General features: G+C 37.3%; 1 protein-coding gene, 1 long non-coding RNA gene and 1 other non-coding gene across 5 annotated transcripts; 2 read left to right on the forward strand and 1 right to left on the reverse strand.

Moving 5' to 3' along the window:
* Positions 1–24,657: 24,657 nt before the first annotated feature.
* On the forward strand, positions 24,658–24,763 carry LOC112836133 (U6 spliceosomal RNA). The gene has a single exon (XR_003211391.1). It is a non-coding gene; the product is annotated as a U6 spliceosomal RNA (small nuclear RNA).
* A 19,137-nt stretch (positions 24,764–43,900) lies between these two features.
* Positions 43,901–47,864, reverse strand: LOC112835641 (uncharacterized). Its single transcript, XR_003211278.2, has 3 exons — positions 47,674–47,864; positions 47,335–47,524; positions 43,901–44,372 (listed from the first exon to the last, which is right to left on the reverse strand). It is a non-coding gene; the product is annotated as an uncharacterized lncRNA (long non-coding RNA).
* A 539-nt stretch (positions 47,865–48,403) lies between these two features.
* LOC112835637 (C-X-C motif chemokine 6-like) lies at positions 48,404–60,701 on the forward strand. 3 transcript variants are annotated; one of them, XM_025887169.2, is made up of 4 exons: positions 48,404–48,584; positions 48,738–48,870; positions 48,983–49,066; positions 49,437–50,506. In XM_025887169.2, exons 1-4 carry the CDS (start codon positions 48,479–48,481, stop codon positions 49,453–49,455), a joined length of 342 nt encoding a protein of 113 aa, XP_025742954.1. In that variant the 5' UTR covers positions 48,404–48,478; the 3' UTR covers positions 49,456–50,506. The 3 variants fall into 3 exon arrangements, with proteins under 3 accessions (XP_025742954.1, XP_025742955.1, XP_025742953.1); XM_025887170.2 differs by lacking the exons at positions 48,983–49,066; positions 49,437–50,506 and adding an exon at positions 60,021–60,701; XM_025887168.2 differs by lacking the exons at positions 48,404–48,584; positions 48,738–48,870; positions 48,983–49,066; positions 49,437–50,506 and adding exons at positions 59,135–59,429; positions 59,749–59,884; positions 60,021–60,701.
* The last annotated feature ends 247 nt before the right edge of the window (positions 60,702–60,948 follow it).

Raw genomic sequence — 60,948 nt, forward strand, 5'->3', positions numbered from 1 at the left:
ATAGAGTACTTGCTCTGTGCCAAGCAGTGGTGCTAAGTGTTCTATCTCTATTATAACTTGATGAGGCAAGTACTATTATTTTTTACATTCAACAGATGAAAATACTGAGACACAGAGCAGTTATATGATATGCCCATTATTATATGGCTAGTAAGTACAGATCTGAGATTAAACGCTAGAAAGTATCAGTCGGACTCAGAACCTGCTTTGTCCTCTTAAACATGCTGCTGTATTTGTCTCTCTGAGACAAATAGTTATGTAGAGAGATATATCCAGGAATATTAGAGCATTTGTATACAGAAGAGAATTTGTATGCAATATTGAGGAGTAAGGCTTGAGACTCAGGATAGATGTAAGATAAATTGTAAAACTGTTCTACTGAGACCCAGTGAAATTGAAATGAAATGGGCACATATAAATGGTCTAACAGATCAACTTTAAGCAATGAAAATCTCATTCTTCTGCAGTGGATATCTCCAATATATTACAAACTGCTACGTATCAAAAGACACAAAAAACAACCCAATAGAAAAATGAACAAGAACATGAATAGATCATTTGCAGAACTTATTGGATACTTAGTTTCATTAGTTATCAAAAAAATGAAATTTAAACCACAGTGAAACAGCATTTCATATCCAACAATCGGTGAATCTGATGACACTGACTTCTGGTGAGAATATGGGGAAATGGGAACTTGGACATGGCTGGAGGACACATAAATGCTCATAAGCAGCTTGGCAATGCCCGGTTGCAGCTGAAAATCTGTACATCTTACCCTGCACTTTATCCCTTCTAAGTGTCTGTCCTAGAGAAATTCTCAGTCAGGTACATGAGAAGTGATGTATAAAGATGCTCATGACATGCTCTTGGTAGTAGCAAGATGTGGAAATGACTATCCCTCAGTGTTGAATTGGTAAACTGTGCCATGATACAGAGTTAACATGAAACTGCTCAGCCTCATTAGATTAACATGAGTAAGACTTCAAAACGCACTTTTGGATTAAAAAAAAAGTACCTTCAGTATAATACCGTTCATGCAAATGTTAAACTACCACATAGTGGTCTTGTGCTTATTATTTATAGAAATGTGTATGCGCAGTAAAGGGTGAAAACATTATGAGAGTGACACTATCATTCTAGGATTTGGGCAGTGAAGGGAGAAAAGGAATGATCAATAGGGCTTTAGTATCTATATTATTTTTTCATTAAAAAAGTAAGTATAATAAAATGTTAATACTGCTTAATCTCAGAAGTACCTAGATAGGTAAGTGTTATGTACATTATGAATTATACTTTTTGTTTTAAAGGTTTTATAATTGACTGTTAAAAGTAATATATGTGGAATTTTTTTCTTGAAATGGGAAAAAGAAGGGGATTTAAGTATTTCTTTAATCAAAAAAATCCCTTCGAGTTTTTATTTGACAAACTTCCTTCTTCCTTGTTATGGGGATTAGTAATCTCAAATTGTATTTACTTCTGTGGTTTCATTCTGAAAAAGAAAATTTGGCTGGTTTACATAAAGCCCTCCAATAGCCTAGATTCTAAGCTAGAGGCTTTAAAAGGAAATTATTTTCTTTGGCAGTGCTGCAGGGAAAAGTCAAAACATTTTGATGTTGACACAACTTCTGGTGAAATGTTTTAAAGGTCGCCAAGCCTGTGTTCCCTCATGGTGTCTGCATTGTGGGCCTTAAAACTACCCTGTCTCACCCCTCACTTGGTGCAAGGGTGTTCAGAGCAGAGTGGAAAAATTCTGAGAACATGCATGATGCTGTTCTGGGATTAATACTTAATGCACTGTTTCTACTTGTTTGCAAAAATCTCAAGATTGTTTTAAAAGTTTTACTTACAGCGGCTATCTCAGTGAAAATGTATGATTTTGCAAAGATAAAAAATGACATCTGACTTGTATTATTTGAAGTCCTTGTAATCCAAAGAAATGCTTCCAGGAATTATTTTCCAATATGTAAAATGTATGTTGGATATATTTTACATATAGTCTCTAGAAGCTGGATGTACTTGATTTTGTTAACTATGCTGGTAAATCATTGTAATACCACAGTGCTTGACAATTTGTTTTCAATTGCTAGAGAAACATTAAAAGCATACTACTTTTACTTTTTGGTTATACTTAATTTTAAGTAAATAATTCATTTGAGCCAAAACAAATAAAACCTTTGCTTCTGAAAAATATCTTAAGTTTAAGGGGAAAATGTCATTAATGATGACTTTTTTTTTTCATTTTTCCATAGTTTAATTTATAAAATTGTACTTTAATAATGATGATGTATAGTCACTAAGTACTTTTTTAAAATTAATCTTCATCTTTTGGGGTTTTTTTTGCCTCCCACTTATAAATTGTGTTATTTACAATATGACAAGTTTAAGAGCCTTTTAAAATTATTTTATTCAAATTATGTTTTTCGGAAGAAAGGGCTCTGTGGCAGTCGTCTTTGAAATTTTTCATACCATTTCCTGACACTTGCTGGAATAAAAATTTCAGATGGGTTTAGTGTCATCTGAGCCTCAGAAAGAGCAAATGATGAAGCAGAGTGGTAGAAATTACCCATTTCACGGGTGACTGAGTGAATGAATCAACTGAGGAATGCCTTGCCATCGCCTGCAGGAGGGCTACGTCTATAAAGCCACTGAAATTCCAATCTGAGGCACAGATGGAGTCTGGAAGATATACAGGGCTTCTCCAGATTCAAGACCTACAGTTGTGGGGTGAAGATGACATTGTGTTTCCCATCTGTGACAAATTCCAGGAGCTGCCATTTTGGCATTCCACTTGAATAAGGATATGAAGAGCAAACATATCCAGATTTATCTTACCTACAGTAAAAGCATCCTTTTAAAGTATAGCATCTGATGAGTTTTGACAAAGCTATCAACCCACCTAACCCCGAATGATCTGGAGCAGCTTTTCATGTGCTTAATGGTCAATTGCATACTTTTTTTTATAAGGTACCTATTTAAAACTTTGGGATTTTAAATGGTTTGTTTCCTTATTATTGAGCTGTGTTGAGTTGTTATAGCTTATGAATGATTATGAATCTTGTTAGATATGTGTGTTACAAATATTTTCTCCTTGTTTGTGACTTTACTTTTCATTTTCTAAAGAGTGTTGCAGTAGGTTTTAATTTTAATGAAGTCAAATTCTACAATTTTTTTCATTTATGATTAGTATTTTTACTATCATGCAAAAAAACCCTTTGCCTGCCCCCCCCAAGGTCACAAAACATTTCTCTGTTTTCTTCTAGAAATTTCACAATTATAGCTTTCTATGTTTAGGTATATGATACATTTTAAGTTAATTTCTGTGTTTGATGTGAAGCAAAGATCAAGATTCATTTTATTCCATGTGAATATTTACTTGGCTAGAATTATTTATTAAAAAGACTATCTTCCCCCCATGAAATATCTTGGCACCTTTGCAGGAAATCAGTTGGCCATGTATGTGTGTTCTAAAGGTTATTGCTTAGGAACTCAGTCCCTGGAATTAGTTACACTCTCTGAATTTAAATCCTGTCTCAGTGCCAGAGTTTGGTAACCTTGAGCAAATTACTTAACCATGGTAAGCTCCAGGTTACTCATCTTATTCCAGGTAGAAATAAGGGGAAGAGCTGAAGTCAAGAAGCCCTTAGTAACATGACTTGTCCAAGGTCACACATGTAAGTTAGTGGCAGAGATTATTCAAACCCAAATCATTTGATTTTCTGTTCATAACTCACTGGACTCTAGTACATTGACTTTCTTACTTTTTTCCAATTTTATTGAGATATAATCAACCTATAGTGTGAGATTAAGGTGTAAAAGGTGTTGATCTAATACACTGATTACATTGCAAAATGATTACCATCATAGCATTAGCTAACACGTCCATCACATCAACATAATAAATATTTCTTTTTTGTAGTGAGAAGATTGACCAGAGTATTTACTCTATTAGATCTACTCTCTTAGCAATTTTCAAGAATATAATACAGTATTAATAGCTATAATCAGGGTGTCTGGGTGGCTCAGTCTATTAAGCATCTGACTTTGGCTCAGGTCATGACCTCAGGGTCCTGAGATGAAGCCCCATGTCGGGCTCCCCACTCAGCAGGTAGTCTGCTTGTCCCTCTCCCTCTGCCCCTCCTCCTGCTTATATTCTCTCTCTCTCTAAAATAAATAAATAAAACCTTAAAAAAATAACTATAATCACCATGCTCTATCTATATCACACCTCTAGAAATTATACATCTTGTGACTAGAAATTTGTACCGTTTGGCCAACATCTTCTCGTTTGCCCTGCTCGCAGCCCCTGATAACCATCATTCTACTTTCTGTTTCTGTAAGTTCAGCCTTTTTAGATTCCACATACAAGTGAGATCATACAGTATTTGTCTTTCTCTCTCTGACTTATTTCACTTAGCACAATGCTCTCAAGTATCATCCAATGGTGTTGCAAATGGCAAGATTTCTTTCTTTCTTTGGTTGACTAATATTCCATATTATATGCATATGCCACATCGTCTTTATTTATTCATCCATCGACAGACACTTCAGTTGTTTCCATATCTTGGCTATTGTGAATAATCCTGCAACGAACATGAGAGAGTAGTATCTCTTTGAGATCTTGTTCTCATTTCCTTTAGATATATACCCAGAAATGAGATTACTAGATCATACGGCAGTTCTACTTTTAGTTTTGTGAGGAAATTTTATATTGTTTTCCGCTGTGGCTGCAACAATTTACATTCCCACAAACAGCAAAACAGTTCCCATTTCTCCAACCTTGGCAACATGTTACCTATTTTTTCCTTTTCTTTTTCAAGTTTTTATTTAAATTCTAGTTAGTTAACATATAGGGTAAAATTGGTTTCAGGTGTAGAATTTAGTGATTCATCCTTGCATACAACACCCAGTGCTCATCACAACAAGTGCCTGCCTTAATCCCCATCCCCCATTTAGCCCATCCCCCACCCACTTCCTTCCAGCAACGCTCAGTTTATATAGTTAAGAGTTCTGTAGTTAAGTTCTATAGTTAAGAGTCTGTTTTATGGTTTACCTCTCTTTTTTCCCCTCTATGTTCTTCTGTTTTATTTCTTAAATACCACATGTTAGTGAAATCATATGGTATTTGTCTTTCTCTGATTGACTTATTTCGCTTAGCATAATACACTCTGGCTCCATCCATGTCGTTGCAAATGGCAAGATTTCATTCTTTTTTGTCTGAGTAATATTGCATTATATGTATGTGCATATATATGTATGTGTATATATATGTGTGTGTGTGTGTATTTATATGTGTGTGTGTGTGTGGTGTGTGTGTATATATATATATATATATATATATATATATACAGCCATATATATATCTCACATCTTTATCCATTCATCAGTCGATGGATATTTGGGCTCTCTCCATAATTTGGCTATTGTAGATAATGCTGCTATAAACATCAAGGTGTATGTACCCCTTTGAATCTGTATTTTTGTATCCTTTGTGTAAATACCTAGTGGTGCAATTGCTGGGTTGTAGGGTAGCTCTATTTTCAACTTTTTGAGGAACCTCCATACTGTTTTCCAGAGTGGCTGCACCAGTTTGCATTCCCACCAACAATGCAAGAGGGTTTCCCTTTCTCTGCATCCTCACCAACATCTGTTGTTTCCTGTCTTGTTAATTTTAGCCATTCTGACAGGTATGAGGTGGTATCTCATTGTTGTTTTGATTTGTATTTCCCTGATGATGTGTGATGCTGAACAACTTTTTATGTGTCTGTGCTATCTGGATGTCTTCTTTGGAAAAATGTCTGTTCATGTCTTCTGCCCATTTCCTAACTGGATTATTTATTTTTTGGGTATTGAGTTTGATAAGTTCTTTATAGATTTTGGATACTAACCTTTATCAGATATGTCATTTGCAAATATCTTTTCCCATTCCATAAATTGCCTTTTAGTTTTGTTGATTGTTTCCTTCACTGTGTAGAAGCTTTTATCTTGATGAAGTCCCAATAGTTCATTTTTGCCCTTGTTTCCCTTGCCTCTGGAGATGTGTCTAGTAAGAAGTTGCTACAACCAAGTTCAGAGAGGTTGCTGCCTATGTTCTTCTCTAGGATTTTGATAGTTTCCTGTCTCACATTTATGTCTTTCATCCATTTTGAATTTATTTTTTGTGTCTGGTGTAAGAAAGTGGTCCAATTTCATTCTTCTGCTTGCTTCTGTGCAACACCATTTGTTGAAGACTATCCCTTTTTAATGATAGCCATACTAACAGGTGTAAGGTGATATTTCATTGTGGTTATGATTTACTTCTCCTTGACAATTAATGATGTTAAATACTTTTTAGTCATTTGTATGTCTTCTTCGCAAAAATGTCTATTCAGGTCCTTGGCCCACTCTAATTACATTGCTTATTTATATTTTGTTATTGGGTCATATGAGTTCTTTATATATTTTGGGGATATTAACCGGTTATTAGATACATGATTTGCAAATATTTTCTCCCATTCTGTAGGTTGCCTATTTCTTTTCTTGTTTGTTCCCTGTGCTGTGCAGAAGTTTTTATCTTGATGTAATCCCACTTACTGTTGCTTTTGTTGCTTTTGCTTTTGGTGTCATCTCCGAAAAAATCATTGCCAAGACAAACGTCAAGGAACTTTTTTCTGTTTTCTTCTAGAAGTTTTATGGTTTCAGTTCTTATCTTTAACTCTTTAATCCATCTTGAGTTAGTTTTCATGAGCAGCATAAGATAGGGTCCAATTTCATCCTTCTGCCTGTGGTTTTCCAGTTTTCCCAACACCATTTATTGAATAGACTAGCCTTTCCCCCTTGGAGTATTCTTGGCTCCCTTTTCAAATATTAGGTGACTGTCTTTGCAGGGTTTTTTTCTAGATTCCGAGAGGGCTCTCATTCCATCTGTGTGTTCTACTGGTCTATTTTATGCCACCACCATATTGTTTAATTCCTATAGTTTTGTAGCATAGTTTGAAATCAAAAGGTGTGTTGCCTCCAGTTTTGTTCTTTCTAGGATTGCAGTGACTACTTAAGGGTCTTTTGTGGCTCCATAAAAATTTTAAGATTTTTTTTTCTATTTCTATGAAAAATGCCATTGGAGTTTTGATAAGGATTGCATTGACTCTGTGGATAGCTTTGGGTAGTATGGATATTTTAGCAATATTAATTCTTGTAATCCATGAACACAAGCTATCTTTCCATTTATTTGTGTCTTCTCTAATTTCTTTCATTCAAGTCTCCGCATTTTCAGTACAGATCTTTCTTTTTTTTTTTTTTTTTTTTTTTTTCAGTACAGATCTTTCACCTCCCTGGTTAGATTTATTCCCAAGTATTTTATTCTTTTTGATGCTGATGTGAATAGGATTATTTTCTTTCTTTCTTATTTAGATGTTTCTTTATTAGTGTTTAGAAACACAACTAATTTCTGTATGTTGACTTTGTATCCTACAACTTTACTGAATTTGTTTATTCCAACTAACAATTTTTTGGCGGAGTCTAAGATTTTCTTTTTTTTTTATTTTATTTATTTGAGAGAGAGGGAGAGAGAGAGAGTGAGAGAGAGCACACAAACAGGGGGAGGGGCAGAGGGAGAGAGAGAAGCAGACTCCCCGCTAAGCAGGGAGCTTGACATGGGGCTTGATCCCAGGACCCCGGAACCATGACCTGAGCAGAAGGTAGCCACTTAACTGACTGAGCCACCCCGGTGCCCATGAGTCTAGGATTTTCTTCATATAAGATCATAGCATCTACAAACAAAGACACTTTCACTTCTTTCTTTCTGATTGGGTGTCTTTTATTTCTTTTTCTTGCCTGGCTACTCTGTCTAGGACCTCCAGTGGAATAGAAGGAATGAAAGTGGTGAGAGTGGGTACCCTTGTCTTGTTCCTAATGTTAGGAAAAGAGCTCTCAACCTTTCACCATTAAGTATGATGTTTGCTGAGGGCTTATCATATATGGCCTTTATCATGTTGAGATATCTTCCTTCTACACTCAATTTGTTGAGTTTTTTTTTTATCATGAAAGATGCTGTATTTTGTCCAATGTGTTTTATCCATCTACTGAGATGATCATATGATTTTTATCTTTCATTCTATTAAAATAGTATAGTGTAATTTGTTGACTTGAGTCTGTTGAACCATTCTTGCATTCCAGGGAAAAATCTTGCTTGATCACTGTGTATGATCATATGCAGTGATAAAAGACAGGCCCTGATCCAAGCCCACAAGCAACTCAGGGCCCTGACCATTGGTGTGTTCTCCCATGATGGTACAGTCTCTCCCTAACCATGCACATGGCAGTGGAGTTTGATGACAGATGTCAGGCCAGCAGTGCACAAGTACACAGCTGGTGAGAAGGTGCACAGTGGTGGGAGTCAGTCAGAGGGGTCTCAGCTGGTGTCTTGCATTCTACAGCTGCAGAGGCCTGCACTGGCTGCCAGGGTGGTTCCTGGCTCTAGTGGGGCAGCTGGGGAGAAATCAGGGAGGAATGTAGGTGATTGACATTAGTGAATGTGAATGCCTATGGGGTGAGAGCTAGTGAAATCTGCAGGGAGTAGTCTATGGCAGGAATGCTGGTCATTTTTTTTTTTTACAGTGGCAAAAATGCTGTATTTGTCTGCTGAGCAAGTCACTGTGAACTGTGACTGCTGTCTCTGTGTGGCTACTGGTGGACCTTGCTTTTCTTCCTTGTTCTTTGCCATCTCTACATGTCTCAGTTTTGCTGGTTTGGGTTGGAAGAAACTGAAGTGAATTCTTTGTGCAGTGCTCTGCAAGGCTAGAGAAGTTGTTCATTCACTGTGTTCTTACTTTCCTGGTAAGAGGAATTTTTCTGAGAGTTCCCTGTTGGCACTGAGCAATGCTGACGTGAGGAGTGGGATAATGCAGGCAAAATGAAACTGGCTTCCTTCTGTGTTGTGTGTGGTATTCTCAGATTTTTTGTTCTGCTGAAATTTCCTATGAGGACTACAGAGCTCTCCCAGAAGTGTTTGGTTTGTGACTTGTCATCTAGTTGTTGATCTTTGTGGGGAGACTGAAGCTGGGGTCTCCTAGCCTGTTATTTTGGTAATGTCACTTCTACATTGACTTCTTAAAAAGCATGACTCTGAATGCTTACGTGTGAGTGTGAGAGAAAAGCAAGAAATCTACCAAGCCATTTGCAGTTTTATGGGAATAAAATCCTCGTCTTTGTAATTCCTGTAAAGTTCTTCCAACCCAAAAATCCACTCAGAAGTCCCAAAATAGTATTCTTATATTTTAAATATTCATTTCAGGTATCTCTACTGTTTGTGTGTCATATATCCCTAATAGCTTAAGATAATCAGCTCAAAATAACTTCAGATCATCAGGGTTCAGAACAAATAAATTAAATTGATTAATAATTAATAATTAATTAATAATTAATAATTAATTAATTAAATCAATTAATAAATTAAAGTAGTATGGCCTTTCAAATCCTTTGAATAAGCCTAGTCCCTTTCTAACTCTGGGATTGTAGACTTCTAAATCAAAGCAGAGACATTGGAATAACAAGTCATTCCAGAGAATTTCACCAAAAAAAGAACAGACTGAGAGACTTTCCTACTCGAATTTATCTCTCTCATTCTGGAATTTTCATTTCTTTAAAGATTTTATTTATTTATTTGACACAGAGAGACACAGCGAAAGAGGGAACACAAGCAGGGGGAGTGGGAGAGGGAGAAGCAGGCTTCCCGCGGAGCAGGGAGCTCGATGCGGGGCTCGATCCCAGGACCCTGGGATCATGACCTGAGCCGAAGGCAGATACTTAATGACTCAGCCACCCACGCACCCCTCATTCTGGAATTTTCACTTGAATTATACAAAAGGATTTTATTCTATGAAATCAAAATACTGAGTTGCCATATTCTCCCTGGTAATACACTTTACAAAACTTATGACGTGAGTGTGTATGGTGTCAAATGAAATTGTGCTGTAAGTAAATTTGGTTTGGCAAATTATTTAAAAGACCACAGCATAAAATCTATTTCAAATGAAATATTAATTTCTCTTTTCTTTGAAATATATTAATTCAAAAAATTAAACATCAGGACAAAATATTTTAAAAAAACTTCCTTCTTTCAAAGATAAAGTGTTGGAAAACTGTCTCCTTTAACAAAACAAATTTTGTCCTGGTAGAAAATAGCATATCTCTAAATAATGTGCTTGAATCAAAATTTTTTAATTTATACATTTTAATTGAGTTTCTCCTGACGTACTTCTATAAGAGCTGATAATCTAGTCTCCTTAATTTTTTCTGTCACATTCTATTCTATGATCATAATTAAGCCATCCGGACTTGTTGATTGTAAAATTTATAAACCATTAAACAATGTTTACCTAGTCTATGAAAGTACTGTTTACTGAAAAAAAAAAGTATGATATAATAATAGCATTACTTGCCATACAAATTTTGGATTATCTTGAGATTCAATTCACTTTTCCTATTCTATTCCTTACTTGTTCTTATCCTTTTCAACTTTCCCTGTTCCAGGATCCTATCTAGATTACCACATTACATTTAGTTGTCAAGTTTCCTAAGACAACTCTTGGTTGTGACAGTTTCTCAGACTTCCCTTGTTTTTGATGACCTTGTCAGTTTTGAGAAGTACTGGTCAGACATTTTGTAGAATATCTCTCTCAACTATAATTTGTCTGATGCTTTTTCCGTGATTATAGTGGAATTACTGGTTTTGGGGAGGAAGCCCACAAAAGTAATATGTCATTCTCATCACATTATCTCAAAAGTATCATATCAACTTTATCATATCAACATGACATCCCTGTTGATGTTAACCTTGGTCATCTGGCTGAGGTAGTCTTTGTCAGGTTCTCTACTCTGGTGATATTGATTTTTGTCCTTTGTATACTATACTCTGTGGAAGGAAGTCAGTATGTACAGCCCATACTTATGCTGAACCTCCTTGAAGACAGATTATCTACATAAATTATTTGGAATTCTTCTGTAGGGGAGATTTGTTTAGTGTCTCTTATTTATTTATTAAATCATTTATTTATAACAGTATGAACTCATGAATATTTACTTTCTACTTTGATTTATAATCCAATATTGCTTTAGTTTGTTGCTCAAATTGTTCCAGCTTTGGACATTGGAAACTCTTTCATTGGCTTCTGTGTCACTTTGTTATACCCCATCATTGTGTGTTTCCTTTTAAGACTTTCTTGTTTTCTGGAACTACAAGATGCTCCAGAATCATATAATATATGTTGTGCTCCAATCTTAGAATTGCCATTTACCCAAGGATTCCTGGTTCTTTTTTTGAAGAATGGTATTAGAAACTAAAATCTGAGCACTAGGTATGCTCATTGTTCTTGGGGGATTGTTGCTTATTGACCCATTCACCTGACAAAGCAGGAAAATATATGTGTGAATACTAACCAAAGTACATAAATGTATCTGTAAATAACTCTGTATGTAACCATCTATATCTATATTAAGCTAAACATGAGTTCATACTGATGTTTTAAATTCTAATCCACGGGCCCCCCTGGGGTGGTTCAGTCGGTTGAGCGTCTGCCTTCGCCTCAGGTCATGATTCCAGGGTCCTGGGATGGAGCCCCACGGCGGGCTCCCTGCTCGCTGGGGAGTCTGCTTCTCCCTCTGCCCCATACCTCACTCATGCTCTATCTCTCTTTCAAATAAACGAATAAAATCTTAAAAGAAATAAATTCTAATCCATTACCATGTAGATCAGCAAGTCTTCTCCCCTTGCTTATCTCTAACTTCCCACTTCAACAACATACATATGAATAGTTTTATAAAGGAATTGTCATTTTGTAATTTTGCAATTAATAATTTGTTTTATAGATTGGAAGTAATTATATAAACAAGAAATATAGCATTAGCACATTATCTGCATTGCCATGTGTGTTTTCATTTACCATGAAGTTGATGGGCGTTGATGTGGGAAACAAAGGCAGAAGAAAAATTATTAAATTTCTTTACTATCTACAACCCATTGACAAGTCCTTGAAACAGAGTGACATTCCTCTAGGGACTCAACTGCTTAGATGTTAATACTTTGCTTAGGGCAAAAGGCAATCCTAGCCCAACTAGCACCGCTCCTCACCGCCCCCGCCCCGGCCCAGGATCCTGTATGCTTGCTTACTTTAACACATAAAAATTCCTTTAAAAATTTCCTTTATCTCTAAAACCCCAAGATATGGTTGGCAATCATCCCCCAAGCATATAGCTCACCAATATACATCTGAAGGGTCTCATGACTAAGGTTTTATTAGACAGTAATAAATGACCCCTTCCCAACAATAGCTAGCCCCCTCAAGGTCCTGGAAACTTTGCTTCCAAAATTCCTTAGAGACTTATGCTATCCCTAACCCCCTCCCAACTTGCAAGTATATAATGGGCCACTCCTCATGACCCCAGTGCAGCGCTTCCTGCCCACGGGTCCTGCCCCTGTGCTTTAATAAAACCACCTTTTTGCACCAAAGACGTCTCAAGAGGTCTTTCCCGGCCATCAGCTTCGAATCCTAACATCTTGTCCTACATTAGGCATTATACTCATACTGATTTGGATAACTCATTCCTTCCCTAAAATTTTCAGACCCCTTTTAGAAAAGTCTCTAAGTAATTAACTTGTAATATCACCAGAAATTTTATGTGCTTAATGGTCAGAAGGTTTTTTTCTGGCACCCAAATGACCTTTTGTTCACAGGATTTCCAATTGGCCATTAGGGGGCCAATTTACACATTTTCTTTATATCTGAGTATTAAATTTCATACATTCTTTTCTCTGACTTATATGCACTTCCGTTCTTATTCCATTAAACTACTAAATTTTCATTAGACTATAATTAAAGACATGGAGAGAAACTTTATATACATAAGATAGGGATCATTAATATTTTTCAACCTAATCTAATTATTCAAGGTAATTGATAGAGAACATAAAAATTTACCTTCAATGAATATAAACAATAGAACAGTTAAACAGAAATCTTCTCTAAGATTGTTGTATCAAATTCACATTTTTTAGACCATTTCTTTCTTACAAATTTCACCAGAGCACAACTCTTTCTATGCATATTTCAGCACTTACCTGGCAATAGCATGTGGGAATCAAGTGGATGATCACACTGTAGAAGAAGCAGAGTCAGTCTTCTTGTCATTGGAGCCTAAACGTTTTTTTTTTTTTTTTTGGTCAGAATAACAACAGAATTTGAAATGTTAAGCAGGAAACTTGTAGAACTGGGAAAATAAAAAAGACACCCATGACTCCATTCTTACTGAGGTGCTATGGTGGGCCAACTCTGCACAATAGTGATGTAGTTTTGGAATACAGGTGAGCTTCGGTGGGGTGAGGTCTGGAGCCAATGGTCAAGAAAGAATTCTTAAGACATCTTTGTGCAAAATGGTGGTTTTATTAAAACATGGGGGCAGGACCCCTGGGCAGAAAGAGCTGCACTGGGGTTGTGAGGAACAATTGATTACATACTTGGAGTTGGGGGAGGTAAGGGAAAAGGCAGGTTTTTCTAAAGAACTCTCAGATGCTAAAGAGGACCTACAAGATACTGGAGGCCTCGCCATTGTCAAGTTGTTTTTCCCTCTAGTAAAGCATTAACATGAAGACGGTTGGGAGCTTCCTGGAGGAACTTTATACTCTGCCTGCCTCAAGTATTTGTCAATGGGCTACAAGTTAAAGGACATTTACTTTTTCTACATTTCCTTCTGGAAGTTTGGTTATTGAATAGAAAGAATGTTTTTTTTCTTGTAAATTACTAATACATTTGTAAACTGAGGGAGACTCTTGTCTTGCAGGACTGTAATCTCTATAAGTTAACCATTTGTTTTTCCTTCCCTTAGCTGTAGGGCAGCCAGGCGTGCCTGAGGAATGTCACACATATTCCGTGGCAGGGCAGGCTTGTGGAGTGTCAGCTTGTGCTTTGTCCTCAGCTTGCCTTCTGCTCCCTCATCAATTGGGCTTAGTTCTTTATGTGCACTATCTTATGGGATATTCATAATGTTATTTGTATCATTTCAAGATCACGTACCAGTCTGGAAAACTCAATGAGAGTTTCTATTGTTTCACATCATATGCTTGCTAGGGTTTTGGTGTTGTCTCTGTTTTGGGTTTTAGCCATTCTGATAGGTTTAGAGTGGCATCTCATTGTTGTTTCAATTTGTGATTCCTTAATGACAAATTGTATTGAACATCTTTTCATGTGATTATTTGCCATCTGTATATCTTCTATAATAGAGTCTCTTCTGAGTTTTTGCCCATTTTTTTTCCTTGGGCAATAAGAAAACAAGGGATGCTTGTTTTTTTATGGATGAGTTTTAAGAGTTCTTCATATATTTTGGATACAAGTCTTATAAGACTTGCAACCTCTCATTACTCTTCAATTCAAATACAGCAATAATATACTGGGCAACTACAATTTAAAAATTCACTATGCAAATTACTTAGAATACAGAGATGAAATATGTTTTTTTTCCACAAGAAGCTTACAGTAAAGAACACATTAAAAGAATAAGAAATAAAAAGAAAAATAGGTCTTTAAGGGAAACAAAACAAGCACCACATAAATGATGTAGCCAACTAGTGATACTGGCTCTCATGGGAAAGCAAGAGGTCTAAAAGAAGTTTAAGAATGTAGCATCATAGAAAGACAGAGTTTCCCAGACAATAGGATAAAAAATAATTATTTTGAAGTGGTAACGATGGGAAAGAATAATGGTTAAGTAATCCTACTGCAGAGCTGAGAGAGGAGAATGAAGAAGCCTGTTTGTTGTGATCAAGAAAAATGAGGACTTATAATTTAAGTGATTTTATGCTTTTTTCTGTAAATGGCAAATAAATGTGTCATTTGGAAGCTAGAAACATAAATTAATCACAAAAATAATGATGCAATTAATTAAACTAAGTATAATGATACTGGTATATCTGAGAATAATACAGAAAAGTGACTAAGACAAAGCACTACAGTTGAAGTTTCAAAACATCTGACTCAAAATAAGCTAGGTTCTTTCAGAGCACAGGCACTGCTAATTTTCAATGGGCAGGATTACCCCAATTTCAGGCTCTGAGTGCAAAGTACCTCTTCTCTCCCTCACATTCCCCATGTACACTCTTATGCCTGAAATTTTTTTGTGGGGATAACTGACCTTTACTCTTCATTAGGCACTTGGACTGAAATGCCAAAAACAATGGCTCTATCTCCCAGCCAGACATAAAAATTTATAGTAAGATGTGCATAACTGAGATCAGATCTTTTATCTGAGAAAAAAACAATATTTTGATGGTGAGGAAATGCCAGGGGAGAAAGGGAGAGACTTGGAGTTGATAGTTAGGTGAGGAGGAAGAAAAGTCCCCTCCCTCACTCCTTGATCATGAACCAGCCTTGCCTGTTAACTTCTGTGGTCACTATAGTCTTTTGGTTTCACTGTGGTGCCCCAGTGTTTCACCCTAGGAACGTATGGCCAATTACCTACCACCCTCTCTAGTGTCAGAAGCAAAACAACAACATTTCAAAAGGCAAACACACTTTACCCAGTCATTGCCCTCCCTGGGTGGAACAAGAAGTTAAGCAGATAGAATACACAGGTGTGGTTTTGCGTTATATTTTATATGGACTGAAGTTACAGGAAAGGGGTAATCCTTAAGTGATAATTCCTTCTTTTATGGTAATTCCCAGAATAGAGATCTGGAAAATATTATTCTTGGAGAAGCCATTTCAAATCTATGATTACTCAATAGAGGCAAAGAGTTGATATTCTTTAAAGTTCATTTTTGATGCTTTTGGCTATGTCACCTCTTCATATATTCTATTACCATTAAGGTAGAGAATTCTGTTTTTATAGGTACATAGAAAGAAGAGATCTTCTCTGGAAATCCCTAGATGTTTATATATATATGAAGTCAAGACAGTTTTGTTACATGATTAAAATGGAAAAAAAATGACTATGAAAAACTGAGGAAAACCATGAAGAGTGCACCAGACAGTAAGAAAAGATCTTTGTTCTTCAGGATGCCAGACATGCTATTGAAACTCTCATTTTTGTATGTTTCTTTATTTTCCACTTTATAGTTTTCTGCTGCTTCAAAAAAGCATGGAGTTATTTTTTAAAACAAAGTTAACAGAAATATGTATTTTCCACAATTTCAGGGCCATTCCTCTGGGAATTTCTCTGGAAGGGACTATCAGCTTGCTACACAGAAGAGTCAGTTCTATATGTACCATATCTCCAAAGAGGTAGTAAGGATCTTTATTTGAATTCCCAGCCTCAAATATATTTAATGTAACATTAGGTATGGTTATGACCTGAACACGTATTTTGCGTTTTTGAGAATAGAGATTGTGGAGGTGATTTTTGCAATTAAAATATGGTGATGGTTGCCATAATGGTCAACAATAACACATATGGTCATGTCTCTGCTATTCTTAGAAGTCCCTGAGGAAATTCCCAGCCTCACAAGAAAGTTAAGCAAGGCTTTATTAAGAATGAAGGGGCAGAAAGTACCAAGAGAATATATAGATACTGCCACAAATAGAGTGAGAATAAAACTTGTTTTGCAGCTAGAAAGAAACAGGTTGCAAAGCTTCTGAACTAGAAAATCATGCATGTGAAGAGCAGAGATTGGTCTATGGATGCAACGGATAGTTATCCTGGTTATGCAACTTACAATTTACTGGGGTTTCTACCCCTCAGCCTGGCTATGAAGATTTTTTCCCATCAACCTGTTATTGATTCATCACCTTCATTTTGGCAAGTTGCTGAAAAATGAATGACAAATCCAAGGGAAAACATCATTAGCATAAATTGATTTGTCAGGTCGCTGCTTCTTCTTACAGTGTGTGCTTATGGGTTAAAGGTCTTTAGTGATCTCCCAGTAACAGACCACCTCAACAGGCTAGGCACACAGTTTTAGTCAGTCTCCCAGAAGGGCTCTGCTCTTAGTCTGTCCCACATCAATTGGTCCACTGCTAAGCTCTATTTTCAGTTTGGTTAGGCCACTAGATGGAAACAGAACCGACTACTCTCTTTCCAACTTGCCCTGTCCTGTGACACACAAATTCCTCTATTCCTAGAAGTTGAAACTAGCCCTTCTTTACCTTCTCCATTCCAACCTATGTGCTTAGACATCTTTGTTAATTTATAGTGTTAAGAAAAAAAATTTGAAATTTGGAAAGATTACTGCATAATTTTCAGAGCCATACTAGAGTATTTTCTGTCAAGCCCATGTAAATTAAATCTCTCTCTCTCTAGGTAATGTAGTTTGTTGTTGTTGTTGCTGTATTTTTTATTGAGATATAATTGACAAAGAACATTATATTTGTTTCAGGGATACAACATAATGATGGGGATTGTAAATTACATAATAGTGGGTGAATGTTACTTGATTTTCTATTTACTGTAATTGTGTCCATCCTCTGCAAAGTTAGATGTTAATTTGTAGAAGATTGATAAGTGCCAATTGTTTTTGTTCATGAGTGATACAAATTATTTTTGCCCAATAAAAAAATAACATCAAATATTACAATTTTATTACCCTGTGGAACACTAATCAGTTTTTATCTAGTTTTGTAATTTAGTCCCAACATTCTCTTTTCCTACTGGTTAAATATATCTCTCCTCTCTTTCTTTGAACCAGTGTTCATCATCCCTTTAGTTTTCTCAATAATGAGTAAAATAACTCATTTGGCACTTTCTCACTTTATGTCTGAGCTACAGTTTTAAATTATTTTTTAAGAGGCACCTGGGTGGCTCAGTTGGTTAAGTATCTGCCTTCAGCTCAGGTTGTGATCCCGAGGTCCTGGGATCAAGCCCCACATGGATCCTGGGATGGAGCCCTGCATTGGGCTCCCTGCTCCATGGGAAGCCTGCTTCTCCATCTCCCTCTGCAGCTCCCCCTGCTTGTGCTCTCTCTCTCTCTCTCTCAAATAAATAAATAAAATCTTTAAAAAAATTTTTAAGAAGAGGTCAAGATTCCATCACTGTAAAAGTATAACACAGTTTATAACCTCATAGTCACCAAAAAAACTAGAATATACTTGGATGACAAGTTATGCACATGAAATTTTTGGTAAAACCAGAGACTGAAAAACAGGGTTTATATGTTAAAATGATGCAGTGATATAATTTAAGAAAAGCCTACTATATAAGAAGGTACTGTGTGTGCCATAAGGACAGTGAATCAGACGTTCAAGAAGGAAACAGTCATCTCTTAAGGAAATAAAAAGTGCTCTCAAGCAGGGATGAGACACTAATTCATTAGTTGTGATACCATCTCTAAATTGTCCATAAATTTTCAGAAAGAAAAAAAAATAGATTTCCCTACTGTTGTTCTCAGGCAGGCTTGGATTTCTAAAGCTCCTCTTAAGAAATAAGGCAACCCACAGCAAGATTTCCTGAGTTTATCATTTCACTTAACACTTGTAAATGAAGGCATTTCATTGCTTATTTAAACATTTTAAGATAAATAAACATTATGGGAAGCCTTATTGTTTTCAAGTATGAGGTCAATGAAACCACAGAACTGGCTTTGGCAGAGCTAGCATGACCACACTATAAAGTGTGATGGTACAGGCTTACCCTGCCCTAAATACAAATTCCCGCACCTGTCTTATTTCCTCCCTCCTTCCCATAAATATACTTTGAGTGCTTAGATAAGGCTATTCATTTGATCAGGGACTATGGATAAAATGGAGACAGACACAGTCCTTTGCTCACATTGGACTTTCAACCTAATGAGAATGTCAAACAACAAGCTAGTAATTGCACAAAAAAATTGTAACTATAAAAGTATTACCGGGAGAGTACATCAACCTATTAATACATATAGAAACAAAAGTTTATAAGATAATACTTATCTTTATTATATGCAACCCACTCCAACATTTTTCTATTCCATTCTATTCTATTTCCTTTTTTTAAAAATCCTAATCATAACTTCCTAAATTTATTTCATAACCGGGTACCGGGGGGGGTAAGGAATTTGGTTTAGTCAGAAAAGTCAGAGAAGCCTTCTCTGAAGAAATGATGATTGAGTCAAAGTCAAAAGACAAGCAAGAGTTAATTAGGTGAAAGAAGGGAGGATAAAATCATCAGAAGATAGAGCAAATGCAAAACCGGGGGACAAGAGGAAATAGATGTATACTTGGGCCTGAAGCAAGACCAGTGTCTGATTGTAGTGCAGAGAGCAAGGAGGTGGCTGATGCCTGATGAGGTGGTTAGACAGATGGCCAATACCAGGCATGATTTTGCGGACCACATTAAGGATTGTTGCCCTTGAGAACAATGAGATGCACTGAAGATTTATTCTTTGAAAAAATTATTGCGCTAATTGTGCAAACATAGGGGTAAGGATGGATGTGAGTAGAACACTTAGGGTAAGGGAAAACCATAGCTTGGATTTAAGTAGATGACAGTGGACATGGAGAGACATGTCTTCACAGCATTAAAAATTAATTCCTATTATAACACAAACAGAATGGCTTATAATACTGATTCCCAAACACATGTCAATTTCTACATAATCAATCACCTGGGGATATTGACAATAAAGATTCTTGGGTTCTGCTCTCAAAGATTTTGATTCGATGAGCCTGTGGTGGAACTTTGATATGTATATATATTTTAAGGTCCCATGGGAATTCTGATGTGCAACTAGGATAAGGAACTATTAAGAGGAGGCTTCTCTTCTTTATTCTGTAGTCACTTCCATAAGTGATTTAATCCAATTCTCTGATTGTAAATACCATCCATGTGATAATCACTCCCAACTTTACATAATTCAAACCAAATCCCTTGTTCTACTACACATCCTATATCCAACTGTGTAATACTTTAAATTTTTACTTGAATGAATAGGAATTTCTAACATTACATGACCCAAATACAACTTTAAATCTCAAATCATCCCCCATCTAATCTTCTTGAGTTTCCCTATCTCAATGATGGCAACTTCATGCTTCCACTTTGCTCATGCTAATCTCAGAGCCATTCTTAATACATCATGCATATCATGCCTTGAATCCAATTCATCCTCAAGTCCCATTAGCTCTACCTCTCAAAGATACCCCCAACTCAAAAACTTCTCACCAGTTATAAGGATCCCACTATAAATGAAGGCATTATCATCTTGCAACTGAATTGTTGTAAAAGATTTCACACTGATCTCTTTTCATCTTTCGTCACTTCCCTGTGTTCTATTTTTCACATAGTGCATGGTATACTTTTAAAAAGTGAGAGAGGTTATTTCACTCTTCTGTTTAAAATCTTCCAAATGGCTTTGTCATTCACTCAGAGAAAATCCAAAGTTCTCATTATACCCTACAAGTCACAAATCTTCCAATCTTACCACCTCTAACTACTTCTTACTAATAATGCTCAGATACACTTGTTTTTAAATATACAAAGCAAACTCCTACCTTGGGATCTTAGCACCTGCTGTTCTATATGCCCGGAATACTTTTTTTTCCTAAAGCCTTTAAGTTTGTCCACTTATTTCAGGCTTTTGCTCAAATATCATTGCATTAGAGTCTTCCTTAGAACACACTTTATAATACACATACACACACAATTTTTTTCCTTATTTTTTCCTTATTCATCAAATGTCACCCCCAATTCCTTGAGAGAGAAACATTAATTGGTTTATTGCTATATCTTCAGTGCTGGGAGCATTGTCTGGTATTTAGTAGAAGCTCAATAAGTGGTTGATGAATAAACAAATGTCATAGAGAAAAGCTGATGAGACAGATATGAACAAATGGATGGGGATGATGGCAAGTGGCAAGAGCATGGAAAGTGCTGACACTTTGACACACCTGCCCTGTCACTGTAAAAAGTCAAATCCCATCCTCAGCAGGTAAAGTTGTGTATATGTAAAATGGACCTTGGGAGAGAGGCAAGGAAGACTATCAGGTGTCAGTTACCTGAATGGGCTCTGCTGTCACAAGGCCTGATTTTGAGCTCCACTTCCACCACATTCCCATGTGATTTTAGCCAAGCCACTGAACCTCCCTAAACTTCCATATTCCTATCTAAAAATGGGTTAAAAGAGTTTGTTGTTGGCAGGATTAAATTAATATAATTCATAAAATGTACTTTGCACAAAGTAGTTGTCATTAAATATTAGCTGTTATTTATTATTACCTGATAGGGTGGGGCTGGCTAGTGGTGAAATAATGAAAGAAAGAGAAAAAAAAAGGATCAGGAGAGCCAAGAATTGGGGCTTATCTGTAACAAATATTCAGGTAAGTAAGGCCTTTCTTACCTGTTAAAGTGCTTGTTTAGAGGAAGAAGTAAGTGGCAACAGGAATGGCAACAGTCACAGTCTTTCTAGTGTTAACCTAGTTAGACCTTTAGGTTTCATGAATAGAGGTAAGATATAATTAGATCAACTGCCAGATGAAAGAGGAAGATAGTTGAGAAAAACAAAAGCCTGATTCAGCAGAGGATTTAGTGCGTCATGTTACACCATATCCTGTTATTTTTTTCAGCTATAAACCAGTATCATGTGTCCTAGCAGCATAAGGATAGTTAAGACTAATTTATTAAGTGTCAGCAACAATTGCCAGAGGCCACTAACTCCAGCTTTAGTGAGCATGGCTATCAAACGATGAAGAAAAGTACAAGTGAGAGATCTCTTTATAATCCCTGCTTTTGGAGAAATGATAGATGTATTATAGCATTATGTAAATATAGAATTATATTTTTTTATTCAATCACAATAGTAAATCAAAAAACTGTAAGGATATGTTTTATTACATTTACTCTCTCATTTCTATCTTCTACCCATTTCTCCAATATATACACCTGTAATATGTTAGTAAATCCAAATATTAGCTCATATCCAACCATACTATTTGAGATTTCTATGATTCATAAGCATGCTTGAATCATTTTGGAGCCAATTCACAATTTTGGTATTTACCAAAACATTAAATACTAAGATTTGTATCACAAGTATCAACATGATTAAGGCAACCAGGTTGGCGAAACCCAACTTAGAGATGACTGATCTCAGAAACGGAAATGCACAGTTGGGCATTAATATTGTTTTTATTGGGAATCTCCTATTTTGCACTCCAACATCTCATATTGCTAAATCAACAGACAGCTCATTCTTACCTGTGTCATGAAGTATCAGGGGTTTTCCATAAGCCCCAGTGTTTGATGAGTTGACCAGTAACAAATAAATATTTAAGTAAAAAATTGAAGCAAAATCATCTCATTGCTGAACATGAAACAAATGTTTTAGTGTAAAATTTGAGGTTCAAATCACATCTGTTGTGGCACTCTGGGGAAAGGCATCTGCTCTGAAGATGGATGTTAAGTAGGTCTTGGAAAGTCTCCCCCTAAATGTGTCCATCCATACAGAAAGAAGGCTAATGCAAGTCCCTGTTTTGGTGGCCAACTGTGGCATAAGCAAAACAATCATCAATCAACCAACTAGGGCTATAGCAAGATAAGGTCTTGTCCAGGCTTACAGCTGAGTGGAGCAACTCCCCTGGCAAGTCTTTCTGTGATAAGAAGAGGACAAAAAAAGAAATGAACAAGGCTGCACTGTTGATAAATCAGGAGGAAAAGTCTCTCATGCTCTTTAACTCCTCACACAGGGTAGAGTGTTGGCCTAGTCATTGAGGCACAGGGAGGTAATAGAAAGGCAACACACAAGGCAAACATAAAACATGCAACCACAGCAGGTTATCTCTTGTCAGTGTTATTCTCGATCCGGATAACTGGGACAACTTCTTACATGCCTGGAAACTAACATCTGAAAATGGTTTAGGGGTGAGTAGGAATGTAAATTAATGAGTCATTTCTAGAGAATAATAGACTTCATAACTTAATAACATCTTACATGCCAAAAGCCCACCTAGCCTATGATAGCCTTGACACTTGCATTTAGGGCTTTAAACATTGTGTATTTCAGGCACCTGTGATGCCTCAGGCATAAAGAAGGAGAGAGGAATCACACATTTCCCCATCTCAGACATCACTATCCCTAGATAGAATTTGTGGGGACATCCTTCCCATGGCTGCTAAATTGTGAACTAAAGGGTTATATGAACTAACAAACTGAAGAGTTCATATTGGCCCTTCCTATGTCTGCTGGTATCAACAGGACCACCTAGAGATTATGGAGCAGTTGTTAAACCACTTCTCTTCCTGTATCAGAGCCTTTAGATGAATACATAGCTTCTGAGAGAGAGGGACACCTAGGGTTTGTGGGAACTGTCCAAGGTGGCAAAGGAAGAGGATCCCTTAGGAACTAATCTCTAAGTCAGTACTTATGGTTGCCAAAGTTTAAAAACAAATGAAAAGGAGGGAATTTTTCAGTACATAGAAGCTCCAGTTTTTCTTAGTTTTCCAGGCAGACTTCTCTGAAATTTGGGCTATAGTTCAGGATCAGTGATGGGATAGGTCTTAATGTTCATGACAGACTCTCTGATATATCAAAAACCATGGTTGTAGTCACAGGACTACATCTTTCTGTAGGAGGCTACATAATCCTAGGGAAAGATAGCTGAAATAATGAGCTAAAAGAGAAAGAGACTTATGAAAATCTGTTGACAAGGTTCTCCTCTGGAGGTTGTTCAATGACCAAAGATTATGAATATCTCTGAGACTGTGGCCTTACTATTAAAGACTATTGAAGAGATATTTGGAATATGGAGAAGAGAGGAAAGGAAAGGAAAGGGAAAGGAAATGAATGGAAAAGAAGAGATATGTATGTTAAATCCACCAAAGGACAGGAGAAAACAGAAATCTCTTATGTGCTGATGCTGAAAAAGCTATTTCTGAAGACAGTGGAGAGAGGATTAATGGAGCAAATTCTAGAAGATTAAGTTCACTTAGGAAATACGAGAACAGATGCTAGATGAAGCTAAGTAAGTCTTCTGTGTAGACATAGATGAACTGAGAATGTTGAGTGACCACCCCATCACCCTAATTTTTGGTGGCAGTAACTAAAATTTGGGAGAAGCAAGATAGGGAAGTAGTATTCAAGGTTTAAAATAGGGACAAAAGGAGAAGATTACAAAGACATTTCTGGAATCTCAGCTCATACCTTGGTTATGGACATCAATGTGGTCATGACAGCATGTTGAAATCATGACTTCCACATTAAAAGCTTTGGGGTTTGTGGCTAGCCAGCATTCCTTCCCTAAGTAGAGTTTACATATCCTCAGTCCTTGAAAAACCAAGGTCCCAGTGGCATTCTTGCATCTCTGCTACCACCATGAGGTAACTACTACCACCATGGGAGAATTGCTTGGAACTAAGAAAAGGCCTCTCAGAACCAGAGAAGGGCCATAGTGATAGAAATATATAGAGATTTAGTCTCTTAATGGCAAACTAAACTTTGAAGTGCTAAAGTCTATTCTCTAACTGATAAGCCTCTATCAATTAGAGAATAAAAAGGGTAGAAGAAAGGAAAATTTCTAAGACTTTTTTCTGATTACTATCTGCCCTTCCTATCACTTAAGGTTATAAGACAATAGCCTTTCCCCTCGTACAGTTGATGATCAATAATGTCTATGAAATAAATGCATTAAATAATAAAAGTGGGTCTTTGTTGTTTGAGTACTGGTGCTTTTCCAATCTAGGGTACATTAGGGAGAAATTGAAATTCTTTGATTAAATTGTGAGATTGCAGTGCTCACTTCAGCAGCACATAAACTAAATTTCGAACAATACAGGGAAGATTAACATGGCCCCTGTGCAAGAAGGACATGAAATTCATGAAGTATTCCATATTTTTTTAAAGATTTTATTTATTTGACAGAGAGAGAGAGAGAGAGCACAAGCAGGGGGAGTGGAAGGCAGAGGGAGAGGGAGAAGCAGTCTCCCAGCTGAGCAGGGAGCCCGATGTGGGACTCAATCCCAGGACCCTGGGATCATGACCTGAGCTGAAGGCAGACGTTTAACCAACTGAGCCACCCAGGCATCCCAGGATTCCATATTTTTTAAAGGGGATTAAGAGTACACTTATCCAGATGAGCACTAAGTAATGTATAGAATTGTTAAATAATTATATTGTATACCTGAAATTCATATAATTAGTATAACTAACTGTATGCTAATCATACTTCAATTTTAAAAATGTGATATTGTAACAGTATAAGAATGGGTCATATGAATGCTATATCACGTGGGAATCCAACATGAACTATAGTAATAGTGACATCGATAAGGCTATTTTTATCCTCTCCAAGGTCCTAGTACATTATCACAAGAGTAGTCTAGTAAAAATCAGTTACCTCACCTACTTTGAGGATCTTTTTCAGAAGACCTTATGAATTGAGTCCAAATAGCTTTTAAATGATGAAAGCTAAATGATCTGTAGATAGTAGAATGTATCAAAGGGGAATTCATGGCTAGGGTTACTGTACTGTCTCTACATGAAATGAATATTGGCTATTCACAAGGCAAATGACATCAAAACGTTAAATGACTATGGAAGTATTAGAATAAACATTGGATAATTGCTTTATTTAAGATTAGTGACCTAAAGACATCTGTTATAGAATTGTTGGCTAACAGTTGGTCAGAGAGTTATAGGATCCCAAAATCCAAATGCCTTACCAATTGAAAAATATTCTGAAAAAAAAGCACATGAATATGTATTGAGTATGATACTATTAATTGTCTACCTAAGACTGGCCAAAAAGCTGTCCCCCATGCCAAGCAAGATGAATTTTTTGGCTTGCTACAAAATTAGTATTTGTAATTAAGATGCTGGGTGCCAGCAGAAGATGAAAAATAGGGAAAAATCTTCCTTGGTCTCCTCAATGAGGTTTCTCATGCATTTAAATAGATGTCTCAGGAGATGTTATCAGAAGCCCTTGATAGGTTTCAGTACTTACTGAAGAAAATATCTGTAGTGAGACCCATCTAGAGGAGGTAGGGTAATTCCAGCTGGACAGTGGCAGTGATGGTGGCTATGTCTTGTTTCGGCTGCAGCAGTTCTCATGAAAGCATCCACTGCCCAGCATTGCAAGTGTATAGGAGTAATGCAAACTCTGGTGTCCATGACCATCGAGGGAAGCTTGTGTTGTCTGCACCAGCCTGGTTCTGCTATGTGGTTTTGGACATTTTTCTTGATGTGTATCTTTTGAGACTGGTTTTTTGGCCTTGTTGGAAATTGTATGAACCTCTCAGTATCTTTTTAATGCATGTCTTTTTTTGCTTAAATTGTTATTTGTTATCTGTAACTAATGACATCATTGCCTTTAGCAAAATATTAGAACCACAACAGAGTCTGCATGAGGTCTCTTTGAATAGGTCTCTGAAAAGGGCCAGTTTTGTGAAGTTTTTATATATAATGTAAAGCAGATTGCACTCCAGGACGGTGTGAACAGCAAGAAGAAGTGATAGCTGACAGCACTCTCTAGCCACATCTCACCCAATATGGCCTAAAGACTTCCTCTGGGAAACAATGTGGCAAAAGGAAAGGTCATGGGCCTTGGAATCAGAAACTACCATTGACAAGATATGTAGCAAGATGATTAAGCTCTCTGGAACTGTGTTTTCCTTATATGTACACAAAGAGTATTAATAGCATAATAGCATTTGTTATAGGGATGATAGAAAATCTATATAAAGTACTGAGCCAAATCCTGGAGATAAGAAGGGATCAGAAATGCAGAAAAAAGGAAACAACTTGAACGTGAGGACAAATACTCTCAGACAGGAAACCACTAAATATTAGAGTCCTCTAGCCACTTTTCTAGACCATGACTTCTTAGCTCTCTCACTAGGTAGGTTCCACAAGTCATTCTTCATGCTGATGTTACTCACACAAGAGCTCCACCACAGACCACTTCTCTGAGTTTCACACTCCTGTACAACTTCCTCCTTGATACTTCCACTTGGATATATCACAGGCATTTCAAACTCTATATGTCTTAAAGAGAATTCCTAATTCCACAACCATCTAAACATGTTCCTTCTCCAGTCTTTTGCCTCTCAGTAAATAGTATTACTATACACTCTCTTGTTTCCATCAAACAACTAGAAGTAATTCTTGAATTTTCTTTGCCTGCATCCAATCCATCAGCATGTGGAGAAGGTTGCATCTACAAAGTATATTCATAATCTTCCAACATCTCTACATCTCCATTTGATATCCTCCCCATCCATGTCATATCTCTCATCTAGACAAGGGGTTGGCAGACTTCTTCTGTAAAGGACTAGGTGGTAAATATTTTTGCTTTGAAGACTCTATGGTCCCTGTCAAAATTATTCAATACTGTCATTATAGCATGAAAACAGTCATAGGCATGGTGCCTGCAAATCACTGTCGGCTGTATTTTAGTATGACTTCAGTTACAAAAACATGTGGCATTCTCATGAATTATCTAGTTTGCCTACTATTCACCTAAATTGTTAGAATTGCCTTCTCCCCTGATCAGCACGGGAGTTTTGACCTGTTCCATCTCCGACCTGGGTCGGTTCACCCCCCCTTAGGCAACCTGGTGGCTCCCTGCTCCCGGGAGGTCACCATATTGATGCTGAACTTAGTGGGGACACCCAATCGGCATAGCACACTATAGCCCAGAACTCCTGGGCTCAGGTGATCCTCCTGCCTCAGCCTGTGTCCAAATTTTACACTACTGTTTCATGCAGAAGTTAGGTGTTTTTTAAAACATAAAATGAGTCAGATCCTCTTGCAACATAAAGTCTTTGAAAGGCTTTTCACTGGAAAAAAAATAAAGTATTAGTTCTGTTCCTTGGCCTAGAAATTTTTGTACGGTTTGGCTTGTTCATCTTTCTGACCTCACTCACTACTCTTCCTCTTTCTAACCAAGTTCTAGCCATTGTCAGCCTTCTTTTAGTTATTAAAACACAAGCTTTTCAACAACTCTCAGTTTGTTCCCTATAGTTAAGAGTCACTTATGGTTTGCCTCCCTCTCTGTCTGATGGAGGGGCTTGGGGTGGGGGGATGGGGTAACTGGGTGATGGGCATTAAAGAAGGCATTTGATGTAATGAGCACTGGTGTTATATGCAACTGATGAATCACTAAATTCTACCCCTGAAACTAATGATACACTATATATGAACTAACTTGAATTTAAATAAAATCTAAAACAAAACAAAACAAAACAGATTTATGATGGTCAAACACACACACACACACACACACGCACACACACGTTCTTTCCTACCTCTGCCCTCACTGTTCTTTCTGTTTGAAGCCCTCTTCAGTAAGCTGTTTGCAGGTCTCAGTCTTGAGTATGCTTCTGGAGTCAGCTTAATATGTCATCTCTTCATTGACCATTATTTTAATGTAAGCACTCCCAGCCCATGTTACTTTTTACCAAGCTATGAAATTACTCTGCCTCCTTCATAGCATCTATTGCATATTGCAATCTCTATCTTGTTTCCTTGACTGTTTTATTTTTACTTCTTTCATTAGATTATAAGTTGGCCACCCTGTTCATCATTGTATATTTAGCTCCTAGTGCTCCTAGCTCACTAGAATTTTTCAATGAATAGAAATTGAGTATAAGAATGAATGAATTGGATGCTCAACATCACCCACTGGGGGAATATAAATCAAAACTACAATGATTTAGCTGTCAGAACAGCTAAAATTAACACCCGAATGAATGAATGGGAAGAAGACAAAGCTAGGTGCAAATATAGAGAAGTCTGAAGACAAGGAGATGTGAATTGAGGAACTTTCTACCAGAGAGTGAGTAGATCAGGAATTGAAGAGACCAGATCAGGAATTTATTGTTGAGGGGAATAAGAGAAAGAGCTGACCAAGAGAAAATAAAAGCCTTTACATGGCATTGAGTCAGCAGAAAGTATTTGGAGAACATGAGGGGCTGTGATCTGACTATATGATTTTTAAAAATCTGTTTGGCACCTATGATAGGCATTGTTGTTGTTGTTATTACTATAAACTTGTGAAAAATTTTTCATTGTTATAAAGCTCTATAAGGATATACTCTGAAGCCTTAATGAGAAAAAGGTGCCAGAAAGGTCATTACAAGCACTAGTTTGTTAGAGTCTTTTTAAAATTATTTAATGTTTTATGGGGCACCTGGGTGGCTCAGTCAGTTAAGCGTCTGCCTTTGGCTCAGGTCATGATCTCAGGGTTTTGGGATCAAGCTCCTTGGTGGGCTTCCTGCTCAGTGGGGAGTCTGCTTCTCCCTCTCCCTTTGCCCCTCCCCCCCACGCTCTCTGTCTCTCCAATAAATAAATAAAATCTTTAAAATAAATAAATAAATAAAACTATTTAATGTTTTGCAAAAGGACTTCTCAAACCTAGTGTGCACAAGAATCTTCTGGAGAGCTTGTTAAAATACAAATTCCTAGCAACTATCCCACCACCTCAATTCTGATTCAGTAGTGCAAGGACAGGATCCCCAAATATTTTTTATTTATTTTTTTATTAGGATATACTCACATGCCAGAAAGTTCATCCTTTTATTTCATTTTGTTTTTAGTTTCAAGTCTTTATTTAAAATTCCAGTTAGTTAACATATAATGTAATATTAGTTTCAGGAGTAGAATTTAGTGATTCATCACTTACATACAACACCCAGTGCTCATCACAAGTGCCATCACCTATAAAACCCATCCCCCTAATCACCTCCCCTCTGGTAACCATCAGTTTGTTCTCTATAGTTAAGAGTCTGTTTCTCAGTTTGCCTCTCTCTCTTTTTTTCCCTTTGCTCATTTGCTTTGTTTCTTAAATTCCACATATGAGTGAAATCATATGCTCTTGAACTGTTGGTGGGAAAGCAAACTGTGCAGCACTCTGCAGAACAGTATGGAGGTTCCTCAAAAAGTTAAAAACAGAAATCCCCTACCATCCAGCAATTGCACTCCTAGGTATTTATCCAAAGGATACAAAAATACTAATTCAAAGAGATACACGCACCTCAATGTTTATAGCAGCATTATCAACAATAGCCAAATTATGGAAACAGCCCAAATGTCCATCGACTGATGAATAGATAAAGAAGTTGTGGTGTATATATGTATAGATAATGGAATATTACTCAGCCATAGAAAAAGAATGAAATTTTGCCACTTGCAATGACATGGATGGAGCTAGAGAGTATTATACTAGGTAAAATAAGTCAATCAGAGAAAGACAAAGGCCGTTTGTATATTTTCTTTGAAGAAACATGCATTCTAATACTTTGTCCATTTTTAATTGGGTTGTCTTTTTATATTGAGTCATAAGGGTTCTTCATATATTCTGGATACTAGATGCTTATCATATATATGATATGCAAATATTTCCTACCATTATGTGGATTGCCCTTTCACTTTCTTTATAACGTCCTGTGACAAAAGTCTTTTATTTTGATGAAATATAATTTATCTGTTTTTTCTCTGGTTCTTTGTTCTTTTGGTGTCATACCTAAGAAACCATTATTTAATTGCAGGTCCTGCAGACTAACATCTATGACATTTATATTTTCACCTAAGAAGCTATAGTTTTAGCACTTTTATTTATGTCTTTGATTCATTTTGAGTTATTTTTTTGCATATAAGGTAAGGTAGATGTCCCTTCATTCTTTTGTATGTGCATGCATATCCAGTTGTCCACCACCATTTGTTGAAAAGAGTTTCTTCCCCCATTTAATTGTCATGACCCCTTTGTTGAAAATCAGTTGATCATAAATGTACAGATTTATTTCTGGACTCTCAACTTTATTTCATTGATCTATGTATCTACCTGTAAGCCAGTAGCACATAACCTTGATTACTATGGCTTTGTAGTAAGTTATGAAATTGGGAAATATGAGTTCTCCAACTGGTTCTTTTTCAAGATTGCTTTAGCTATTCTGGGTCTCTTGCATTTCTATATGAATTTCAAGATCAGCTTGTCAGTTAGACAGAGTCTTTTTAGCTCCTCAAAACCTGTGGTCATAACGCAAGGATGTCTATTTGCTTATAAGGATATGATTTTTTGTTGTTGTTTTGAGATTTGTTTGTGGTTAGACATATAAGGTTTTAGGGCATAATTGATAAAGGACCCTGGGATGCCATTGCTGGACTCTAAACAACTCCTTAGTTTTAATTCTAATATTAATTTTAAAGATCTATAAATTCATTATATCAGGATAAAGAGGAATAAGAGTTTATGGATTTTTTTTCCCCAAGAATAAATCAGCTCATGACCCAACATTCCACAATCTCTTCCTTGAGAAAAACAACAAATGTTTTCAGGGAGAATATGTCCAGTATAGAATAGGTCAAGTATGAACTGACAGCAATTTGCTCTCTTACCTGTGTCTTTACCAGAGCAAAGGTAAACACAGATGGACAAAGGTATTTGGCAATCTTACTGATTGTAACTTCAACATATTCTGTAAGTCAGATGATGGCAAAAAAAGATGCTAAAGAACCTTCTCAGTAAAAAAAAATTCTCAAAAAAATACAGGATGAAAGAACCTGAGCCAAAATAATAAGGGAAGAACAAGAGAAAAGCATTTAAGAAGGATAAAAACAAAACAAAACAAAACAAAACAAAAACAGTCATTCTAGGCAAACCAAAACTTTAGATAAATAAATCAGGACTAATTTTTCCCTAGAAGTCTTATCTTTTATTCTAACCATATTACTTTACAAGTTAATAATCCAGGAAGAGAAGGGAATCTAAAACTGGGATGAGTCCAGGTTTGATTGGTTGATTGATTGATTGGCCCCAAATGGCAGAAGACAGCCAATGCAAATGTGAGACATGTCTATTGAATATAAAACCAGAGAGATTTAATTAGACCTTGCCACTTATATTGTGTACATTTAAGTCAAAGTTAAAGGATTATTAGAGTCAGCTATTGCAGTCTTGTAACAGGTTTATGCAATGGGATAATATTTTGAAATATTAACTGATGTGTCCCCCTTCTATCTGCCAACAGCAGCAAAGTGAGCAGATTCTACTGAACATTGTCAGTTCTGGGGAGTCACATGGAACCTACCCTAAAACCTGCAAATCATCCATCTCCAGTCAATGAGCCCTATATATCACATATGTTGAAAAATTATATGCTTTTTTCTGGTAACCACCATTGAAGACATACCCTTAGCATCATCCAGTATGTCATTCATTGAGCATCATGAAGTAATCATGACTATCTATTCATCTAAATTTTACTCAGCTTCTTTCTAAAACATGCCATGTGGACAACCCATTTTTCAAGGTCCCATCTATATATAATCTCAAAATAAAAAGCGAAATACTTCTAGAGGGTTAATGGTAGTATATAAAGGAAAGTCTGAACATGTACTAGCGCAGAAATAGTTAGTTATTTAAATAGAAACTAATTCTCCTCCTATCCCAAGCCACAAGACTGGTGACACTCAAAGCTACACACAAATATGTACTAATCTTTTATACTTGAAATGTTCCCAATAATGCTGCCATGGGCATTCTTTCTGGGTTTTGTGTGTTTGTTTGTTTTTGAGATTTGGTTAAGAGTTATGGCTACCTACAGATATTTGGTATGGGGTAGAGATTCTAGATGCTCCATTCAATATATAGGTAAAGGAAGGAAGACATTTTAAAAAGCTAAAAATAGAAAGGAAGCATGAAAATTGGTCAATGCTATGGACCATAACCACTGCACTCATCACTGAGTGTATGCAGATCCAAGTGCAGCAGGCCAGTCCTTAGTAAAATTCAGTAGTTGTACCCTGAACACTTATAGAATTTGAGGAGTCCTAAGCAGGCATAAAATAGCTGACTATGGGAAAATTTCACCCTTCTTAGTCATGACATGGTATGGCATATAATCTATGTACATTGCAAGAAGAAAAAATGAAATGAAGAAAAAATGAAATGTACATATAATGAAAATCTCTTGCTAGTGACAGAACAGAAGTTAACAAATTTTAAGGCGAGAAAATAAGACATTCCCCCTAGAAGCTTCTGCCCAGACTTGAGAGACAAAAAGGCTAAAGTGGGCAAAGAAAAAGGAATATTTAATGTTTAGGTGAACTCCCAGATGAATGAATGAAATTAACGTTTTGAACCCATGAAGTTATGTTGTAAGACTCATCCCGAAATACTATCTTACTTAACTTTACCACCACACAGCAATATTACCAATAACATTTAACACTGTTCAGCTCCTTACACTTTGTAAGAAGCTTTCTAGGTCTTTCTTTCATGGCCATGATGGAAAAACTGATACTAAACTTACCCTTCTGCCAAAAACAATTAAAAACTAACAAGAATTATTAGGTAATAGCTTTCAGGCATTGCACAATAGGCAGTGAAGAATCATAATCATTGAGAGAAGGGAAACACCTGGTGTGAACCCTTCAATAATTCTGTCATTCTGTGTTAGGGGATCTTTAACCTGCAAGGACAAGGAACCCAAATAGAGCTCAAGCAGAGTGGATTCCTGAATTAGCTGCAATTGGTGGGGCAGAGAACTGGGGAAATAGAGTGTTGCAGTGCCCTGGCAAAAGGCAGGTACAGAGTGAGCCTCCAAGACTTAGAAAATATGGACTGCTGTGTGACTGTGAGCTGGATAGTGCCACCTGAGGTCATGTAGTGCTAGGAATGGTGCAGCTCTGGTCTAGAAAGAGTAGAGACCTTGTTGAATATCTCCATTATTCATGTGAGATGACCAAAACCTATAATGTGTGTAAAGGACGTATCCTAGGATTAAATACAAAAACAAATAGAAAAGTAACCCATCTTGCAAGGACCAAAATAATCTACCAATACTGTAGTACTTTTCAGAAAAAAAGCCAATACCCTTTAAAAGAAAACAACATTATTCTAACTCCTGACAATGTTACATATACAATGTTCTGCCTGTAATCAAATATGACTAGACATATGAAGAAGCAGAAAAATATGACAAAAGTAAAAAAGAAAGAGATCATTTAAATTAGACCCAAGGTAAAGTGGATGTTGGAATTGGCATACAAGGATTTTAGAGCAACTATTATGAACATTTTCAAGAATTTAAAAAATAATATAATCATGAGTGAATAGATGAGACATATTAATAAGAAAATGGCAACTATAAAAATGGAAATTTTAGAACTAAAAAATGCAACATTAGAAATAACTTCACTAAAAAAAATAACTTCAGTGACTAGGCATGAAAATTAGAACATAGATCCAAAAAAACCTTATAATTAGTAAACAAAAAACATGGTAGTCTTAAAATTAGCCACACCAATAATTACATTAATGTAAAGTGACTGAAACTGATAACATTTTAAGGAAAATTCTGTAGAAGTTGCATGTGCCCTAGAGAAAAGTGCTGATCTTCCATGAATGGTAGCTTATTTCCTCCTTGATATTTGTGTGCTAAGATTGCAAGTGTGTAGGGGTGCCTGGCTGGCTCAGTTGGTGGAGCATGCAACTCTTGATCTTGGGGTTGTAAGTTCGAGTCCTACATCAGGTGTAGAGATTACTTAAATTTTTTTTTTAAATTCCAATAAAAAGGCAGAACTTGTGATGAGCACTTGGTGTTGTATATAAGTGATGAATCACTAAATTCTACACCTAAAATTAATATTACACTGTATGTTAACTAACTGGAATTTAAATAAAAACTTGGGGGGAGAAAACAGAGATTGTCAGACGGAATAAACAAAACAGGACAAAATTACATATTGTCCAGAAGAAATGCACTTTAAATGTAAAGGCCCATATACATTGAAAGTCACTGGATGGAAAAAACCATACTATGCAATAAGTAATCCTATGAAGCCTAGAGTGGCATTATTAATATTAACCAAAACAACTTCAAGAAAAGGAGTTTTTCACACTGAAATATCAGAGATAAAAAAGAGAACATTTCATAATGATAAAGGGTCAATTCATCAAGAAAACATAACAATCCAAAATATGTATGTGCCTAATACAAAACTTTAAATTACATGAAAAAAAACTCAGAGATTCAACACAGAGATTTTAATATCATTTAGTAATTGATGGAAGCAGACAAAAATATCAGTTAATAAACAGATGTTTTCAACAACCCTATCAATCAACTTCACCTACTTGAAAGGGAATAAGGAAATTGTATCCATTCTCACTATTTCAATATTACATTATGCTGGAGGTTTTAGCCAGGGCAATAGGCAAGGAAAAGAAATAAAGGCCTAAAAGATTGGACGAAAAGAAGTAAAACTGCCTTTATTTACAGATTAAATAATCTTTTGTGTGGAAAACTGTAATAAAACAATCAATAAAATGAACATATGGAATGGAAGAGAATACTTGCAAACCATATATCAGATAAGGAGTTAATATCCAAAATATGTAAGGAACTCAAACAACTCAATAACAATCAAACAAAAATCAAATAATCTAATATAAAAATAGGTGGAAGACTTGAATAAACATTTTTCCAAAGAAGACATACAAATGGCCAACAGGTACGTGAAAAGCCATTTAACATCACTCTAATCATCAGGGAAATGCAATCCAAACCACAATGAGATTATCACTGCCTGCCTGTTAGAATGGCTATTATCAAAAACACAAGAAATAACAAGTGTTAGCAAGGATCTGGAGAAAAGGAAACTTTTTTTTTTCACTGTTAAAGGGAAGGAAAATTGGTATAACTGCTAAGGAAAACAGTATGGAGGTTCCTCAGAAAATTAAAAATATAACTAACATATGATCCAGCAATCACACTTCTGTCAAGGAAATGAAATCACTACCACAAAGAGATATTTGTATAACACATGCTCATTGCAGCATTATTCACAATAATCAAGATGTGAAAACAACTTGTGTTCATTGACAGACAAATGAATAAAGAAAATGTGGTATATATGTATATATACAATGGATTGTTATCTAACTATTAAAAAGGAAGCAATCCTTCCATTTGCAACAACATGGATGGACCTTGAGAAAATTATGCTAAGTGAAACAAATCAGACAAAGAAAGACAAATACTGTATATCACTTACATGTGTAATCTACAAAAAACCAAACTCATAGAAACAGAGAGTAGAATGTGGTTGCCAGGGGCTAAGGGGTGGAGGGAGTGGGAGGATGTTGGCCAAAGGGTACAAACTTCTAGTTATAAGATAAATACCATTGGGGGATCTAATAAAGGAGAGAGAAAGAGAAGTAGAGAGAGAGAGTGAGAGAGATTTGTGAGAATTAATAAGTGAAGGTAGTAAGATTTCAGGATATCAAGTCAATATATTAAAGTTTTATTTCTGTATTCTAGCAGCAAATACTTGTAAATAAAACATTTAAAATATTATTTACAATAGTATCAAAATTATAAATTACTTAAGAATGAATTTAACACACAATGAATCATGGAATACTACATCAAAAACTGATATACTGTATGGTGACTAACATAACATAATAAAATAAAATTAATTGCTAAATAAATTGCATAGAAAAAAAAAGACTTTAAGAACTCTCTCTTTTCCCCTCTGTGTTTATTTCTTTTGTTTCTTAAATTCCACATATGAGTGAAATCATATGGTATTTGTCTTTCTCTGACTGGCTCATTTCACTTAGCATAATATACTCTAGCTCTATCCACATCATTGCAAATGGCAAGATTTCATTCTCTTTTATAGCTGAGTAATATTCCATTGTATATGTATACCACAACTTCTTTATCCATTCATCAGTTGATAAACATTTGGGCTCTTTCCATAATCTGGCTATTGTTGATAATGCTGCTATAAACATTGGGGTACATGTGTCCCTTTGCATCACTATGTTTGTATCCTTTGGGTAAATACCTACTGGTGCAGTTGCTGGATCGTAGGGGAGTTCTATTTTTAACTATTTGAGGAACCTCAGTACTGTTTTTCAGAGTGGCTACATCAGTTTGCATTCCCACCAATAGTGCAAGAGCATATGATTTCACTTATATGTGGAATTTAAGAAACTAAACAAATGAGCTAAGGGAAGAGAGAGACAGAGAGGCAAACCAAGAAACAGACTCAACTCTAGAGAACAAACGGGGTTGCTGGAGGAGAGCCGGGCAGGGATGGGCTAAATGGGTGATGGGGATTAAGAAGGGCACTTGTGATGAGCACTGGGTGTTACTTGTAAGTGATGAATCACTAAAGTCTACCTCTGAAACTAGTATTACACTATATGTGAACTAGCTAGAATTTAAATAAACTTGAAACAAAGAAAGAATAACTTTTAAAAAGATAAAAAATTCTACACTGTAAATTATAAAACATAGCACACAGAAAAAAAGATCCAAATAAGTGGCAAGATATTTATGCTGTGTTCTTAGATTAGAAGACTCAAAACTGTGGAAATGAAAATTCTCCCCAAACTGATATACACACTCAGTACAATATTAAAGAAAAATCCCAGCAAGCTCTTTTTTGAGAAATTGGCACATGCCTTTCATCACTTATATGGATAAGCAAAGGAATTATCACAGCCTACAATTTTGAAAAAGAAGAACAAAATTGGAGGAATCACACTATATGATTTCAAGACTTAGGAAGTTATATTAATGAGGACGCTGTTCTTGGTATAAGAAAAGATAAATAGATCCATGAAACCAAGTAAAGTACAGCAGTAGACACACATATATACCATTAACTGAATCTTTATAACGGCTTCTAGGAAAGCCTATAGGAAAAGATTTCAAAAATTTTTGCTAGAATTAATGGATATCTCTATGGAAACAAATATAAAGCAATGAAACACAACCACTACTTTGAATGACTCATAAAAACTTAATTTGAGGGGCGCCTGGGTGGCTCAGTCAGTTAAGCATCTGCCTTCAGCTCAGGTCATGATCCTGGGGTCCTGGGATCGAGCCCCGCATCAGGCTCCCTGCTTGGCAGGGAGTCTGCTTCTCCCTCTGCCCCTCCCCCTGCTTGTGTTCCCTCTCTAGCTGTGTCTCTCTCTGTCAAATAAATAAATAAAATCTTAAAAACAAACAAAACTTAATTTGACACAGTTCATATACCTGAACACAAAAGCTAAAACTGTAAAGCTTCTAGAATCAAACCCAAGAGAATATATTTCAACCTTGGGGTAGACAACAATTTCTTAGAGGGGACTTAAAAAATTCATCATAAAAGAAAAAATTGGCAAATTGAACTTCATCAGAATTTAAAACTTCTGTTCCTCAAAGACACTCTTAAGAAAATGAAAATTCAAACTATAGACTGGAAAAAATCACAACACATTTCTCTATCAAGCAAAGGCCTTGTAACTAGAATATATAATGAACTTCTACAAATCAATAGTAGAAAGACAAACCAATTTAAAACAAAATAGGCAAAAGATTGAAAATATACTTCACCAAAGAAGATTTACAAATAGCAAAGCACTTGGAAAGGTGTTGTAAAATAGCAATTAAAAGCATGATTATTTACCACTAAACGCCTAACCGAAGCTAAAATTTTTAAAAAGATAGGTGATGAAGACATAGGCTAATCATAGCACTCTTACTTTGCTGGTGAAAGTACAATAATTTGGAAGTTTCTTGTAAAGTTAAATATATACATGTCTCATGGTCTAGCAATTCCAGGCTATATACTTATCCAAAAGAAATGAAAATATCTATTTTATTTATATATTTCTGTGTAAAAGACTTATCCCAAAACTTAGTGACTTCAAACAATAACTGTTGATCATCTCAGGATTATCTGGGTTGCCTGAACTCATCTGGGTGGTCCTTTGGCTCTGGGTGGCTAGAGTTGCAGTCCTCGGGAAACTTGACTGGGCTGGCGTGTACAAGATGATCATTCACATGACTGTCAGTTGGTGCTGACTCTTAGCTGGGAGCTCAGCTGAGGAAATCAGCTGGTGTGCCTGGGGTCTCTTTCATATGGTCTCTGCATAGAACTTAGGATTCTCACAGCACAGCAGTTGGGTTCCAAGAAGGAGGGTTCTAAACCAACAGAGGTGGAAGCAGTGGACATACTTTCAGAAGTTACACAGTATCATTTCTGCCAAATTATATTGATCAAAACCAGTCACAGAAACAGTTCAGATTCAGATAGATGCCACATTTCAATGAGAAGAAAGGGAATACATTTATGGCTATCTTTATCCAACAATGCACAAAAATATTTTATAATGTTTTTAGCTGCTTTATTCATAATAGTCAAATTGCTAACCCAAAACTGGAAAAGATCCAAATGTCCATCCACAAACTAATGGATAAACAAATTTTGCCAACTTTGTACAATTGAATACTTCATGTCAGTTACTAAAGGAATATCCTACCAAATAAAAAGGAGTGTGGTATTAATATTTACAGTAACATGGATGAATCTCACAGATACTAAGTTTAGCAAAAGAAACCAAAGAGTACAAGAGAGTACACACTGGATAATTCCCTTTATGTAAATTTTAAGCATAGACAAAACTACAAATCAGAATAGTGTTTTTTTCTGGAAAAGAGAGATTGAATAAATAAGCACAGATCTTCTGAGAGGATGAAAATGTTCTCTATCTTGATTAATCATTTACATTTTCCAAAATTCATTGACCTACACACTTAAGATGTATGCATTTCACTGTGCAAATTCTATCTCAATTAAAAACATAAAAATAAAAAATATTTTTAAAAGCTTTCATAATAACTATTGTTCCTCTCAATAGTTTTATGAAGAAAAAAAGGTATCGGTACTGTCATTTAAAGAAGTGATAAGTTGTTCAAGGTTACACAAAAAGTTAGTGGCATAGAAATAGCATCCAAATAGGGCAATGATTAATGAATGGCTGAAGAAACATCTTTTTTCTTTTTAGAAATTAATTTTTTAAATGTTAAAATTGGCTTTATTTTTAGAGCAGTTTTAAGTTCACAGCAAAATTGAGAAGAAAGTACAGAGATTTGCTATGTACCCCCTGCCCTGACATATGCATAGCCTCCTCTGTTATCCATATCTCCCACCAGAATGGTGCACTTGTTACAACTGCTGAACCTGCATGGATGCATCATTATCATCCAGAGTCCAAGGTTTACATTAGTGTTCATTCTTGGTGTCTACATTCTATGGGTTTGGACAAATGTAGAATGGCAGGTATCAACCATTACAATATCACACGGAATAGTTTCACTGCTTTAAATATCCTCTGTGCTCCTTCTCCCTAGCCCCTAAACCCTAGCAACCACTGATCTTTTTACTGTCTCCATAGTTTTGCCTTTTCTAGAATGTCATACAGGTGGAATCGTATCGCTTTTCAGATTGGGTTAAATATGCATTTAAACTTCCTCCATGTCTTTTCTCAGCACTGAATAATATTCCATTGTCTGGATCTACCACAGTTTATTTATCTGTTAACCTAATGAAGGGCATCTAGCTTGCTTCCAAGTTTTGTCAATTATGAATAAAGCTGTTTTAAACACCCATTTACAGATTTATGTGCAGACATAATTTTCAGCTCCTTTGGGTAAACACCAAGGAACATGACTGTTGAGCTGTATGTTTAGTTTTATAAGAAACTGACATTTTGCATTCCCAACAGCAGTGTATGAGAGTTTCTGCTCCACATCCTCACCAGCAATTGGTGTAATCAATACTAATACTCTAGATTTTGGTCATTCTAATATATGTATAGTGATATATCATTGTTTTTTTAATTTGCATTTCCCTGTTGACATATGATGTGCACCATCTTTTAATATGTTTATTTGCCATCTGTATACATATATTTTTAGTGCAGCATCTATTAAGGTCTTTGTGTGATTTTTTAAATCATATTATTTGTGTTCTTATTGTTGAATTTTAAGCATTTTTTGTATATTTTGGAAAACAGTCCTTTATCAGATATGTCTTTCACCAATATTTAATCCTGGTCTGGTCTTTTCCTTCTCTTGGTAGTGTCTTTTGCAGAACAGAAAATTTTAATGTTAATAAAGTTCAACTTACCAGTTTTTTCCTTCACCAATTGTACTGCCTAAATTTACATTATGATTTTATTTTCAAAAATTCATAGAAAGCTAATTGGAAACACTTCATATCAAACTTTCATAACTTTCATTTATTACTAACAACTAATTTGTACCTAATCATAATATGAGAGAAACCAGCTTTGTTTTTTTCCTAGTACATTAGCGACTACTATTTTCCCCTTTTCTATGACATAATGCCTGGTCATAGCATTCACCGGTCTGGTTCTCAAATTTAAATTAGGGAAAAATAAAAGCTGTTTCCAACATACATTCAGTTCCAAAGAAAATGACTTGGCAGTCTGATTTACTAATGCTGAATTTTTTGGAAACCAAAATGATTCAAAGCAAAGCATTTTACTCAAGTGGTTTTGTCAATTTACTCCCCAGCGGAAGCCATGCTTTAAAATCCCAACTGGTTAGTATGATACTCATAGCCCAGCTTTAGCCAGAATTTCTAGGATTTTGTGATTTTTGTTTTGGTATTACAACACCTCTTATGTCAGTAGGATCAATTTCTCAATTCTTAAAAAAAAATTTCATCAACTGTGGCCAAGGAGATGAGGTTTTTGGCTTTTTTTTTTTTTTTGCAAATTTTTAATTAAATGCTTTTAAATTGAAGTTTAATTTTTGACACACAATGTTACATTAGTTTCCAGTATACAACATATTGATTTGACAACTGTGTACATTAGGCTATGCTCACCACAAGTGTCGCTATCATCTATCACCATACAATACTATTACAATATTATTGACTACACTCCCTATGCATTTCCACCTTCCATCCCCATCACTTATTCATTCCGTAACTGGAATCCTATGCCTCCCCACTTCTTTCACCCATTTTGCTCATCCCCACACCGCCTTTTATGGCAATGTTTCAAAAATGCATAAAAGTAGTTATTCACTGAGAATTCATAATCAGATTTACGAAAAAAATTTGTAGCAAGAAATCAACTATAAGATACATTTTATTCTTATTTTTCTCTTGATCTTATAAACAACAGAAATGTATTGCTCACAGTTCTGGACACTGGGAAGTTCAAGTTCAAGGTGTTGGCAGGTTCAGTGTCTGGTGAAAACCTGTTTCCTGGTTCATAGATGGCACTTTCTTGCTGTGTCTTCATTTGGTAGGAAGGGTTGTGGGACTTCAGTGGGGATTCTTCTATAAGGGCACTAATCACATTCATGAGGGATCTGCCCTCATGACTTAATTACATCCTAAAGGCCTGTCCTCCTAATACAATCATACTGGGTGTTAGAATTTCAACATATGAATCTGGGGAGGGGAGCACAAACATTTGGACCATAGCATTGTTGTTGTTGTTGTTGGTGGTGGTGTGTGTGTGTGTGTGTGTGTGTGTGTGTGTGTGTGTTTGACTTTTACGTCAATATGAACATCATCTTAGACACATGTCAAATGATGAGTCTTTGTTATTTGTTCAAGTGATGATAAAGGAGGCCAACAGAGGGTTTTGATTATCTTCAAAGTATATAAACCACAAACATACAAATACATCACAATTATTCCTATTAAAGCAGCAATCATTGAGTTTCTAATATATATTAAATGAGAATGAAAGATATTGTGGCTCATGAAGAAGTGGATATTCTCCTAAATTAGAAGAGAAAAGGTATGAAGGTAATGGTAGTCAAAAAACAGTATAGTAAATGACAACTGTTAAGTACAGCATTTGAAGTCTAATTTTCATAAAGGACCTCTGCAGTATCAGATAAATGACTTCTCAAAAAACTTATTTAAAATAGCTAACCCCTAAAAAGATTTTTGTTGTTGTTTTGCTGAGCCCAGACCGAATTTCTGAAGAAAGTAATGAATGCTTCTTATTTCTGAGAAGCCCAGAGCTTTTGGAAATATTTAAGATTTAATCCTCGTCTTTGTATCTTCTCTTGTCAACAAAACATCTTGCAGCCTTTGCACAGATGAACAAAAATAACTAGCTACCTTATCCACCCAGGAGGTGGCAAGATAAAGTCCATCTATGGTTACTTGGAGCCTTGCTCAATTTGAACCCAATTAAGGATCATTGATTTACTCCTTTCTCAAGTAGACTTAATCTGAAATGGGCAGCAAGGAAAATTAGAGAATGGACAAGAGAAGGGAAAACATTTCTGATATTTCACAGTACAGTTGGGGCAACTTTTGAAGTAAAGTTTTCCTTAAATAATACTGTTTCATCATCGGACTGCCAGTCCAATGTGGAAAGAGAGAGACTGCATGGATGTTGCAAAGCTAACCCATAAGGAGCTGGCTTTTTCCTTTTCTTTTGCATACAAGCAAGTAACTCTATCCTCTACTTAAACTCTTACTGATCAGTAAATTCTTTTACTGATATCTTTGTTGTGCCTAACCTGACAGTTGTATGTTTACATCTTTTATTACTGTAATCATATGGCATTTCTTAAAAATAATGTAATATAAATAGAAACTTAGAAAAATATTTAAAAGGCCTAGCTCATATACTTAATCACACAATTAAAGGCCTCTTTGATTTGTTGGAAGAGATCATTTAAAATAATAGCACCACACCGTTAACATTCAATACAGTATGACTTAACCAGAATTTTTCCTTATCATTTATCTCTGACAATCTCTAAGTCCCAGAAAAATTTTATTTGGTTGATACTGTAGTTTTATAATCTTTTTCTTTTAATATCAAATATCCTGCTGGTTTCTGAACATTCTTTTGAATAGTTCAAATTCCAAAGACTTAAAATATCATTTGAACTGTCCCTAAGAATAACCAAGAAATAATTTTCGACACAAGGGAAAGCTAATTTAAAATTGAGGAGTTCAAATGATTAATGGCAGCAAACCACCCTATTCTCTTCTCCTTGACTTTAAGGTCCACTTGTAATTCAGAGAACATTGCAAAATAAAAAGTTATCATTATCTGTCATTAAATGTTCATAGACTGTTATTGAACTGGGAACATAAGGAGGCTATGTGAGAAATAGAAGACGTTATCACTTATTTTATTTTTTTAAGTTTTTATTTAAATTCCAGTTAGTTAACATACACTATAATATTAGTTTTAGGTGTACAATATAGTGATTCAACACTTCATCACCCCTCATTTTAAAGAGTTTATAATTGACTGGAGAGAGACAAATGCAAAATTAAGGAATAAGTAAACTCTGTCTCATGAGGCAGTTATCACAAGTACATTAGATATTCAAAGACTGAAGATAAAAAGAATACATAACAATTGGCTTTGCCAGAATAAACCTTCTCCGGGAAGACAGAACCTCACACTGGTCTTGAAGAAAGAGAGGAATCTGGAAAGCAGGTGACAGTTTCAGGCTGATTAATTTGGAAATCTCTTGGCTGCTTGACATCACTGTAGCCTCAAAGGCCAGGAATACATAGACTGGGGATTTCAACAGCTTAAAATATGTTTGTTTCTTCAGTTTGTTTTGCAATACAAGTGGTTAAGCAGATATTGAGAGCCATGGGGTATTTGCTAGTGACTGTGAAGAATATGGTTCGTAATCTGAAAAACATTAAAATTTTTTTGTGAAAAGAAAAAATAGACAAATGGGATTATGTTAAACTAAAAAGTTTCTGCACAGCAAAGGAAGTCATCATCAACCTACTGGATGGGAGACGATTTTTGCAAATCATATATCTGATAAAGGATTAATATCCAATATATATAAAGAACTCATACAATTCAAAAGCAAGCAAAAAACAACCTAATGAAAAAATGGGAAGGGGTTTTGGACAAAGAAGACATACAGATAGCCAACAGACACATGAAAAGATGTTCAACATCACTCATCATCAGAGAAATGCAAATCAAAACTATAATTAGATATCATCTCACACCTGTTAGAATAGTTATTATCAAAAAGACAAGGAATAACTAGCATTGGAGAGGATGTGGTGAAAAAGGCACACTCGTGCATTGTTGGTAGGAATGTAAAATGGTGCAGCCATTATGAAAAACAATATGGCCATTCCTTAAAAAATTAAGAATAGGACTACCATATGACCTGGTTATTCCATTTCTTGGTATTTATCTGAAGAATACAAAAATACTGATTCAAAGGGATATATGCACCCCTAGGTTCATTATTTACAATAGGCAAGAAATGGAAACAGTCTAAACATCCATCAATGAGTGAATGGATAAAGAAGATGTGGTGTGTGCACATATATATCGAATAATGATGGAATATTACTCATCTCTAAAAAAGAATGAAGTCTTGCTGTTTGTAACAGCATAGATGAAACTTGGACCTTAAAAGTATTATGCTAAGTTAATTAGGTCAGCCAGAGAACGACAAATATCATATGATTTCACTTATATGTAGAATCTAAAAAAAAAAAAACTAAACAAATGAACAAACAAAATGAAACAAAAACAAACTCCTAGATACAGACAACAGACTGGTGGTTACCAGAGGGAAAGGGAGGAGGGGGTGAGCAAAATGGGTGAAGGGTGTCAATTATATGGTGATGGATGGTAATCTAGACTTCTAGTGGTGATCACTTTGTAGTGTATAGATACCGAATTATAATGAATTAAATGCTGTACACCCAGAACTTACATAATATTATGGACCAATTTTACCCAATTAAAAAAGTCCTTGTGACAGATTCTCTAGCACTTCACTTCTAGTCATTGCTTTTCTACTTAACTGGCCTTACTTTTATGATTTTTAAAAATTTTATTTATTATTATTGTTATTATTATTATTATTATTATTTGCTTAGCCCAGACCAAATGGATGATTCTATTTCTGAGAAGCCCAGGGCTTTTGGAAACATTTAAGACTTTAATTCTCAACTTCTTATTTCCTGTGTATCATTCCCTGTCAACAGGAGAAGCTGCTCCTAAAATGAAGATAGGAGAATTTTTCTTATCTGCTTCAAAGAATCGATATGAGGCTCAAAAGATAATGAGCATGGAAGTGTTTCAGAAGCCAGAAACCATTAAGAATGTTTTAAGTCCTATTACATTAGTTTGTGGTATTATGACTAAAACTCTATTGCTTCTGACAAACAAGTCAGTCTTTCAGGCTATCAGGATGTCAATGTCATTTTGTGGATTGTTTGATTATATTTAGGGACAAAAATAACGCAGAGCCTTTCTCCACTACCTAGACAGAGTGCATGTAAGGCAAATAGCCTCCCTTTAAAAGAAACAACTACTTTTAAAGAACCCTGTCTTCTACGGTACTTGGTGCTGTCATTCTCAACATCAGGGAGTCTTTGGACCATCCACATTCCTATCTGTCTTTGCAGAAGGCCCACACCAGTGATTCCTGGACAGGAGCTAGGCATGGGCAGCGGGCCAGAATGATTTCAATGAGAACCCAGGTTAAGTTACACACTGTTTCCTGGTTAGGTTGGGCAAACCAACAGCCTACATCTCCTGGGAACTTTCTATTACCTGCCCGCCAGCTGAAGAAAAATTTTTTCCCTTATATTCTGTAAATAATCCATGGCAAGTTGATTCAGAACGCAAACCAGGTGAAACATGAACATCTATAAGAATGTCAGGAGAAACTGGAAATCATGTCTCATGACCCTTCTCTGATTTTACCATTTAGTGCCAAAATAACCCATAAGTTCATTTATATTTAAATAGGTTATTTGGAACTAATCTAAACACACACACACACCTACACACCCCTAAATAACCCATGTCATGAAGCTTTTTTTCAAGCTTCTTATTATATTGTGGTTTATTTGCTGTTGTTAAGCTGAATTTAATTGCCCAAGATTTTTAGTCACGTTCTTGAAGTTTTGTTTTATTCACATCCGTGAGGTTTACTTTTTGTTTTTAGATGCATTCTAATCTCTAAAAAGTCAATATAATAAATCTGAAGGCAGGTTGTTTTCCCAGATTACCACTCCCTGGAAGGATGAAGGATTATATTAGCTGAGTCAGGTATGATGCTGATGGTATCAGGAAGCTGTGCAGAATAGAGAACTTTCCATTTAGCTTCCCCTGAGGTGAGGCCAAACCTCCCAGCCTTCGTCAATTTCTCAGGTTTCCTTTCAGACCAAAAGTTCTAAAGGTTTATGAGACCTCCTCCTTGTTCACCAATGGAGGTGATGTTCTGCCAAGGAAGCTATGTGGAGGAGTCAATAAAATTCCCCAGGGTCTTCAGGGACAAGGAAAGTAATTTCTTTCCATCACTGGCTTCCAGTTGCTGTCATGTCTACCCAATGCCTTTGCTGGCCTACTGTGAGGACAAGGGTATTGAGAACAATCCAGAAGAGGATTTAGTTAGAGTTCCATGAAAGAAAGTCCATGTGTCATTCCAATATCATACTCATGCCTTCCACAGAGTTAGACATGTGAAAGACCTGCCGTTAAAACTTCAGCGTTCTATTTCCACAGTTAAGAGAGAGAGAAGAGAGAGGATGAGGAAGCTGGAAGCTACCTCACCCCTTTTCCAGCTACCTCACCCCTCAATTTCAGGGGGCAACTCTGAGCTCACCTGGATTCAAACAGGCCTGTGGATTAAAGCAGCCACTGATCATGATGCTAAATCACTCCAGAAGCTTGTGGTTCTTCTCTCCCATGAAGTTGAGCAAAACCAGAGTTGGTGCTGTCTTGCTGCCAAATGGATTCAAAACCCCACACCAAACTTGCAGAAGAGTTCTTCAAACTCATCAGCCTCCCACAGCCTGTCAGAATTGGGTCAATTACACACCTGGCCAGAGTCTGGAGCCATCGCTGGAACAGGCTCAGCTGGGACTCTGCTTTAGTCTGCACTCACCGCTCCCCATCACATCTCCCCCCCCCCCAAAAAAAAGACCCGCCTCTTTCAATTCACCAGCGTACTGAACTGCCGAAAGCAAGGCATCGTCTTCCAGGGCAATTTGCGTAGTGATTTTTGAAGATTTTCGAAGACCACCGGGCACGCCGATGCTTGCGGAGCTACAAGGACAGCATTTCCAGTTAGCAGAATTGATTTGGGAGTCCCTTCCTGCCACTGGCTTCAAGCGGGAGTAGAGATATTTTCATCAAAGCATCTTGGCCTCTAAAGCTAGCCGAAATCAAAAGAATCAGAAATTAATTCGAGCCAGAAACATAGAATGATCTGCCTGCAAGCCGAAGAGGAAGGTTTTTCTGTTTAGTGCAGTTTTAATCACAGCTTACATTCCCTGAATGGTGATGATGATAATGATGATAAATTAGAAAGATCGTTCAGAAATTTTTCTAAAGTCAAACTTTGCAGTTTGGCTCCAGTTTTCCTCCTTAGATGGGAACGAGGGGATTCTCCCAAAGGCTCCGTCCCCAGGAGAAGCCGGCCTTCGCTAGCCCTGGCTGGCCTAGGGGACGAAATCCCTGCAGCAACCAGCTGAGGAGGAGGCAGTTCCTCCCAGCCACCCTCCTCCTCAACTCCCTCTGCTCAGCCCCCCTCCACCCATTGCCCCCCTTCCCGCCTCCGCCCACCCCCCTCATCCAGGGAATTTCCCGAGCATCCCAACGCTTGAGTTTCCTGCCTGGGGGGAAGGGGCCCGTGCAGATAAAAGGGATGCAAAGGACTTGGGGGAAGCCACAGTGCGCAGGAGCTTCAGATCCCCGCTCCTCTCCTGCCTCTAGAACCCGCAGCCCTCACCGCCCTGGTTGCCGCAATGAGCCTCCTGCCCAGCCGCGCCGCCCGCCTCCCCGGGCCCTCCGGCTCCCTGTGCGCGCTGTTCTTGCTGCTGTTGCTGACGCCGCCGGGGCCCCTCGTCAGCGGTGAGAGCGCACAGCACGCGGCAGGCGCCCGGGCCGAGCGGCGCGTCCAGCCTCCGCGGCGGTCGCGGCGCGGGGAGGTGGCCTGGGCGGGCTTGCGGGGGGAAGAGCTCTCTGCCAACCTGCCCTAGAACGGTGTCTCTCTTTGTGCCCCAGCCGGTCCCGTCTCGACCATAGTGAGGGAGCTCCGTTGCATGTGTTTAACCACCACACAGGGGATTCATCCCAGAATGATTACTAAGGTGCAGGTGATCGCCGCCGGCCCACAGTGCTCCAAGGTGGAAGTCGTGTAAGTCCTCGTGCGCTGCGGTGTCCACTGTGACCTTGACAAGAGAGAAGTCTCTTATCCTGAGTCTTGAGCCCCTGGGGCTCAAGGGCTCATCCCCTTTTTGTTTCTGCAGAGCCACCCTGAAGAACAAGAAGGAAGTCTGTCTGGACCCAAAAACCCCTGTGATGAAGAAAGTCATCCAGAAAATTTTGGACAGGTACCCTGCCGCTTTGATCTTTGTGCTTTTTAGTCTCTTTTGAGAGTGCAGACTTCTCAAGGTCCTTATTCTCTGCCTGGGATTTGCCTACCACATTCCAGACCATGCTTAGAATAAAAGATGGTTCAAGAGAAAGGGGAAAAGTTGTTCTGGAATGTCCCGGGAAGACTCATCACCAATTTCACATTAATTGCCTAAGTGGTTCCATAGAGCTCATTACTGAGATGTATTTTTTTGTAGTTGTTAGTATAGTCCTTGTGTCCACCCTTTGCTTTTTTTCATTGCTCTTAAGCTCTGTGTTTTGAAAATAGGTCTGAGTAGACAGGAGTGTAGAAACTTGGTTAAACTAATATGATTCTTTTCTCAACAGTGGAAGAAAAACTGATTAAGAGAAAGGACCATGCACTGGAAAAATTGCCCAGTTCCTTAGCAGAGCGGTTTCCTGAGTGTCTCAGGACCCAGTGAAGACAAGAAGCAAGGACAAATTTTCTCCAATGAGTTAGGCTTCTTCATAAACTTCCCACTTTGAGAAAAGGATGGTGGGGAGGCACCTATGTTTGTCCCTCGAGCTTAATGCTCAGCTTATGAAGTATTTAACACAGTATTTCCCACTATTTATTTGCTGTTATTTTATCTGCTGTGCTATTTGAAATCTTTGGCAATTGATTAAATTGTGAGTCAAGAATCAGTGGTTGTTAAGCTTTCAAAATGACTTGTATTTTTAGAATATATTCCTTACAGTGTTACTGAGAAGGCTGTGGGTTTAATATGTGAATGTTATTTCATTAGAATGCTGTAGGTGGAGATAAATTGTTATCTTCACACCTCATGAAATAGGAGATATTTTGGTATCGTTTCTTGGGGAGTATGTTAGGTTTCCTTGCTCTTGACTCTGGGATGCTGAGTTATATTGCCTTAAAAAGCTGGTGTAACATGCAGTTATCTGTATAAAATATACTTCCTTATTTAGAATTTTTAAATGTTTACGTTCTATAAGAACTAATATGTTTTTTTCCTATAATTTTAGACATTTGATGTCTTCTTAGTATGGCATAATGTCATGACTTACTAAACCTTGATTTTATGGTGTGTATTAACCATTTTACTAGGAGTACTATAATTCTGGTCACTAAATATATGTTTTGGACAGATGAAGAAGCTAGGATATAGGCAAATTCCCTATTTCTAGTTTTTTTTTATAGAAATGCATTGTTTGCATTTTTTAGGAATAAAAGCAAACTTCACAATGATTTGTACTCGTAAAGTTTTGAAAAGATGTTTGAGCTATTTAAATATAGATTCACATTTAGTTTTCAAAAAATATACACAGGTTAAGGTTTTGATCATTTTGTGATAAAGAATTGCCTATGCATCACAATTACCATGTGAAAGTTACTCTTTATTATGTGTCTCATTGGTTTGTAGCACTTCTTTTGTTCTTTGGGAAAAAAATAAAAGATTTATAAAATTTATTTATGTTGTTTCTTCCTTCCTATACTGTTACAAAATGTCCATTTATTTTTAATGCCACATTATCTTAAAAATAACTATGCTACTCTCTGGCTAGCAGAGAGGACCCTCATTTCCCAGGGCCATTACATTCCTCCCACATTTCTCCAAGCTCAGTCCCCTTCTAGCTACTCCTCCAGAGCACCAACAGCCTTCAGGTTGTTTAGAAAACAAACCCTAACTGGCTCCCTATTTCCTAGACGGGACATCAAAGTTGCAAGGCAGGGCAAGTTAGGTTCTGTCTCATCTGACCTCTGATTGCTGCTTCAACGTCCCTTTCCCCTTGCATAAGTGTGGTCAGGAGCTTAGTTCCCTGACTGGGCATGTTCTTTCCAGGGTCCACGCCTTTGCATTTGGTAGAGCCTCTACCTGGAAGGGCCTTACCACTTTCTGCCTATAGGAGGAAGCTTATTCATCCTTTAGAAGTCAGCTCAAACAGTACTTCCTTCAGGAAATTTTCCTTGGCACTCCCGGAGTAACTCCTTGGTCTCCATTTTGATGTTCTGCTAGCATCTTCTGGATATCTGAATTTCTTTGATTAGCAAATATTGTATTGTGGGGCTTTTTTGTTTGTAGATTCTTTATTCTACTGAGTTCTCCCAGATCATCAATCATATGTCATTCATCTCTGCATCTGCAATACCCGACACAGATTGGCTTAAGAATTAATAAAGTATCCTGAACCTCAGGTAATCAGATCGTGTCCTAACATCAGTAACCTGCTCAGTGTGGTGTTGAAGAAATCGTAATTCCTTCACTCTCTTCCTTTCTTCTTATCTACAAGTAATCCAACAAGAGCTTTGGCCTATGCAGTCCCCTCAACCCATAACATATACACCTCACTTTTACCTGGCTAACTCCATCCTTCCTTCGAGGTCAGTTTACCTGTCACTTAGGGCCTCCACTGGTCCTTGCCCTTACTAGATGAAGGTCTCTTTCATATCCTCTCATAGAACTTTGTTCTTTTCCTTCCTAACATTTTGTCACTGACATGATTACAGAATCTACAGGGACGATACACATGTGATCATTTATTTAGTGTCTATCCAACTTCACTGTAAGCTCCATGAGGTCAAGGATATGTTTATCACATTCATCTCTGTTTCTAGGACACTCTGAGCACATAGTAGGTGCTTAAGCAGAAGAGTGGTCCAGGCTAAACGAGTCCCACTGTCTCTAAGTATCAAAACAGCAAATTCATCTAAATAGCTCATTCTTGGGGCGCCCGGCTGGCTCAGTCCTTAAGCATCTGCCTTCAGCTAGGGTCATGATCCCAGAGTCCTGGGATCGAGCCCCTGCTCGTCGGGAAGCCTGCTTCTCCCTCTCCCACTCCTCCTACTTGTGTTCCCTCTCGCTGTCTCTCTCTCTGTCAAATAAATAAAATCTTAAAAAAAATAAATAGCTCATTCTTAGGAAAAGCAAGAAAATGGAAGGAAGGAGACTAATCCAATTGATATGCATATATACTCATACCCCAACTGGATTAATATATATGCTTATATTAACACATGTATTTCTCGGTACAGACTAATATATTATTAGTACATCTATATCTAACTTAATTTATTCTACATCTTTTCATCTCTTTCCTTATATGTAAAATACCAATTAGATTCATATATGTATTAACATATTATTATTAATTAATATAGTATATTAATTATAGTAATACATTATGATTATATATTAATATATCTATAGGACAGAGAAAAGGAAAAAAGACAGGAAGATACAAAAATATGGAAAAATTCAGAGATGATTTGCTGACAAATTTTTTTAGCAATAGATAAAAGCACAAAATACCCCAAAATCTTTAAAAAAAATCATTAAACTTCTGGGGTGCCTGGGTGGCTCAGTCAGTTAAGTGTCTGCCTTCAGCTCAGGTCATGATCTCAGGGTCCTGGGATCGAGCCCTGGGTTGTTGGAGCCCACTTCTCCTTCTGCCTCTGCCTCTGCTCGTCCCCCCCCCCACTTGTGCTTTCTCTCTCTCTCTCTCTCAAATAAATAAATAAAATCTTAAAAAAATCACTAAGCTTCTGTGATATCTTTTTCCTCTCTCAAACAGTATTTTTTTATCCCTTTGAACCTATAAATCATACACTAATATTAGGGAAACATTAAGAAAGCAAGCCAAATTACCATAGATGTAAGAACTATAAATTTCAGTGTTTTAAACAATCTCTGATTTGTCATATCGGCCCCAAAATACTCATTGAGTAAGTGCCTAACAATAATAAATGAAAGCATATTACATGTCCTTTGAATAGGTGAAATGTATGTTCTGCGAAGAAATAAACATTACTGATTACTTTTTCTTTGTCATCATTCTAGATCTTTGTTTTTTCCAGAAGCAAGATTTGTAAGTTTAGCTTGTTTATAAACCATAGAATAAGACCTCATTTGTAATATTCTTGCAATTCTGTTTGTCATGCTCACACTATAATTGGCTGTTCTATAATGAAAATAGATTATATCGCTGATGTAGATAACCTATACCAGAGCCTCAGTGACAGCTACGTCTCACTAATCCTACTATTACTATTGATCCTGCCACTAGCAAATTCCAGGACTAACATATCTGGGGAAAAATAACCCACTGAAGTTCTTCTAGGGATACAGCTTATACTTTCCTCATACAAACTCCTAAATACTACACCCCCACTGTTATCCATCTGAAACTCACTGTCGGTTATAAAATCACTGGGACTTGAAAAAGAGGTCAGCTAAAATATCTATGTTACTCCCCCAAACCAGACAATTTTCCATGTTTAATTAATGCCCTTCATTTTACCATATTCCCCTGCTTGCCTCTGGGTGTGACACCTTCACATAATCCTTCAATTCCTGAAGTTATGACAGGATCTATGATAAAATCTGACTAGTGGCTTTGTTTTTCTCTCATACTTTTAATTCCTGCATAAGGAAAAGAATTGCTGTGGGTAACTCACATATTGTACATCATAACTTCAAAAGTCCTTCCTGGATGTTACAAATTGAGAAATTTACCACATAGAATGAGCACCTGGGGATTTTGATTTTCCTGCCTGACTGAATCACAGAAGACAAGGAGAGTGCACATGATTCTGACTTTGGCTGACGGTCCTGGTTTGCTTTTAGTCAGCAAAATTATTACATTCCCAAAAAGGATTGTTCATACTTCAGATATGTGCAGTGAAACAATGACATAGAAAGACCTAGAGTTTATGTGTAAAGTTTTGTTTTTACAAAGTCTAGAGTCCCATTTTTTTAAATATTGAGAAATGACAAGAACCCCTTCCTCCTCTGAAAAATCCACATTCTTAATAGAGGTGATTCTGCTGCCCCATAAATGTGGGGTGATTGCTTCTGATCCACCTCCAGATTGAACAAAGACAAAAATGGCCAACTCATTTCTAGCATGAGCGGCAAGAGATAGTTCTTTATCCTTCGTGGTACAGTACAAAGTCAGTGTAATTGTGTTTCAGATCTAGTTGAGCACTTCTGGCTATTTGACCTTGGCAATTTATTTAACATCTCCATCCCTCAGTTTTCTTGTCTGTAAAATCAGTACAGAAATATCCATCTCACAGGCACTATGGGCTAATCCTGGAACAAAGTAGATACTTGACAAATATTAGTTCCTTTCTCCTCATTCAAATTCAGAAAACTGAGAGCTCCATAGTTTAAGTGCCATCATTTTTTCCCCAAACGTATCCATATTCTTTCTATCTATGCGTGGATGTTTAGTACACCTAAGAATTTGTTTCCAGGAGTCTTTTTTAGGAAGCTTCTGGAAACAATGTATTCATATTCTCTCTCTATTCTCTGTCATTACTGTATTAGCATTATCAACATGTATGGTGTATTTTCCTTCTTATAAATATTCATCCATCAACACCCATTTACTGATAATCTTGTTACATGCTAGACCCAGCCCAGGATCCTTCTGATGTGGAGATGACAAAAGTGAGAAGCTTTCAGACTAAGTTAGGGCCTTTTGACGGCCAATATACTGAGTTCTCTCTGACAAAGCTTTACTTGAAAGCTGAATGAAAAGGGACGAGATATTTTTTTAAAGAGAGAGAAAGAGTTCCTTAGGTGGGATTCCCTGGAATCAAACTCCAAGAGGACATTTGTGTGCAGGAAGTTTACTGAGGAGTGCTCTAAGAATGCCCATCTGTCAGGAAGTAAAGAGAGGGTCGGATAGAGGGAGAGCTTGCCGCTACACCAGAAGATTCAGGGGCCGGCTCTGCAAAGCTCTGAAGCTGGGGTAGCCTTTCAGAGCCATTCTGAATTGTGGCAAGAGAGCAGATCTCTGTACTCCCCCCACCGACTGGTCACTAGATGTGGGCTATCTCTGGGAGGCGGGCACAACTTTGGGCAAGACAGTCCCTTTAGGCCCTGGGCCGTGCCCAGAGAGGGCCTCGGGCAGCCATCATTAGCAGCCGAGGGACACTGTTGTGGTGTGCCACCCTGGGAGGGAGGCTCCTGAAAGGGCATGAATCTAGGAGGTGCAGTCGGGTTTCAGGGGCAGGGGAGGAGAGGGAAGGGGAGGAAGGAAAAAATCACAGAAGAGGAGAGGCAAGGAGGGGAGGAGAGGAGGTGGAAAAGGCAAGGAGAGCGGAGGGGACCAGGAGGAGAAGATGTGAGGGGAAGGGAAAGGAGGAGAGTGGAGGGCTTGTGCCTTCACTTTTCTTTTTCTTTTTTCTTCCTTCCCTTCCCTTCCCAACTCTCCTGTCTCCTCACTCCCTCCTTCTGACCTTTCCTCCCTTTCTACCTCCCTTCTGTTCTTAATGTATTCCTGAGAAGTAAAATCATGCTACTGGAAAAGGAGGAGCAGGAAGATGGGCTGCCCCAGCAAGCACCTCGCTAGCAGCCAGCCCCCAGCCCTCCCAGGTGGGTGAGGCTGTGGTGGGGGTCTCAGCCCCTCCAGGGGTGCTCTGACTACACCTGCCGGAGTGAGGTCCAAGTGCCACTCATTAACATACGGAATTATTAGAAATAATAAATTGTTGTAGGTCACTAAATTTGGGATTGGCTTGTTCCACAAGAGTATCATTATGCATTGGATGTTCAGTGGATGCTATTCATCAACATAAAGTTAAAGTGAAAATTCTCAGGCCTGCTGAACTTTGCAGTGAGTGCTTCTGTCTAACAGCACCCAGGAAGACATTTCTCCTCAATTCTTTCACCCTCCCCCCTTCCTCTCCATTGCCCCCCACCCCCACCCCTCACTTCATCTCTGGGCAGTCTACAGCCTCAATTGACTTGACTGACAGAGTAATTAAGGTCTGGATCATTCTTGTCAACTCAGAATTATACAGAACACATATTTGGTTTCAGCACATGTAAGAAATCTTTTACTGGCTAGAATTTCAACTTATTGCTGAAGGTGCTTTAACAACGGGACCCAAAATTGTATTAGCCCTAAGATTTTCTGTACCAATTGCTTTTAGGACTAATTTGCAAGTGATGGCTTGTTTCCTTCATACTTGGGAGATGTCAGTTCAAAATCTTTTATGTAAGACAGAGTTAATATATCTTAATTTTCAGGATAATTCTCCTCAAATGCCTCTAGATATTTCCTTTTAAAATAGCTAACAGATTAGTTGTTTTGAGTCTTAGAAAACTTGCTCGTTTCCTGGATGACTCTATGACTCTGCTATTTATACAATGACTTAAAGGAAAAAGAGATAAAGTAACTTACCACAGAATAAAATAAAATGAACAGCATGACAATGTCAGATCAATAAAAAGGCTGTCACTTTAAAACCCAAGAACCCTGACACTAATTTCATAGCATTCATTTAAATATACTATTTTGTATAAGCTGACTTCTTTTGGCTGAATAACTAATTTCAAAGTATCTTTTCTAGTAGTAGCAGATTAGTATTGATGTCCCATTGTTTTGCACAAATAGTTGAGGTCTCACTTCTAAAAAAGAAATAGTCAAATGACCAAGTCTCACAACGAAGAGAACTTTTAAACACCTGGTACATAATAGATACTTAATATTTATTGAATCAACGAAAGCTAGCAAAACATTATTTCCTCAAATGCCAACTAATAGGCTTGTGAAATTTTAATGACTCAAGAAATTTGTTAATGCTTCCTGATGAACCTTGCTGACGATGTGTCTTTTGTGACAAATTTGTTGATTAAGACAATGACTTAATGATACTCTTCTACGTGCCTACCTCTTTCCTGACACTAAATGAACCAGGAAAGAGAGTTGGATAGTGTATCTATGAGGGAAAAAGTGTCCAGTGAAGCCAATAAATATAGCGAACAATATGTGTTGGGGCTTATGATGGATGGAAAAAGAAAGATACTATGATGCTTAAAAAAACTCTTTGTATCTTGCTCTGGAAATGGTTTTGAGCTTACATTTGAATAAAAATATATCTGACCAGAGAATTAATAACATTTCAGTCTCAATGAGGAAAGACGATAAAGCCATCACTCAGAAAGAACTAGAAAGAAGTTAATTCTCTTTACTCTGTTTCTTACTGATAATCTCTCTGCAATTCACTCCACATCTCAGCTTTTTCTTGATCCTGTTTCTGAGACAATGAATTTCTGAGTTGGGAGAGGTGGAAAATCATTTTAAGATATTCTACTGCTAGACTGGAAGTTACAAGAGGAAAATAAATGGGGCGAGAAAAATAAGAAATACTCTTATAAAACAGGGCTTATGAACTTAAGTAGGTGTAGTAGTCATTGGCACCTCCTACAGGGGACAACAGGGGCCATTGGCTTAAAAGTTAAAACAAGGGACACCTGGGTGCCTCAGTGGGTTAGGCAGCTATGGTCATGATCGCGGGGTCCTGGGATCGAGCCCTGCATCGGTCTCCCTGCTCGGCGGGGAGCCTGCTTCTCCCTCTTCCTCTGCTGCTCCCCTTGCTTGTGCTTGCACGCTCTCCCTCTCTCTCTCTGTCAAATAAATAAAATCTTTAAAAAAGATTGGAAAAAATAATTTACTGTATTCATTCTTTTGATAAAAAAGTAAACATTTGAATATTTTGAGTGTTTTCTTACCAGAATTTTAAAGTTATAAAAAGTAGGCAAAAAAAGGAAGTTTAAATAATAATGTGTAATATTCATGCATAGTTTTAACAGGAAGAGAGTTTGTGGCCTGAACTTTATCCTTTATTCCCAGCCTTCTAAATCACCTTTTCTATACCCATAGGTACTTGGGACCACATGGAGTTTGGTTTGAGGACTGTGTCTGATTAAAAAGGAAAGAGAAACTTTCCTTCATGTGATACACAGTCATTGACTAATACTGTTTAGGACCCACTGTATATTGCATTATCCTACACCCCGAAGGATACCTAAAGCATTCAAAGAAACCTAGGGCATGCCTCGGCTTTCAAAAGTGTACAGACCAGTTCAGGCAGCAAGTCGTATAGAAGAAACAGGGATCCAGACAATAATACACACCAGCCAGCATGTGATGTGTAGGTCTGCCCTGCATCTCTGCGGGGCTTTATCTGTATCATGTGGGGTTTGAGATCGAGACCCATAAGGAGGGTCTGAGAACTGAGGAATAGAGATTTTATTGCAATTTGTAATACTGCAAAACTGGAAACACCCTTGAGGTCACCAGTAAGACAGAGGTTGGACAGAGGATTGCCCATGCCATAGAATGTCATGCAGCCATTAAAAAAGGATGGGGCAAAACTACATTGGGGTAGCATGAAAGGATGCTGAAGACATATTTGGGAAGGACAAAAGCAAGCTATATAATGATCCCATTTCTATTAAAAATTCTGTGTCTACCTCTATCTATATATGAGCTTCTCTATGAGTGATGTGTGTGTGTCTCTATGCATATGTATATGTGTGTATATAAATGCAGGTAGCATAGAAAACTAATGCCAAATTGTTACCAAAGGTTACCACTGGGGAGTGAGGACGTAGAATGATGATGATAACACTTCTTATTCCACATACATCTGCAGTGTATGAACCTTTTACAATAAATTATTTCATGCTTCCCTGTAATAATAAAAATAAGAGAAAAAATAAATATGCTGGGGCTTGCTTTTTAGGGTAGACTCAGGTGTCAGAAAGAAGCAGTTTATTTTATAACACAAGGGGAGATGAATTTTTCTTCTAGTTTCTGGATGAAATGATAAAAAAATAATACATTTGGAAAACAGAAAGCAGCTAATGCACAGAGTGAGCCTTTTGTGGTTCTTGGCTCATATTTTATCCACATCCTACAAACAAATCCTAGCATTTGTCAACAGCCAATTTGGGAACAACTGCTTTCCTTGGCAACTGGAAGGGGCTGCATATTTATGTTTTCAGATACTCATAAAGTGTCTTTTAAGCCTACAAATTGCCCTATCAGGGCATTATCACATGGTGATACAGAGAAAATGTGTGTAGGACTTCAGTCTTGTTCTTACCTCCAAGTGGGAGGTTTTATTTGTTTAAAGGAGATGGGGACGAAGATAAGGATGGGGGAGAGTGTGAAAGGAAGTAAAAATGAAATTGAGCGGGAAGCCTGACACGCCTGGCATTTAGCTGGGTTGGGCACAGCCTGACCACCCTTCCACATGTATTTCCATATACCCTCACCTCTCCTGCCCTATCTTTTTCCTCCTTACTGGCCTTGAGGGAGCTTGTATAAAAGGCATCAGGGGAGCATGAAAAGTCACATTGCTGCAGACTTCTAGGCAGCAATACACCCTCACGCTGAGGTCTCCTGTCTCTAGGAACGACTCCAGCTTCATCTTCTCCACCATGAGCCTCAGACCTAATGCCGCCTCCTCCTGTACCCGCACCAGCCCTCTCCGGGTCCTACAGGGGCTGCTAGTGCTATCTCTGCTCTTGACCACGCTGCTTCCCTGGGCCGCAGGAGAAAGTAAGAGAAACTCCGGGGAAACTGAGGGTGGAGCGTCTGCTGCCCTGCAGTAGTTTGGGGGGCAGGTGGTAGGGAGGAGGACCCTGCCCTGGTTCTCCTGGGGTGGGAGACGGGTATTATACTAGTAACTCTAAGCGGCGAGGAGATGCTTCGTGGGCACTCTGCTAAGGTACTTTACTGAAGGTTTGAAGATGATCGTATACCCAGTGGCTTTATGAGAGAGGTACAGTTAATGAACAAGGAGACTAAGGAAACAAGTCAAGAGATAAGATCTCCTCAACAATCGCAACGGCTAATGGAGCCACACTTTCTACCCTAGCTCAAAGTGTGGACAGGAAGAAGTTCTTTGAACTTTACTGCATGTGTTTGAAGACCGTCTCTGGCATTCATCCAAGTAACATCCAAAGTTTGGAGGTGCTCAGAGCAGGACCCCATTGTGCCAACGTTCAAGTGATGTAAGTCTCTGCTTCTGTAATCATTGCCTCATTGGGCATTAGGGAAACACTCTTCTCTCCCTGTCAACTCTATTGTATCCAGCCCTTCTGAGAGTCCCGCCAGGGCACTCACACAAAACTCCATTCCCTCTTGCAGAGCCACACTGAAGAATGGGAAGAAAATCTGCCTGGACCCAGAAGCTCCCAAAATCAAGAAAATAGTCCAGAAAATTTTGGAAAGCCATGGGTCAACAGCTTAATTGGTTCACTTTGTCAAACCTTTTTATCTCCCAAGAATGGGAGGAGTTTGAAGGCTTGACTTTCTGGAGTTCTTATTTATCCAAAATTCCTCTTCGTATTGTGTTAAACTTTGGATATGTTTTCCATTCTGCCTCAAAAAGTTACATGGTATTCTGAGAAGCCTGGTTAATAGATGACAGAGAGAAGATCACAATAAGCAAACTTACTTTCAAAATATAATGTATGGTTTATTCCCTAACTCTTGGTTAAATGTGGCACTCTGCTTTGCATTCATTTATTTAGAATTTTCTTTTCAAATACTTACATGTGCATTAACCTATCTGGCTCTACCTAACTGTTAGACTAGCTATGCCCATGATGATTAATAGATTCCATAATGGTCAATGGTATTCGGAATTACACAGAGCCCAGAATAGAGCACTTGCTCAAAAAATGTTTGCTAATTTATTTAGGTGCTTAATGGAGTTTTTTATTGTCTTAGTCTTAGGATGTCTTGTTTCAAAGCATTTTGTGAAAGATATTTCTAGCGTTTATTTTAGCCTTCAAACCCTAAAAATAATAAAGTTGTAGAAAGTGAGTCGTGTAAGCAGTGGTTATTTATTTTAAAGAGAATATATTTAATATGAGTAGAATAAAAAACATATGATGAGGGGTACCTGGGTGGCTCAGGCGGTTGAGTGGCTGCTCAGGTCATGATCCCAGAGTCCTGGGTTGGAACCACACATTGGGCTCCTTGCTCGGAGGGGAGTCTGCTTCTCCCTCTCCCTCTGCTGCTTCTCTCTCTCTTTCTGTCAAATAAATAAATAAATAAACCTTTAAAAAAA

The sequence above is a fragment of the Callorhinus ursinus genome, unplaced genomic scaffold (assembly GCF_003265705.2).
Source record: "Callorhinus ursinus isolate GAN/ISIS: 27379988/994484 unplaced genomic scaffold, GSC_fseal_2.0 scaffold4, whole genome shotgun sequence".
NCBI lineage: Eukaryota > Metazoa > Chordata > Mammalia > Carnivora > Otariidae > Callorhinus > Callorhinus ursinus.

Coding starts and splice junctions, on each gene's coding strand:
- LOC112835637 (XM_025887168.2), top strand. CDS start 59,309: ATGAGCCTCAGACCTAATGCCGCCTCCTCCTGTACCCGCACCAGCCCT. Junction 59,430..59,748: donor TCCCTGGGCCGCAGGAGAAA/GTAAGAGAAACT, acceptor TTTCTACCCTAG/CTCAAAGTGTGGACAGGAAG. Junction 59,885..60,020: donor TGTGCCAACGTTCAAGTGAT/GTAAGTCTCTGC, acceptor TCCCTCTTGCAG/AGCCACACTGAAGAATGGGA.